Source organism: Sorex fumeus, unplaced genomic scaffold (assembly GCF_029834395.1).
Source record: "Sorex fumeus unplaced genomic scaffold, SorFum_2.1 ptg000063l, whole genome shotgun sequence".
Classification (NCBI taxonomy): domain Eukaryota; kingdom Metazoa; phylum Chordata; class Mammalia; order Eulipotyphla; family Soricidae; genus Sorex; species Sorex fumeus.
In genome coordinates this window covers 71087449-71157809 of record NW_026606120.1, presented here as the reverse complement: position 1 = coordinate 71157809, position 70361 = coordinate 71087449, and the positions used below count along the sequence as shown (strand labels likewise).

Sequence of the window (70361 nt, the reverse complement as noted above, 5' to 3'; positions counted from 1 at the left end):
CTTCTTCCAGGTGACAATCTCTTCCTTTTACTTTGGTGGAATTATTTCTAAATTCTAAGTATTTGTGTGGAGAAAAGGCCTGCTTAACCTTTCAATAGGAGAATAATTTCTTATTACTTCTTCAGCGGAATTTAAAAAATTATTAATGGGATAGGAGAGGGGGGATCTTGGGCAATGCTGAGGCTATTCCTGGCTCTGTGCATAGGAGAGACCCCTGGCGGTGCTTAAGGGAACGTATATGGTGCCAGAGATTTGCTCTAGGGTCACAGAGGATGTGGCTGCATGCAAGGCAAGTACCTTATTTCCAGTTTGTCTCTCTGACTCCTGCATGGAATTTTTTTTTTTTTTTTGCTAGCAACATTTTCTAAAATACTGGGATCCTAGCACAGTGATCAAAGCGGCCCTACGTCTTAGGTTATGAAAACAATGGAATGCACTCACTTAGAGAAAGGAAGCAACATGGTTCTTGCCCTGTGGTTTCCTGGGGGTTTGAAAGACATGATTGCACAGCAAGAAACTCCCAGGCTGATGAGAGAGAAATAGGCTTCCCTGTAGAGGGCTCCAGTGACTGCAAGTGCAAATGACTCCACGCTTGGGAGTTGAAAAGGAGCTCTGTGTCTGGGATGTGGCTTGATGGTAGAGCCCATGCCTTGCATGGGTGAGACCTTGGGTTCTGTCTCCAGTATTGGGAAAAGAAAAAGAAAATAGAGAAAACGAAAAAAGAAAGAGTGTTGTGTGTGTGCCATCCAGGAGGAACTAGGCAGGTGTGAACCTGAGTGCTTGTTTTCAGTTGCTTGCCAGGCTGGTCCTGCTTCAGCACATACCACCTCCCTTTATTATGAAAACATGTATAATTAATCAGACCTTTAGCTAAAGTCAAGCCACATCCCTGAGTGATGAGAGTGAGAGGCAGTTAACCCTCAACCCTGGCTGCTAATGGAAGGAGAATTTCTGGCAGCATCAAATCTTGGAACAGAGGATGATCCAAAACTATTCTTTATCTGGCTTATACCAAGGATGATTTTTTTTTGTATATTAATTTGACTTTAAAAATGTAATGATAAAAAATATTATAGAAACCTTCAAAACTTTTAGTGGTGTCAGTGAGAGAAGTGTTTGGGGCAAGGAGAAAGAATAGCACTTAATAAATGCTATTAAGTGTTTTGAGACTTATTTTTTGTGAGGGTCACACCCACTGGTACTCAATGCTAACTACTGGTTCTCTGCTTAGGAATCACTTCTGGCATGGCTCAGGGGACCATATATAGTGACAGGGATAGAATCCAGCATTTCCAAGGCAAGCATCTTACGTTTCTGACCTCTTGATTTCAAAATTTAAATTATTTCATTTACTTTTTAAAAATTTTAGAAAGAACTGGAGTGATAGCACAGCAGGTAGTGCGTTTGCCTTGCACGCGGCCGACCCAGGTTTGATTCCTCCATCCCTCTCAGAGAGTCTGACAAGCCACTGAGAATATCCTGCGCACGGCAGAACTTGGCAAACTCCCCATGACATATTTGATATGCCAGAAACAGTAACAAGTCTCACAATGAAGACGTTACTGGTGCCCACTCAAGCAAATCGATGAACAACCGGAGGACAATGCTACAGTGCTACTTTTTAAAATAGCAATATGGGGAAGTTGGGGTCTAGCTGGTGGTACTCAAGAAACTTTTTCCAGGGGCTGGAGCAATAGCACAGTGGGTAGGGTGTTTGCCTTGCACACGGCCCACCCAGGTTCAATTCCCAGCATCCATATGGTTCCTTGAGCACCGCCAGGGGTAATTCCTGAGCGAAGAGCCAGGAGTAACCCCTGCGCATCGCTGGGCGTGACCCAAAAAGAAAAAGAAAAAAAGAAAGAAAGAAAGAAACTTTTTCTGGCTCTGAGATCAGAAGTGACCCCTGGCCGTGCTAAGGGGATCATCCATGGCTTGAGGGATTCAAACCAGGGTTGGGTAGGATGCAAGGAAGTGCCTTAACCCCTGTACTATCTCTCTGGCAGATTTTTAAAATTATATTTATTATGAGATATTCACACTTAGCAAAATATTATAAAATTTATATGTGCAGCTTTAGAATAATAAAACACTTATGTATCTATTACACACAGCGAGAATGACAATATCCTTAATTTTTTGAAGTGACCAGTGAACCCCTCTGTAATCATTCTTGTGCTGTTTCCCAAAATCAACCACATTCTAAGGTTTCTATCTAGCTAATTTTGCGGGGTGGGGTTGGGGGATCACACACAACTTTGCTGAGGAATACTCCTGACTCAGTGCTTGAGGTCATTCACAGCAGGTCTTAGGAAGTCTGGGTCTGCTTTAGGCAAAGCATGCTCTCTGTCCATTGAGCTCTCTCTCTGCACCCTATTAATTTTTTGTTTTGTTGTGTTTTATTTTATTTTATTTATTTTTATGTAGCACAGCGGGTAGGGTGTTCGCCTTACACGCGGCCAACATGGCCGACCCGAGTTCGATTCCTCCGCCCCTCTCGGTGAGCCCGGCAAGCTACCGAGAGTATTCGATATGCCAGACACAGTAACAACAAAGTCTCCAATGGAGACGTTACTGGGCCCGCTCGAGCAAATCGACGATCAACGGGAGGGCCTTTACCTTTACCTTTACCTATTTTTATGTAGGAGTACTGCTATTTACTCAGCCACTGATTAGCTGATTGAATTGGGCATGAACTCCACCTTACTACTTTTTTTCCATTTTTTATCATTTTATTTATTGAATCACCGTGAGAGCAGTTACAAAGCTTTCAGGTTTAAGTCTCGGTCATACAATGAAACACCTGTACCTTCACCAGTGCCCATTCTCCACCTCCCAAAACCCCAGTAGATCCTCATCCCACACCCTCCCCCTACCTGTGGGGCAGATGATTTCTACATTACTCTCTCTCTACTTTGATCACATTCAATATTTTGACACCAGACCCACCATTATTATTTGGGATTTTACCCCAACACTCAGATCTGCTGAAAAGGCAACAGTAGACAATTTGTTTTCTATTGCTGGTTAAGAATAACATATGATGTTGCGTGGCTGCAGTAGTGGTCACGCAATTTTGAAGTTCTGAAATTTTAAACTTAAATCTGGAGGGATTTCTAAAAAAACCCTGCTGGGTTCCGAGATTTGTTCCTGAGTCTCTGGGATCATGGCCGTTAAGCAGCTTGATCAGGATCCAGAGAGGCCGTTCGTGGGTGGCGACTCGGGGTCTTGTTGGGGTGGGGAGGAAAGAGCCGGCTCCACCCCCATCCCGTGAGGCCCCGCGTGTCTCGTCACTGCCGGCCCAAATCTAATTGTCCAGTGGCCTCTGGAGGATGGCGTCCACTAGGCCATCAGGGGGAACAGGCCAAGTCACGAAACTTATTCCCACCTGGGTTGGCCCAGCACCGGTAATCTACTACAGGAACCGGACGCATTTCTGCCAAAAGCCGCTGGGTTTTGAGATTTGTTTCTGAGTTTCTGGGATCATGGCCATTAAGCAGTTCGATCAGGAACCAGAGAGGCCATGCCTCCAATTATATAGCTGAGCTGGAGGTGGTTTGTGGGTGTGTCTCCCACATACCTAACTTTTGGCCATTTACTTTCTTGATAAACTTTGTCCCAAGTTTTTGGGGTCTGGCCAAAGGCACAGCAGCAATTTTGGGGTATCTGAAAGTCTGACGGTGCCATCAGGCTGCTGATGCACTCGCCTCACAGGTACGGATTGACCTGCTGGCGGCACCATACCACCGGTTGTGTTTTATTTTGGGTTGGAGTGATAGCACAGCGGGTAGGGCATTTGAGTTGCACATGGCTGACCCAGGTTCAATTCCTCCATCTGTCTCGGAGAGCCTGGCAAGCTACCGAGAGTATCCCGCTCGTTGGGCAGAGCCTGGAAAGCTCCCTGTCGCGTATTCGATATGCCAAAAACAGTAACAACAAGTCTCACAATGGAGACGTTACTAGTGCCCGCTGGAGCAAACTGAATAACAATGGGAGGAAAGTTCAGTGCTACAGTACAGTGCTACAGTGCAGTGTTTTATTTCGTGGCCCACACTTGTGTTGTTTTTGGACCACACCTGGATGTGCTCAGAGCTTACTTCTGGCTCTGTGCTAAGGACTTATTCCTGCTTCACTGCTCAGGGATCACTCCTGGCGATGTTTGGGGGACCATACACTATGCTGGGGATTGAACTGGGGTCTGCTGTCTGCAAACCAAACACCTTTAACCCTGTACTTTCTCTCTGGCTCAGGTTTTTGTTTGTTTGTTTGTTTACTGGGTTTTTGTTTTTGGGTTACACCCAGTGATGCTCAGGGCTTACTCCTGGTTCTGTGCTCAAGGATCACTCCTATCAGGCTCACAGACTGTTTGGGGTACCAGGGATAGAACCTGTGTCAGCCACATGCAAGGCAACCGCCCTACCTGCTGTACTATTACTCTGGCCCCTGGCCCGGGATTATTTACTTATTTATTTGTGATTTGGGGTCTACATCTGGTGGTGCTTAGGGGTTAGTCCAAGCTCTTCGCTCAGGAATTACTCCTGAAAGTGCTTGGAGAACCATATGGGGTGCCAGGGATCAAATCTGGGTTGACCACATTTAAGGCAAATGCCTGACCTGCTGTACTATCACTCTGGCCCCCACCCCAGGGTTTTTAAAAAAGATGTTTCCAGAGCTAGAGAGAGAGTGCAGGGGTTAAGGTGTTTGCATAGCATTGACTGTGGTTTGATCCTCAGCACTGCTGCAAGTAATCCCAGAGAACAGAGCTGGGAGGAACCCCCAACACCATTGAAAGTGGTTCCTAACTCCCACCCCCTAAATAAATAGATGTTTTAATAAATGAACAGTATGAGCACCATTCCTCAATTTTGTGAAGTGTACTTTGGTAAATTTCCTCCAAGTTCTCTAAATCCTTTTGAGCTTGCTTTAATAGTTATATAATACTTCACTAAGTGGCTATAATTGACATTATTTAAGTTATTTAAGGGGCTGGAGAGATTGTACAATGGGAAGGGCTCTTGCCTTGCACACAGCTGACCTGGGTTCGATCCTCAGCATCCCATATGGCCCCAGAAATCCGCCAGGAGTAACCCCTGAATATCACATGGTGTGGTCCCAAAACAAAACAAACAAAAAAAGACATTACTTGAATTGTGCCCTGTTTTTAAGCATTTATATTATATATATATTTTTCCTTGACAGTTACACATAACACAATTTTGTTAAGTTTCTTTTCATTAAGATTGGGGGCTGGAGCGATAGTACAGCAAATAGGGCATTTGCCTTGCACTTGGCCAACCTGAGATATCCAAGCCTACTCAGATCGGGGCTGAGCATCCTCCACCCAGATCCTCCAAATTTGAATGTAACCTGCCCACACAGCAGAGTCTGGCCAACTCCCCGTGGTGTACCCAATATGCCAAATACCAGTAACAATGAAGAACTCATTCTCCTAACTCTGAAAGATCCTTGAATATAGCACTTTTAAAAAAAAATCTCAGAGCTAGGATGAAGGAGACGTTACTGGGGCCTGCTTGAGGCAATCGACGAATAACAGGATGGTTGTAATTGTGATTGTGATTGATTGGTCAACCTAGGTTTGATTCCCAGTATTCATTTTAGTTCCCCAAACACAGCAAGGAGTAATTTCTGAGTGTAAAGCCAGGAGTAACCCCTGTGCATCGCTGGTTGTGGCCCAAAAAGAAAAACAAAAAAAATTTTTTTAAAGCTACTTTGTTTTTGCTATCTATATCACTGGATATAGTTTTGCTATCTATACCCACTGGGGCAATAGCACAGCGGGTAGGGCGTTTGCCTTGCACTCAGCCAGCCCGGGGCCGAGCTGGGTTTGATTCCTCCGCCCCTCTCGGAGATCCTGGCAAGCTACCGAGAGTATCTCGCCTGCACGGCAAAGCCTGGCAAGCTCCCCGTGACGTATTTGATATGCCAAACACAGTAACAAGAAGTCTCAAAATGGAGACGTTACTGGGCCTGCTCAAGCAAATCGCTCAAGCAAATTTATATCACAGGAAAATATACATAGTAAAAACTTACAATTCTGAGGCCAGAGTCATAGTACAACTGGTAGGACACTTGCTTTGCACATAGCTGACCTGGGTCCAATCCTCAGCATCCCATATAACTCCAGAGCATTATCAGGTATGGCCAAAAACTTGATAATTAAAGAAATTAAATAAAAACCTACATACTTTTTTTGGGGGGGTCACACACAGCAGTGCTCTGGGGGGTGACATAATCTTGACTGTGTGGTCAGGAACCATACCTGGCAGTGTGTGTGTGTCTCTCTCTTTTGGGTCACACCCAGCGATGCATAGGGGTTACTCCTGGCTTTGCACTTAAGAATTACTCCTGGCGGTGCTCAGGGAACCATATGGGGTGGTGGGAATTGAAACGGGGTTGGCTGCGTGCAAGGCAAACGCCCTATTAGCTGTGCTATTTCTCCAGCCCCCATATACCTGGCAGTGTGATTATGTGTTGACCACATGGGTTATCAAATGGGGCTGGCTCCATGCAAGGCAAGTACTTATCCTCGATAGTATCTTCTGACCCTAAAATTTAAGGTTGAAGGTGGGAGGGAAACCGGGGACATTGGTGCTGGGAAATTACACAGGTGGAGGGATGTGTGTTGGAACATTGTATGACTGAAACCCAATCATGAACAGCTTTGCAATGTTCTATCAATTAAAAAAATTCACATTAAAAAAAACCCTTATCGGGGGCTGGAGTGATAGTGCAGCGGGTAGGGCATTTGCCTTGCACGCGGCCGACCCAGGTTTAATCTCTGGCATCCCATATGGTCCCCTGAGCACTGCCAGGAGTAATTCCTGAGTGTAGAGCCAGGAATAACCCCTAAGCATTGCCAGCTGTGATCCAAAAAGTCAAAACAAAACAAAACCTTATTATTGACACATTTATTTTTTATCTATTTTTAACTTTTTTGGTTTTCTGGGTCACACCCAGAGATGCTCAGGGGTTACCCCTGGTACTGTGCTCAGAAATAACTCCTGGTGAGTTTGGGGACTGACCACCTGGGATGCCAGGGACTGAACCCAAGCGGGTTGCATGCAAAGCAAACGCCCTACCCATCGTATTGTTGCTTTGGCCCCTGCAAAATTCAGTGGCAGTAAGTGTACATGCACTGTTGTGTAGCCAGCACACTATCCACCTCAAGAACTTCCTCATCATCCCGTGTGGAAAGTGCACACTAGCCCCCCGTTCCGGCCCCACTCCCTAGTAGCCAGAAAATAACTTTCGACTACACCTTGTGTGCCCACAAGTGAAATCACAGTATTTGTCTTTTGTTCCTGGTATATTTTCTTGAATAATATTTTCAAGGCTCATCTCTATTGTAGCAGGAATCAAAATTTCATTCTCTTTGTTTTATACTTAAACTTGCAGGGAGAAACCATGATCCGAAGCTGGTTTTTCTAGGTGAGGTTGATTGCGATTTTTCCAGAGATGCAAAACTTGAGTGCATTATTCATGGGAGTAGGAAGACAATATATATATTTGCACTACTGGAGTGGGGTGTGGTGGGGGTTGTGCATGTGTGTTTAGGGTGGGGGGAGTGGGGTTGGCTCAGAAAACACTGAAATGAGGGCTGGAGAAAGTGAGCGATTTTTTTCCACAAAAAGGTCGTTGCTACCAGGTGAATTAAGATGCACAAGTTCACAGAAATATTTTCATTTTCCCCAGACTTTCTTGGTGCTTAAAATAAAAATGCCTTAGTCAGTGAGATGGAATATATATATGTATATATACATATACATATATATATATTCTCCTCATATTCAATATGCCAAAAACCAGTAACAATGATGGGTCTCATTCTCCTGACCCTGAAAGAGCTTCGAATGTGGCACTTTCTAAAATCTCAGGGCTAGGATGAAGGAGACGTTACTGGTGCATGCTTGAGGCAATTGATGAACAACAGGATGACAGTGATACAGTGATATGCATATATATATATTTGTGTGTGTTTGTGTGTGTGTATATCTGTGTGTGTATGTGTGTATCTTTCATTTGTTTTGGGGTTTTTACTCCTGACTCTGCTCAGAAATCATTCCTGGTACTCCTGGCAATGCTGGGGACCATATGTGGTTTTGAGTATCAAATCTTGGTTGGACCTATGGTGCAAGGCAAGCACCTTACTGTTGAACTCTCTCCAGTCCCAATTTTTCCCTCACTCCTTTCCTCCCTCCCTTTCTCCCTCCCTTCTTTCCTTCTCGCCTACCTTCTCCCTTTCATTTATTTTATTTTATTTTGCTTTTTGGGTCACACCCAGCGATGCACAGGGGTTACTCCTGGCTTTGCATTCAGGAATTACTTCTGGTGGTGCTCAGGGGACCATATGGGATGCTGGGAATCGAACCCAGGTCTGCCACGTGCAAGGCAAATGCCCTACCTGCTGAACTATCGCTCCAGCTCCTTCTCCCTTTCATTTTTGGGCTATATCTGGCAGTGCTCAAGGCTTACTCCTGCCTCTGTTCTGCACTCATGGATCACTCCCAGCAGACTCAGGGAACCAGATGGGGTGCGGGGGATTGAGCCTGGGTCGAGCGCATGCAAGGCAAACGCCTTACCCAGCATACTATCTTTCAATCCCACTTTTAAAGGTGTTTTATGTTTTTTAAATAAATTATTTGTTTTACTTTTTGGATCACACCCAGCGATACTAAGGGTTATTCCTGGCTCTGCACTCAGGAATTACTCCTGGTAGTGCTTGGAGGACCATATGGGATGCCAGAGATTGAACCTGGGTCAGCCGCTTGCAAGGCAAATCCCCTCCCTGTTGTCTTATTCCTCTGGCCCCCACCTTTAAAGGTCTAACAAAATGTTCTATATATGGGACTTTTGATAGAAAAGTTACTAAAGAGGGCTGGAGAGGTACTACAGACAGCAGGTAGGGCACTCACCTTTCAATCAGCTGAACTGGGTTCCATCCCCACACTATTTATGTCCTTCAAGTCTCACCAGGAATGATCCCTGAGTGCAATCAGGAGTTAAATCTTGGGTACTGCTGAGTGTGGCCCCAAAACAAAAACGAAAAGAAAAGGAAAAAAAGTACACTTACTAAATAAAAGATAGTATTGTGTGTGTGTGTGTGTGTGTGTGTGTGTGTGTGTGTGTGTGTAGGATGCTAAGGACTTACTCAAGGGACCATATAGAGTGCCAGAGAATCAAACTTGGGCTGTCAGCATGCAGGACAAATGCCTTGCCTGTTATACTTTCTTCCTGGCCCCTCAAAGATGATTTTTTGGTGTGTGTGTGTGGGGGGGGGCACACCCAGTGATGCTCAGGGGTTACTCCTGGCTCTGCACTCAGTAATCATTCCTGATGGTGCCAGGGGACCATATGAGATGCTGGAGGATCAAACCCAGGTTGGTCATGTGAAGGCAAGTGTCTTCCCACTGTACTATCTCTCCAGTCCCTCAAAGATGAACTTTTTTTTTTCTTTTTGGGTCACACCTGGCTCTGCACTCAGAAATTACTCCTGGCGGTGCTCAGGGGACCATATGGGATGCTGGGAATCGAACCCGGGTTGGCTGTGTGCAAGGCAAATGCCCTACCCGCTGTGCTATTGCTCCAGCCTCAAAGATGAACTTTTAAAGACTCTTACTATCTTCAACTTGTTCTCATCCAGTCTATGGAATGTTTGTTAATTCTTTGGTAATATTGAGTACTATAAAAAATTTTTTGCTATTTTTCAGCACCTGCTTAATTTTAAGTTTGGCTTGCTATAAAAATTGTTTTGCCTTCTCCTTGAGGTGCACTACTGTATTGGTCCTAGGACATTTGTTCATTCTTGCATCTGGGGTAGGCAAGGGATGCTCAGTCTCTGGGAACCCTGAGGTGGGCTGCCTAGAAGTGACATACACAGTAACAAATTTTGACATTAAGACATTCAGGAAGAAAGACCTTGAGAGCCATCTCGCCAGGAGATGCCTATGGCTGTCCCTTGAAGCTCCGAGCTGGCTGGGTGACATCCAGGAAGACCACAATGACAAAGGGGTGTGGCAGACACTGATAGTGTCCAGACACTGCCTGAAATCTCTAACTGTGAAAAAATCTGAGGGGATCTGACCAGAGACAGAGAGGGATCCTATGATGGGAAAGGGACATTGTGGTCTTGAAATTAGGGAACAACTAGCGCAGAGATCTCCTCAGCTGCTATGCTCCACTATCTACACAAACTAATCAGTCTTTTGAACGGTTGCTTGCTTATATTTCAGCTGATGATTGTAGTACACAGTTTAGCCAAAACAAACAAACAGACAAAAACACAAAGGAAAAAAAGAAACAGGGAAGGAAAAAGAAAAAAGAAGAAAAGGAAAGGAAAGGTACTTGTAGGCTGAACATAGTGTTTCATTTGATTCCTCTGACCATGTCTTCTCGTTAAGTATAAAAAAGATATGAAAAATACTTATTTAATATATATTTTGGGGGCACCTCTCAGCACCATGTTGAATTCTCTGGGTGATAGTAGTTAGTCTCTGTCTTCTAGGATGTGACACATCAGATGCTAATAAAAATTAGTTATGAGCAATGTAAGAGAAAAAAAATGGTACAAAGCAGCAAGAATGTCAAGTGAACTTTCAGATAATAAAAGTCTGGGAGTCCAGGGGTGTGTAGCATTGGAGTCTGATCACAAAAATGGAACATATTTCTCGTGGGGGTGTACACAAGAATTCAAGCATCTCTGAACCTTTCCCTTCACCAGAAACAACAATTTGACTGATAACAAGTTAGTGATAGGGGAAGGAAAGGTTTTAAGAGGTAAGGCTGCAGAAAAGGATAGAAAGTTTGATTAGGTATATTGATTAAAAAGAGGGAGGGAATGGGTTTGAAGGGAGGAGGAACTAGAGAATACTGAAGGGGGGAAGGGAAGTAATGAAGAAAAAAGAAAAATTGAAAAGAGGGTAAAGGTAAAGGGGGAGGAGGAAAGGAATTGACAGTGTCGGGAGTAGGAAGAAAAATGGAGGAACAAAAGGAGGGAGGGAGGGAAAGGGGAGGGAAGGGGGAGGGGCAGGGAGGAAGAAGAAGATAGGAAAGAGATTCAGAGCCTCTTTTCAAAGCAATTTAGAAATAACTAATATTGGTTTCCTACACATTTTGTACACACATTTTAGAAATGAAAATCATAAAAATGTGTACAAAATATATTCATCCTACAAAGGCTGACAGAATTATTTCAGGTTATGCTTAAGATAGAAGTTTGCTTAATAATATTTTTTTAAAGAGGGTTTTTATTTTTTTGAAAAGGTAGGTGAACCAAAACTCTTTCTAGATTGTTAACCCATGAAAATCAAAAATCACACAATTCTCAAGGATTTGCTTTTCAGTGAATCAATCAGCTGTACTAAAAACAAAATGCTATTAGGCTGTATCCCTTTGTAAAACTGCTTTCTACAATGACAGATTGAAGTGTGGTTTCAGTGCATATTTTTGTAATATTAGTGAACGAGTGAATGGATTAAAAAGTTTAAACTTAAACATATATTTAAAAGTACATAGCATCCACCCCTGTTAAACACTAAAATACTTGAGACAGTTTGTGAAAAAAACCTGACTAGAAACAGTAAAACCAATTAACCTTATCATCAGTAGTAGAGTTTAAGCAAAGAAAATTACTTTGCATTCCAACTAGTAGTATTCTATTAGTTTGAAAAAGCAGTTATAGAGCTGAAATGATTCCATGCAGTTTGAAGCTCTAAAAGATTCATTTTAAATCATAATAATTTAAAAATAAAGATATTTAGATTTCAAGCACAAAACTGTCTTATTACTACCCCTATCTAAAAATAATATTTAGGTAAGGAGTCCCTCTTTGCTGTTTTTTTATAATTTAATTAAGAAATACATACTTATGTCTTTATCTTTCTTGAATTATACAATTTACCCCCAGGTGCATGATCTATTTTGTATTTGTGCAAAATAAGGACTAAGTAAATCTGTTCATTATCTTTTACTTTATTTTGGTGTGAAAAAATGCAAAAATCGGTTAAAAATGTAGTGTGAGAATGTCACTGACCATTTCTTTTACATATGTTAACAGGGATTAGTGTACTCTAGCTGAATTTACTAACAAGTTGAATTTGAAAACATTCAATTTTTAAAAGTGAATAAATTATTTCCTTCCTTATCTAAAAGTTTCAACACTGCAAACCTGAACAACAACAACAAAAGGCAACAATTTTGTCATATACATTGTGACTTATAGAAAAACAAAAAAAGACTGTTCTGAAAGTTCTTTTTTTTCTTCTTGAGCCTGACTCTGGAATAAACATATTTTCTTTAAGTTTTTAAAGACTGAATTCTTTGGGGTAACAATTTGAAGAAGGAACATTTTCTTCCTCTGCCATTCTCTTGTATTTTACAAAGTTTTCTTAAACACAAAATTATCCTTATTTGCTGTACATGCTTTTCAATTGGAACCAATTTACACTTTTTCAGAGCTGATAGGTATTTAAAAGTATCACACTAAGTTTTCAACTGCAGGAAGTAAAAATACTTGAGAAACAACAATGGTAAAACCCAGCAAACAACAACAAAATAAACAAATATCAAACAAAACACTAAATTCCTTCATAATTTTGGAGTGAAAACAGCCAGTTTTAGAAAATGTAAAATGGCTTATATTTTTTATAAACCATAATTTAATTTCAAAAATCATGGGAAACCAAAAAAAAAAAGAAAAATTCTAACTTAATGTACTCCTTAGATGTTTTCTTTCCTGTTTTTGTCCTTTCTTTTGTAAAACATTCTAAACTTTAAAAACAGAAAGTTACTGACAGATGTTAGATTTAAAATGCAATATACATTCTGGGGATTTATTTAAAACTCCTAATGCAAAAGAGAAAAAAGTTATATGCCCCCAAATATCTACTCAAATCTACAGACCAAATTAAAAAATAAATTGATGTATTATATATATATATTTTAAATAACGATTGTACAAAACAATATCATTGGTGCGATCATAAAAAGTTGAAATGATATGAACTTCCATCTATTGAAGTGAATGTTATATGTTTGCTAAAAATAATGGTAATGAAAACTAAGACAACTTGTGAAAACGCTTTTTGCAACAGCAAGTGAAAAATTAAGATTTAAAATAGAATGACAAATGTAAAACCATTACAAAAAGGTAAATACTGGAAACATTTAAAGTAAAATCAAATTTGCATGACAATGGTGTAACTGAGTTTTTGCTTTATATTTCTGTATCTTTTCCTTTATATTTCTTTTAAAAAAGTTGATAAAAAAAATGGATCAGAATCCCATGTTTAAATGTAGTCAAATTTCTGTGTTTCTGAATTCACCCAACTGAATTCTGTAATTGATCATGTACCTCTCCAGGAAAAATGGAGGAAAGGAGCAAATAAGAGTACAAAAAAAAATTATTATTATTAAACAATCCTGCAGCTATATTTTTAACTCTTACAAACTAAATTTAACCCTGCTCTGAAGAATGTCTTTCCCAAGGAAACCAAGGGAAAACAAATACATCGTGCATCAGTTGTTTTAATTATAATAAAACAACAAAGAAAAGAAAGATGAAAAATGAAAGCATCAATTGGTCAATCCTCTTTTAACCCAGGAGTGTGAGTCTTAAAAAGCTAGAATCTTCTCTCTGGTTAATTTTAGTACTGGGCTCACTCAGAGGGGAGACATGAAGCACCAATCATCAGGCAGTATCCCCAGCCCCAGCCTAAAATAGCCAGGTCACCGAGGCAAAACTGATGTGGGGGCTACAAAGGTCTCCTCTCCCCCAGCTGTCTCCTCTCTCTTGTGTTCCAGCAGCCCCTGATTATACACAGAAGCCCTGGGCAGGGGGATTAGAATTCAGTGAAAACAGCTGATTTTTAAAAGAACTAATCAGTTTCAATTTGCCAATAGTTGGTAAAATTTTAATTTAATTTACATTTCCTCCTCTACTGTCATTTATAAACATTTGGTTAACAACCCATTTCAGGTCATTTCTACCTATTATGTTTTTAAATGGGGGGAAAAAAAATCAAAAGTGAACTGAATTGAATTACTTAAAAAAAACTTGTGTTTCCTTTTAAGAGTAGGATAGGGAAAAGGTGGTCTGACTTTTGTTAGAATTTAGAGATCCGGATGGAGATTTTTTTTTTTTTGGTGGGGTCTAACTTGCTTTTGTTTTGGGACTAAAGAGATAGTGTAGTAGATTTGTTTCTCCAAGAGAAAAGAACCTGAGAAAGATGTCTATTAATTTCTAAATATTTAAACGAAGAAAACAGCACTTCTGGGTAGTGGAATGTACTACCTAGTACCCTTTTCCTTGATCCCCAATATAACAAATAATTTAAGTAGATTGGGGTTGCGACTTAGGGAAGAGGCCAAGGAACACAGCAGCCTCTCAGATCTTTCAGCCCTTTCAAAAGTCCACACTCACCACCCAAATAAGTCCCCGGCAACAGACCCACACATTCTGAGCAAGAGGCTCTCTCCCCCCTGCCCCCCACCCTGGACTCTTTAATTTTCTTCTAATTTCTTTTTGCTCTGCAGTTTGTGTTACTTTTTCATTTCAAAAATGCTTACCGAATGCCTACCAAGTGGCAGGCACCGTTTCCAGCTCTTCGGCTGGTTTAAAAATTATGTTTATGGTCGGGAGCCGGCTAGATATTAAGTCTGAAACAGGGGGGAGGGTGGAAGGAGGTGTGGGGGGTGGGATGCAGCTGTCCCTTCCTTGTGGAATAGAAAACAAGCGTTCTGCTAGGCGGACAGCTCATGGTACTCTAATTTCTGTCGCCCCTAAGGAAAGAAAACCACCACGAAACCCCCCAAGCCGACCAACACGTGGCTGCCTGGAACAAAACGCGGACTTGGGAGGGTGGGTTTTGAAGGTGGTGGAGATGGAGAAACCGAGTTGCAAGCCCGCCCCCGCCCCCCATTTCTTTTCAGCACGCGGGGGAAACGGTGGGGGGTGGGGGGTGGGGGGAGACGCGGAACGACAAAGGTGCTGCGGGTTGTCTTTTTAACTCCCGACTTTCCGAAGGGCAGAAAATCGTCCGGCAGATGAGCGGTGCGCCGAAGTCGGAGTCAGCTCGCTGACTCTGCGAACAAAAAATAATAACAAGAAAAAAAAATCCCAGGCATTCATATCGGTGTAGCCAACACGTGTTGCGGAGTGGGCCCCGGCCGCAGGCGACGGAGACAATGGGGTCGGGGGCCGGGGAAGGGAGAGTGGCCCCCTTCCTCACCTGCCCTGGCCGCACACGTGCTCCGAGAGCACTGCTTCTCTCCCCCGCAGAACCCCGAGCACACCCCGAGCGGCCGCGCGGCACCGGAGCCTCGCCGAGCACGGGGGGCCCACTCCTCTCTTCCCCTGCCTCGCCGGGCTGGTGGGCTCCAGGGTCCCCGGGCCGCGCGCTCCGCCGCCCCCCGGCACCGCCCCAGCCCCCGGCGCCAGAAACTCGTTGGTCGCCTCCGCCGCTGCGCCCGGGCTCCGGGGCGCGTGGACCGCGCGTCCCGTCCTCCGCCGCCGGGACTCCGAGACGCGCGCCCGCGGCCCCCTCCCCCACCGCCGAGACAGGGGGTGCGACCGCCCACGTGTCGCCCCCGGCCCAGTCGGCGCCGTCCCCGGGGTTCCCGGGGCCGGGGATCGCGAGCGAGTTGGTCAAAGGCGAGGGAAGGGACCAGGGCGGGTCCGCGCGGCCGCCCCGGGAGCGCGCGGGGGGAGGGGCCGGCGCCCCCTCCCCGCGCTCCCGCCCCTCGCTTCCCCGAGCGCCGAGCGGAAATCACCCCCTCCCCCCGCGGGGCTGACCTGGGGGCGGGGGCGGGGCTTCGCGCCCGGCCCCCGGCCCGCCGCCCCGCTCCCGCCTTCCCGCCGCGACCCGAACCCGGCGCCCCCAACAAAGTTCCCGCGGCCGAACCCCGCGCGGGGCCGGCCGAGGTCGCCGTCCCGGGGGCCGCGGGCGCGGGGCCGTCCACCTGTCCGCCCCCGCCCGAGGGAGGGAGCCGGGACCGTCCGGATCTCCACCCTGTCACTCCCTCCCCGAGACCTCCCCCTTCGGTTCGCCGGGGTCTGCGGGCGCGACCACTCCTCTTCCTCCTCCGCTCCCCTCCCTCTCTCCGGGTCATTCTGGGCCGGGGCCGCGCCTTTCCCCGGGACCCCCCCCGCCCCCCGAGAGGTTCGCTTCCAGCCGCCGAAACCCGGTGTGGACCACCCCTTTTACCCCCGCGCGATTCCTGACACACGGCTTCCTGTGGACCCCTTGCTCCCCGCCGCGACCCCCCGTGTTCCCAGTGTCCCGGTCCCGCGCTCGCAGGGCCCCTGGGTCGGGGCTTCCCGCAGCCAGGCGAGGGAGTCGCTCGCGGCTGGGGTCGGAATGCGGAGACCCCCGCCCCCTCCCCACACACACACTTAAAAAAGCGCCTTTCTTTTTAAACCACCAGCTCGCGCGACCCCCTCCTGAAGACCCCAGAGTCCTCGGCTTCTCTTTGTCTATCTCGGCGGTCCCTCGCCTGTCAGTCGCTTGCAGTTGACTGGGGTGGGGTGGACAAATTCTGTCCCCCCCGCAATAAAAAATAACCGCCACATTTTAACCTTAGAAGAGGAGGTGGGTGATTCTGGGTCCGACCACCCTCCCGGGCCGGGCGGGGGAGGGCGCCGGGTGGGGGCGGGGCGCCTCCCTAGGGGCCAGATTCTGGTCCAGGGGGAGGGGGTAGGTAGGGCTGGGGGGGAAAAGCCGCCCCCACCCGCTGCGGGACCGGGCTGGGGGGGCTGTAGCGTGCCTCGGGGCCCCTATCCGCCCCCCTCCCGAGCTGGAGACCTGGGGGCTGGAGCCGTTCGGAGGGCGGACGGGGGCCTGAGGCGTCGGGGGTCTTCCCCTGCAGGGTGGGTGGGGGCTTTCACCACGTGGCTTCGCCTTTTTTTTTTCCGCTCCATTTTTTTTTTTTCAAGTCGATTTTATTTAGAGGCGGCGCCAGGGCGGCCGCGGAGAAACGTGACACACCAGCCCGCTCGCCGGGGTTTCGGACCGAAGGGAAGGAGCTGAGCCGCGTCCTCCGCCTCCCCGCGCGCCGCGGCCACTTCTCCGGGCCTCCCCGAACTCTCCCGCTCCCGCCGCGCGCCCGCCCGCCCGCCCGCCGCCCGCCCGCCGCCCTCCGCACCCCGGGTTCCGGAGCCCTCGAGGGGTGGGGTGCAAAGAAAGTTTGAGGCTCGCGCCGCCCGGCCTAGGAGACCGCCGCCGCCGCCGCCGCCCGCTCGGCCTTGCCCGGGACCGCGCGTCCTGCCCCAGCCCGTCACCATGAACAAACTCTACATCGGCAACCTCAACGAGAGCGTGACCCCCGCGGACTTGGAGAAAGTGTTTGCGGAGCACAAGATCTCCTACAGCGGCCAGTTCCTGGTCAAGTCCGGCTATGCCTTCGTGGACTGCCCCGACGAGCACTGGGCCATGAAGGCCATCGAAACTTTCTCGGGTAAGAGGGCGCCCACCGCCCCGAAAAGGGCGCCACGCGACCCCTGCGGCGGCCCTCCCCCCGCCCCCACTCCGGGCCCGCCAACTCCTTCCCCCCCCACCCACCCCCGGGCCTGCGGGGCTCGGCCTCGCTGCCCACCCTGCACCCCCACCCCCACCCCCGCCGCCTTCGACGCCCCCAGCCCGCGCGCCCAGGGGTCGGGATTTCCTCGCGCTCGCGCCGGGCCGCGGATGCGGGAGCGGGGCGGCGGGGCGGTTTGGTGGCGGCGGCCGCCCGCCCGCCCTCCCCCACCCACCCACCGACGGGGCGGGAGCCCCTCCGCACCCCGCGGCCGCGGGGGTGGCCCGGGCGCTCTCAGGGCCGCGTCCGCCCCTCCCTCTCGGCGGCCGGGCCCCCCCCACGCCCCACGCGGCGCCTTTCGGACGCCCCCCGCGCTCCTTCCCCCGCCCTAGGCCTTCCCCGGCGCGGAAGGGAGCCAGCCCCGCGCGTTTCCGATTCCGCGCGTTTCCGCGGGGACTGCGGCCCGGGGCCGAGCTCGGGCTCCCGCCTCCCGCCCGGGGCCTGAGCTTGAGCCATTTTGATTTGAAAGTGGGGCGTGAGCCGGTGGCGCGGCGGCGGCGGCGCGGGGTCGCCATGCTGCTTCGCGAGCCGCCCAGGCGGGGCCCGGGAGGCGCGCGCCGCGGCCGCCGGGAACCCTCCCCGCGGGGCCCCGAGCGCACCGCTGCCCTCGACGCCCGCCGGGCCCGACAGGTGACCGCCCGCCCCGCGCCCCGGCCCGACGGGAAAGTAAAGTTTCCGCCCGCGGGGAAACGGGGCGCTCTTTCTCTCCGGGACGCGGCTCCCCACCGCGAGGCGTCTGCGGGGGGCCGGGCGGCCGGCGCGTGCACACAGCGACGCCCCCGATCGATCGCTCCCGGGTCGGGCTCCCCGGGCAGCCCCCTACCTGGCCAGCCCCGGGGCGGCCAGGGGTGCAAAACGGAAAGGCAGGAGATAGGACAACGCATGTGTGCAGTCCACCTTTCCCAGAGCCGGCGTTTCGCATCCGGCCGCGCGCCCCACTGCCAGGCTTCCTAGGAAGCAAGCTCCTGTCCCGGTTGGACTCCTGGGTTCCCCGAAACGTCTTTCTCCGGGCTTTTCCCGCCGCCCGGTCCCCCGCCACCCCCCCACTGCTGTTCAGAGTCTCATTTTATGATATTTTTTTTTTAAATCTTTAGGGAAAGTAGAACTGCAAGGAAAACGCCTCGAGATTGAACATTCGGTCCCCAAAAAGCAAAGGTAGGAAAGAATTGTTTTTTGGGGGCTGGAGGCAGCCTGGGGGCGGCGGGGGGTGGTGGTGCTCAGGGACTGTGTTCTGGGGGGGGGCGTCCATCGGGTCTCCAGTGGAAGAAACCTATTACTGGCTTTCCCACCCCCAACTCCGGATGTTGGGGGCAGGGAGGGAAGATTGGCCAAGATCTTGTAATGGGTGGTTTACAGCTTGTAAAAAAAATGAAGCAGGGGTTGAGGTGGGTCAGGAGATGGTACTAGTAGAGCAAGGAAACATCAACGGGGGAGAAAGCCCTTGGTGTTGGTTTTGGGGTATGGGGCCATTTTTCTGGCAGAGCTGCCCTGGAAGAGTTCCAAGCTACTGACCCCCAACCCCCTGCAGTGTTTGAGCAGGCCGCAGGCTCTGGCTTTCCCTCACTCTTACCTGGGTTTTAAGTGTATGTATTTGTGTGTGTTTGAGGGGGGTCCCCTTAGGCCCCCTAGGGTTTAAGTGGAGTTAGTGCCCATCCCCAGCAGAACCTTCTGTGCTTGTGCTTTAAATTTCTGCAACAGGCAAGGATTGTCCCCATCTTTCCCAGGACCCTTGGGCACTCTCATCAATACCTCCTACCAACTGAATTTTCCAAAAAATCAGCTTCGGCTGTAGTATCTTTTCCCACCCCCCCATTCCCTAACTCCTTCAGTCCATTGTTAAGAGGGACCAGCTGGGGTGTGAGCTTTGTGTTCAGGCTGTGAGCTGGAGAACTCCTTGGATGGATGCTGTGTGTGTGTGAGTTCCTCAGTTCCAGTACTTTCTGTTCTCTGGCAAAATGGGATGCCCAGTTCTGAGTCATGTTGAATTTCAAGTTATCCGTTGGACTCAGTCTAGGAAGTTGTTAAGGGCAGAGTATTGCTGCTTTCTCAAATCCCATGTTAGGCATGTTGACAGAACAGAGGTTTCTCTCCTGTTGCAGCTCCCAGTAAATCTTTGACACCTCTCCCCACCCCCATTTCAGCCTGGAACTTTCTGTATGCATTTCAGAGAGCCTGGAACTTCTGGGTGGGAAGAGTGAGTGGAGGACTGCATTTTTGTTGGGGCAGTTATTGAAACTCTAGATAAAAGTCTGTTCTCTGGCATAGCTTGAGATATTTAAGTAATATGGAACTGTTGTATCTGTAGATGATCAATATTAGCATGTGACTATGTTTATAGAACTTGTGATTTAACCTTAAGTGCTTGAGATACTCTGGTATTGGAAAGGCAATTAGAGTTAGGAATCAAGAGGCAATAAAACGGGAAAGAACATACTTATTTATTATTTTGAAATATTTCCTGGAGATGGAAATAAGAGAGAAACATACTGAAACCAGTGGGATTATTGAGAAGATTGTAGACATTTGAAGACTGAAATGAAGAGAAATATCTAGGATAATTGAACATTCTGAAATGTGTGGAAATTTTTAATTTTGCTGTTGAGATGCTTTAAAATTTAAAGGATAAGGGGTGAAAAGCAAGAGAAATAGTAATATGTGCTGGAACCCTAAATATTTATATTTAATTTCCATGGTGCTCTGTATTTATGGATCTTTTTCCCTGAGCCATCTGCTTGCTTTCAAGTCATTTCTAGGCTCCTTGTTCCCTCCAAAATGCATTACTGAGGGCTCTTTTGAGTGAGGAAGGGGTGGGGTTTGTGAGAAGATTGGGTACAAAATCTTCCTTTCCACATTCATATTAAATTAGATTTTTTGTTCTTTCTCTCCTGAAATAATTTTTGAGCATGAACATCAAGCATGTTTTATTTTTGGAAGGGTAGTGGGGATGATAAGGCATTTCGGTTTTTCTAGAACGAATTAAGCTTTGAAGTTTTAGAATTAAATAAAGTTTGTTTGCCTAAAGTTAGTTGGCCCTATCATTTTGTGTTCTTTGAGGAAGCCTGTTATATATATGTTTTCAGTCTGTCTGAAAAGTATTTCTCCAGTTGGTTTGTTACTTTTTCAATCAAATGAGTGTATAGAAGAAGAACCAGTTAATTGCCTATGACTAATGTTTTAAGTAAAATGAACAACTGCTTGTAGTTTGTTTGAATGCTTGTGTTTTTACTGTATTATATACAGTGAAAGATGTAACTACTCCTGATGCAACTCAGTACCAAATAAATTAGGACTTTAACTTTTCTGAAAGATATCATTTAAACTTAACAGCCTAGATGTTTCTGGCTTTCCATGTTTGCTTTTTTGAGGTGATATTTTTCTTTCTTGGGGAGATAATATTATTGTATCAGTAATCCCTGAGCAATCTGAATTTGAATTATTAATATATTTTGTCCTAAGTTTGTATCTTCTTGGTAAATATAAATTGTTCATTTTTTTAAGAGCCCAAGAGACAAAACACTATACATTTAAACCAAAACAAAATTAATTTGAATCTCTGCACTCACCTTCCTGAACCACCTTACTGTAATTAAGTTAAGGTGAACAGTTTTAAGCTTTCTGATTGGAATTTGTATATAGTCATTGTCATGTTGGGACAAAGAAGAAAAATCAAAAGCATTTTTTAACTGTTGTGGAAAGGGTTTGTGTTTTAAGTTGAGAGACTGAAGAGTAGCTAAGGGAAAAAGTATACTGGCTTAGTGGGAGCTACTTTAGGAAATAACTTCATTTTTAAAGAAATTAAACTTTTGTCTTCCTCAACACAAGATGTGCCTTTCTCTGGCGGAATGTGACCTTAAGATTGTATACCTGCTGTCACCAGGCTCCATCAAAATGAAAGGGTTGCTGTTAAAAATAAAGCAATATATCGTAAATATTTTTAGGTGAATGAAGAGTAGTGTTCTGGTTTAAAAAGACTGGTTAAAAAAAGACTGTTTTTCCTCTAAGCTGATCACACTGTTCCTTTATCATCCTTTCCTTTAATTCTCTAAATTAAAACCACTAAAAAAAATCTCATTCATACAAGTGTGAGAACTCTGAGAAGAGGAAGTTGTTCTAACTTGATTCTGATTCTGACTTTCAGCTTACTTTTCTAAAGTTTTCAGCTTTAAAAAAAAATCTACAAAATGAGGTCCTAAAATGCTAAAATTTTAAATGATTTTGAAATGATTTGTGGAAGCTCTAAAGAAAGAATTGGGTTACTCAATGTGAAAACAAGCATATTTTCTTTTTCTTTGAGAAAAGGGTTTGTCTTCAATGAAAACTGTTCCACAGGGTGAAAATGAATGAAAGGGGAATTAAAAAACAGCTTGCAGTGGTAAAAGGCATTTTTCAGATACTTTGAGTTGAAAGATATATATCTGACTTCTAAGTCAACAACTCTTGTCAGTTTGTCACATTTTCAGTATAAGATTTTCTAAAATGAGTGCATTCTTCCTTTCTCCTTTAAATAAGTTAAAAAAAAGATTTTTTAAAAAATTTCTCTTCACTGTAGGAAGGTGGAAATCAGAATTCTGTCTCCCCGTTCTACCTCCAAGTTGTATTGTACAGATTCACAAAACAGCTAGATAGATCCCCAAATTCCCCTCCATTTGCTGTGAAGTGCATTCCTTGACCACCTCCCTGCCTATGAGCTCTGTGGGGTCTGTCTTTGGGAAGAGTTGTAACTTTCCAGAAACTTTTGTTTTCTGACATCTAGTATAAAGATGAAATTTACTTGAGTGGTTTCTCAGGGCAAAGGGGAGGAATTGTTATTTTCATCACTAATTTATTCAGAATGTAGCTGGCTCTCCCAAATGTAAAGTTTTGATGACACAACTTTCTATGGGAAAAGAGCAAAGCGTTTTTATAATTAGGTTTTGGAGATGAAATACATGACAGTAGTAATTGCAAGAAACTTAATTCAAAGGTTCTGAGCTTCTAATCTTCTAAAATTACCTTAATATATGTCATTTGAATCTATTTTATGTGTTTGGGCTTACTTAGGCTTACTTTTAAGAGTTTATTCTATACTTTAATGTGTAACAGCCATTTTACAAATATATCCTAGAGAGAGGCTAGTGAATGTATAATTTTAAAACATTGAAAAACGAAAGGTTCAGATCTGGCTTAGTTGAGTGGAAAACGGGGGAGGCAGCAAGTGCTGCAGGTTGGGGTGCCGCTTTGGGATTTTGTGGTGAAGAAACGGGTGTTGGTTATACCTGTGTTGATTTGTGCCTGTGTGGTGGTGATGTGGGCATTTGAGTAAATACATGAGCCAACGGCATTTGAAGAACAGACCTTTTGCCAGCTGTTAGAATTTAAATGCAGCCTTGTTCGCTCCCCATCCTCTTAAAAGAATCTTAAAATGTGGCTAATGTCTTCCAGAAAGGGCAGCATAGATTTTTGGGATGCTCGTGTGGGGGGAGAGAGCAGGGGAGGAGAAGGAGCAGCAGGGGAGACTGGAGAAATCAGACAGGTTAGTCCTGGGTTGGAAATTCCAGACAGGGGAAAAAAAGAGAAAGAGAGAGATGGGGGTTGGGGTGGATTTCCCGCTTCCCTTTTAAAGCGGAGCGGCTGGAGGCGCACAGCGACCGACCCTGGGAGAGGGAGGCGCAGACGCTGGGCTGGGCTGGGCTGGGCTGGGTTTCCGAGACGGGTGGGAGATTGGGCGAAGGGCGAGGCTATTTTTGCTTTCCCAGTGCCTGCCTTCCCTTCCCTTTTCAGCGGGCAGAAAAAGTCTCCGGTGCTGGAGGCTCTTCCTGCAGAGCCGGCGCTGCCCTACCCCTCCCGTCCCCGGCCCAGCCTGCGTTCCCCCTTCCCCCTTGCCCTCTGCGCCCCCCTTCCTCCCTCACCGAACAAGCCCCGGCGCGAGAGAGGCTGCCACATGCCTGGGTCTGTGCACAAGGGTGTGTTGGTCCCAGAGCCCCCCAGAGCCGGGGCTGTGTGGCGCCTGCGAGCAGCCTCGCCTGAGTCTGGGAACCCCGGCATCTCGCTGAGGCATGGAGTTGGCCCCCAGCTGAGCTGGGGGGTTTCTGGGTGGGTTTCCATGCAGGGTCTTTCTGCTCTAAGGCAAAAACAAAAGGCCGCTGATGGATGGATACATGTGAAGTGGAGAGGAGAGAGGAGGAAAGTGAACCTGGGGGCGTGGAAGTTAGAGGATGAGCAAGGTGCAGAGGAAATGGAGGTGCCCCTGCTTGAGACTTTGAGTGACAGCAGCCCCGTCTCCAGGCTCGAAGGAGATCTGTCTGCCTGCCCCCAAACGCTGTGGGAACAGTGACCAAGGGAGTCATAGGAACCAGAAGGCCTGGGAGAACTTTCTCAAGGGCTGTGCAGGGTTTGACTCTGAGTTAATAGCATGTCTGCACCTAATTTCCACCTGTGCATATCACTTTTACTATTTATTTATTTTTGGGCCACACCTGGCTGTGCTCAGGGCTTACTCCTGGCAGCCTCTAGGTATCAGGCTTGGGATCAGATCCAGGTTGATCACTGGGTTTGGCTACATTGAGGAAAATGCCCTTCCCACTGTACTATCTTATAGCCCCTATACTTCTTACAAATGCCTGTCGGGACAAAAGCAAGAAAAAGCCTCCCTTTTTCCCTCAAATAAGGCACTAAATAAAGGGCATGCCCATTTGGTTCTTGGCAAAAAGTCTTTGGTACCAGAGAGAGCCTGTGATTGCCTCTCATCCACTTTGTCTCCTCCCAAGCAGGGAGATCTTCTAGTTAGACCCCTCCTGGGTCAGTCTCTTCCAGTAGCAAGAGCTTGTGGCCTGTGTTATTGTGATAAGGGGTCGTCCTAGTAGTGGGAATTGCAGAGTCAGCTTGGTTATTGGACGTGCTTCTTACGGTAGCAGATCTTCAAGGAACCATTGACAAATGAAGGAACCACAGGTTTGCCCCAGCTCCCCCCCTAAACACAGACCACTGGAATGAAAGTGTTTTGATTCCCAGCATTGGCAAAAACCTGATTGTAAAAAAAAAAAAGACCAAGCTGTAACCAGCTGCACAGAACAACTGCCAGGAACACAATTCTAGTGCACCATCCAGGCTCCCAGCCCTGGATGCTTTCTGGTGCCTGTCAAAAGAACAGAGAGGGCCAGAATGTTAGTACAGTGGGTAAGGCTCCAGCCTTGCATGTGACCAACCCTGGTTTGATCCTCTGTATCCTATACGGTCCCTGAAGCCCACCAGGAGTGTTAGTTGAGTCCAGAGCCAGGCCCCCCCAAATAAAACCAACAAACAGAATAGAAAGCCTGGCTAACCCTCAGTAAATTTTACTTTTATTTATTTATTCTGTATTATCTTTCTGACCCCACAGTACACTTTTTGAGTGAAATAACTTCAAACTGCTAAATGATTAAAATAAATTTTGATGGATTAGTACAGATATTTTTCAGATTTGTCAGGACAAGTTTGATTATTAGGAGGTGGAGTTTTGGTGACCAAAGGCGTGTAAGGGTCTTGGAGCATGGGTGGGAATTTTGCTTTCTGTTTGAGGAAGGTGTATATGACTGATCTTTTAGAGGAGGCAGAAATGGAGCTCTTTTTTTTTTTGTCTTTTTCCCTCTCAGCCATTTCCTTGGATTCTTGTCTATCCTCCTGAAATTTCCTTAGGAAAGGAGGATTAACACAAACTTCCAAGTTTTCATTTTCCAAAAAATGAACAAAAAACTTAAAAAAAAAAACCCTCATGCTTCTTTTTTTGTTTTTTTCTTTTTGGGTCACACCAGCGATGCTCAGGGGTTACTCCTGGCTCTGCACTCAGGAATCACTCCTGGTGGTGCTCAAGGGATCATATGGGATGCTGGGAATTGAACCCGGGTCGGTTGTGTGCAAGGCCCTACCCGCTGTGCTATTGCTCCAGCTCCAAAACTCATGCTTTTTTAAGCGTGAGATTCTCTTAAAAAATTAGTGCTTCATCTAGATGTTCTGGCCACTTGACATAGAAAATGCAAAGTCTGAGTGAACTTTGATTGAATAGTTTAGTTGATTGGCTAGAGTTAGAGTCTTCACAAAGAGAAACCGGAGAATTCAGAAATTAAATGTTCTGTGTAGGGGTCTTCAGTGTTTTGACAGCAGTAGCCAGAGAAGAATCACTCAGGAATTTGAGGGCCTCAGAGGGGATGCCCTTCAGGGGGAAAGACATTTACCACCTCTGGGTCTCACTGGACCCTGGACAGAAGAGACCCCCAGGAAAGCTCTCTCAATGTTGAAAACATGCTTCTAGGTCGGCATCCACTTGGGAACCAGAAAGAAACATCTGTATTTTCTGTGAATTCCTGTGACCATGAGCTGGTGCCATCTCTCATCAGCTGTTCCTGGGTTTTCAGGCCTCAGCTTCCTGTCTTTGGTCTCTGTGTGTGTCAACTTGGTGCATGCAGTACACAGGCAGGAGGTTGGGGTGTTTAAGTAAGCTGCAGTGAATTAGGTGTCTTATTATTTATGGGCCATGGCAAATGGACTTGTTTGTTTATTTTGGCCCATATCTGACTGCTCTAGAGCTACTCTGAGGCACTCCCAGAGGTGCTAGAAGATCATGTTGGATACCTGTGGATCAAACCTGGGCTGCTGCCGATTGAGCTATTGCTTCATCCCTGGGTGGGTTTTTTTTTTTTCCCTTTTTGGGTCACATCCGGTGTGTTGAACAGGGGTTACTCCTGGCTCATGCATTTAGGATTACTTCTGGTGGTGTACGATGCTGGGAATCAACCCGTCGGGCCGCGTGCAAGGCAAACGCCCTACCCGCTGTGCTATAGCTCAAGCCCACCTGGATGGGACTTTTGAAGGAGATTTTTGAGTGTAGGGTGTTTCCCTGTGTCTTGAAAGGCAACACCCCTTTAAGGGAAAGGGAAATGAAGCTTGCTTGAGCAAAGCACAGAGCCCCTTGGTCCTAGACACCATCATGCCTCCTCTTACTTATCCTCCTAGCCCAGAGGCTCATGTTGATGGGGAAAGCATGGTGGTCAGTGCTGTGCCTAAGAGAACTTAGGCAGTTGCTTCTGTTGTTAATGTTTTCAACTTGAGTTAGGCCCTTGCCTGAAACTTTTTTTTAATCATACCCGGCTGGTCCTCAGAACTTACTTCTGGCCCTGTGCTCAGTGGTTACTCCTGGTGGTGCTTGGGGGACCAGAGTGCTGGTGATCAAATCTGGGTCCGCTGTGTGCAAGGCAAGTGTTAACCCGCTATACTTTTGCACCAGCCCCAGATTTCACATTTGTCAAGGGTTAGAGATAATACAGTGGGTAGGGTACTTGCCTTGCAGGTGACCAACATGGGTTTGATCCCTGGCACCCCATATGGTTCCACAGTACCTCCAGGAGTGATCCCTGAGTGCAGAGCCATAAGTTAGCTCTGAGCACCACCAGGTGTGGCCCTAAAACAAACAAACAAAAAAACCCCAGCAAAACAAGACTGCTGTCAAAGGTACATTCTAGCATTGGTTAGTGGACAGCAGCTCAATCCCGCTGATCACATCGATGTAAGATTCTGAATGAAGGGTAATGTGCGAGTCTACTTGGGAATCTGAAGAAGGGCGAAACAAAAGTAGCTTCCCTTCGTGGTGGGAGATGGGACGGTTTATCCTTTTGTCAGGGAGGACTTGGGGGTCAGACCCAGCACTACATGTGTGGCATGTGGTCATCCTCTGAGCTTATTTCCCTGATCATGTTTGTCTTACATTTCTAACAATTTGGGAAATGGGAGAAGTAATGTCATGTACATTGTTCTTACAGAGGACACAGCTATAAGTGCTGTGTGTGTGTGCGCGCGCGTGTGTGTGTATGTATGTGTCTGTGTGTGTCTGTGTCTGTTCTAGAAATAGTCCCCAAAGATGTGCTTAGAACCCACCTTCAGATCCACTTCCTCTCAGTTCTTCCTGCCTCGAGGGTGCACACATGCTTGTGCCAAGTACAGGCCTATAGCTCCTTTTAACATCTCAGTCCAGGAAATGAGCATTCAGCCTTCTCTGTGGGGGTGGGGGAAAAGGCTTCCAATCCGGAGGTGATTGTGACCTTAATCAGTTACTATAAAGGATTTTTACAATTTGCAGATTTATGGAGTGGCATTTGGGATGGCTTGGGCCTGTCAATTTTTATGTATTTATTTATGTATAGGCTTTTGGGTTACACCCAGTGATACACAGTACTTGTTCTTAACTCTGCATCAAGAACTACTCCTGGTAGTGCTCATGGGATCCTATGGGGTGCCAGGGATCTAACCCAAGTCAGCCATGTGTAAAGCAAGTGCCCTACTGCTATACTGTTTCTCGGGCCCCTGGAGTTTGTCAACTTTTCATTAGATTCTTTGAGGAGGAGAAAATGCAGGGAGTCAGAATTAAAGAGGGGGTTGTTAAGTGGTATAAACTTGTTGAGACTGTTTGTTTGTTTGGGGCCACACTCCATGATGCTCAGTTACTCCTGGTGCTATTGGCTGTATCATTGCTCTGGCCCCAAGGCTCTCTTTTCAGAGTTGGACGTATTGATTCTGCTTTCCCTCCAGCTCTTGTCTCCTCTTTGAAGAGAGCAGTTGCTTTGGCAGGATTTGGAGACCCCTACAGTAAAAGCTACACAGACCTGGATTTGTGTGACTAGCCAGTGTGTTCAGCACAGAAGCTGGACATGGGGTTAAATGTGGAAAGTCTGCAGGGTTTGGAGGAAGTTTCTTTGCTCTAGTAGAGCATCACTCATCCTTCCATCCTCCTTATTTCATGTAAAGGGAGGGAAATCTCTCCTGGCGCTCCAGGTTGCTGATGGAGGAGGGACTGATGCTAGCTTTTGCGAGGAGGACAGTCAAGCTTGCCTCAGGATTCTGGGCTGTGATAAATTCGTGAGCTTCCTAGATGGACTCGCTTTTCCTGACCCCTCACAGACCATCTTGAATGAGTATGTCCTTTAACTAGAAGAGGAATGACACCTGACCAGTCCTGTGTGCCTTTGCAGCAACTTTAGTCCAGGTGTGTGAGTGGTATCTTGTGCAAGACACCAGTCCTTGGTAGGGAGTTTGTCTTTTTTTTCTTTTTGGGTCACACCCCAAACCTCAAGGATAGCACAGTGGTAGGGCGTTTGCCTTGCATGCAGCCAGCCTGGCCAGGCCGGGTTCGATTCCTCCGCCCTTCTCAGAGACCCTAGCAAGCTACCGAGAGTATCTTGCTCACACGCAAAGCCTAGCAAGCTCCCTGTGACGTATTTGATATGCCAGACACAGTAACAAGTCTTACAATGGTGATGTTACTGGGCCCGCTTGAGCAAATTGATGAACAACTGTAGGACAGCACTACAGTGCTACCTGAAACCCCGGTGATGCTCAGGGGTTCCTCATGGTTCTGCACTCAGGAATCACTCCTGGCCGTGCTCCGGGGACCCTATGGGATGCTGGGAATAGAACCCAGGTTGGCCACGTGCAAGGCAAACGCCCTACCCCCTGTGTTACCACTCCAGCCCCAGTATATATATTTATAATAATTCCATGTAAGCAAATGTTTAATGGGATGATACACACTGCTACAGTATCTGGTGCTTGAATGCAGATGTGGTATCTCTCTGTGTGTGCCTTGTCCTGTACACAAGGTGCTCCTACTTGTTCTTACTCATAGCTGACTCTTGCATGACCTACTCTCTGCCAGGAACTCTGAATACGGCGGGGAAGGAAATAGTAGTTTTCAGTCACTTCTCGAAGCTTTCAGGTTTTCATTTTGTCCTGGGCACTTGAGAAAATATTTCTGTGTTGTAAAATAACGTGACTTCACAGGTGCCCAGGACCATTTCTGAGCGTTCCGGAATTCAGCAGTTTTAAATCCATTCTCGTTGTTGTGTGGCTATCCCGTTTATTCCTGTCTGGAACTGTCACGCTTCTGTGCCACTGAAGCCCTCTGCTCTTCTCTTTCTCTCTCTCTCCAGGCCACTGCCACAGGTTAGCCTCCTCCTCCTATAGAAAGTTGTCGCCTGTGCCTGGATGGAATGTCACTTCCTGGGTTTTAATTTTGTGTGATTTCGGTTCCGTCTAAGTGGAGACAGAAAATCCCGGCCCTCCTGTATTTTCTCTGAGATCAAGGGAGAGGGGAGGCGCATAGAGGCCAAGAGTATGCTGCAGTGAATGGCGGCTCTCTCTAGCACGTTGAACCTCTGGGCCCAGCCCTGGTACCACCTCCACACCTCCATCCCCCCAGCACTACAGAGTGTGGTTCTCTGTAATATACATGAAAAGAGACTCCCCAGGAGTGAGCTTAAAGTGCTGGAGGTCTTGCTTTGTAGTAGGTGGGAACCCCAGGTCGGCTCACTGGCACCAAATGGTCTCCTTAGCACCATTGGCTGTGTGGGTGGCCTCAAAATAATGAAAATTGGGGTTGGGGATGTTCAGCAGTAGGGCAGTGGCCTTGTTTGTGTGATACCCTGACACCTTGCAAAAAACAAAACCTTTGAGCTAAGCTCTTTTTTTTTTTTAACCCCTTCCCCCCAGCTGTTTTTTCCGAGAGGAGAGGCAGAACAAACTGACACAGGGTCAGAGGGAAGCACCGGGGCCGGGGAACGGGACTACAAGGGGCCCTGTTTCCGGGGCCGATAGCCCCCAGGTTGGCAGATGTCTGCTTTCCCGCCTGGTTGAGGTTCTTTGCTCCAGAGCACTGTGTGTGTGGCTCAGTGGAAGAGACTTGAGTTCCTTCTGCAGTTCCAGGAGCAGGTCTTTGTTTCTGGGGCTGGCTACCGTTGCTTGCCCTAGCCCTCTCGAGGACCCTGCAGATAGTGTCTTTCCTTCCACACCAGCAGCTCCAGTGGGTAACTCAACCCAGGCCCTGCCTCGGTAACCAGCGGTGCTGGGGTTTAATCGCCAGCCTCCCTCCCTCTGTGCGAGTTTAGGAGGTAGGAACTTGTCGTCCTCTAAGGCTGGAGTCCTGTCGGGAGGTCAGTCACACCTGCCCTACCGTAGTGGATTCTCCCTGTTCCCAGCTGCCTTCCCTGCTCAGGTCATTAGGACTTGATTTTACTTTGTGTTTTCCTCTCCCCACTGGCATTTTCAGGCACTCGAGTGCTTAGGGGTGGGGGGTGGGGTGGGTGGGCCTGGGGAAAGACCACAGAAAATTCCTCCTTTGGCAGCTGAGAGAGGAGCAAAGATGAAGGAGCCCAACTGTGGGGAACAGGGGTTTGAATGCAGGCGTCAGCCTTTGCCCCCCTTTGCCAGATGCGTGAACTGGGGGCCTGGGGGTCAGTAGCTTTTCCATGCCTTCCTTGAGACTCATCGGATACTCCCCTTTCCAGAACTCCATGAAATTATCTGGATCCGTATTTTGCTTTGAAGTCCCCCACCCCCACCCCCTTTTGGCTCTTCTCCTCTGCACCAGAGCCTTAGGCTGAGTCCCCTCCCCCTTCCTTTTGTTTGGGTTTAACCCTGGGGAAAAGGGAGGTGGGGGAAGGGCAAGAATGGAGTGACTTCCCTTCCCTGTCCCTCTCCTGGCAGGAAGGGACAAAGAGTTGACCTTTGCTACTTGCCTACGGAATCATAATTCATACTTCATACGTGTCTTTGAGGAACAAGAATCCTGGTTATCTTTTTTTTTTTCTTCCTGACAAGCTGGCGCGGGCTTGATGGCGCATTAGTAACTTGCGGCCAGTGTCACCTTGGACTGGTCACACAATCTCTGAGCCCGTTTCTGAACTGCAGAAGCCTCTCTGTCGCCTTTGGGGGTTGAGAGGCGCAAATTTCACCTCCTGCGGGTAGGTCTAGGTTCACAGGTAGTCGTAGTTCACTAGGTTCAGAGGTAGTTGCTTAAGGCCCAAGGACTGTGAAGATGAGGCATGAAGAAGATGGCTCCTAATTGGTGACACCCCAAAGAGCTGGTGAACTGCACGGTCCCCCCACTCTCCAGGTGGCCTCACTCCACCTGAGGGTGAGAATTGCTCTTGTGCTTTGCTTGGGAGACCCCAGGGTGCTCTGGGACTGTCTTGGGAAGAGGGTCTGTGACGCTGGGCCCAACTCAAAGTCCCCTCCCTCTCCAGGCCGACCCCCTTCTCAGTGGGAGGCCTCCGTGCCTCTTCCCCGCCCAACCGAGGTCTCTAAGGAATGCCACCCCCCAGGCCATTTTCTCCCCTCCAGCCTCTGCGGCCCCTCTTCCAGCTCCCAACCAGCCCCCTACCCCCAGCCAGCTCCCACTTAAATGCTTGCAGGCCTGTTTGCAGGCGGGAAGCCCCCTCCCCCACAGGACCACCTCTGTTACAGCCCTGACCACAGGGAGGTCGGGTCTGGATTTACTGAAGGACCCTGGAGGGGGAGTCTGCCCCTCGCTGCCTGCCTGGCTCGCCTGGGCTCGGGTTTCGGCCGGTGGCTCTGCAAAGAGAGACAAAGGGCAAAGTCTCCGTCCCCACCCCCATCCGGCAGCCCCCGCAGGGTCCCCTCCCCCTCCTGGCCCAGCACTGTTAGCAGAGGCCCCCTGGGCCGAGAGGGACCCAGCCAGAGCCAGTCAGGGTTACCGAGGGGGTTCTGGGGGCAGAACATTCTAGATGGTCCGATCCCCCTCTCCCATGTGTGGTTTTTGGAGAAGGGGGACTCTCTCCCCTTCCTTGGCTCTGCCATCTTGGCCCACCCAGTGCTGGGTGGGGGGCGGGTAAGTGCTTAGAATTTCCTGGGTTAGGTGAGAGGGGCTGGGGGAAGGGGCAGCCCACGTGGGGCCCAGGCGTCGCCAGCCCGCCGCAGCCCGCTCAGCTGCTCAGACCTTCTCAATTGCCCGTTCATGAGGACTCCCCTCCTCCCCCTCAGCTGCTGCCCCCTCCCCCACCCCCAGCTGCTGCCGCCCTTCCCAGCCCCTCTCTTCTCCTCAGTTGCCCCGTGTGCCATGTCTGCTGTCCTCCCCAGGGAGAGGCTCTGTCCCGCAGAGAACTCCTGGGCCCTTAGGCCTCTGGCCCAGGGGGCTGAGGACCATATTGGATAAGGATGAGATTCCCCCGCCCCCTTCCCCTCCCCCCCACTACACAGCAGAGGGGCCTGCTGCTGCTGGCCCAGGACAGAACTCGGGTCGGGGTCCAGGGCGGATCAGAGCTGGCCCTGTTTGGATCCTGTCCCCCTCTCTCCACCGGAGAGAGTCTCTGCACTGACCGGGCTTGGTTGGCTGCTGAGGGGTGATGGTGGCCGCCTTGGCTGCTGGCCTTGTGGTAGAGGGATTCAAATGGCTGTGTCCCCGGGACACGTGGGAGTCCCTTTCTGACTGCCCCTCTGAGCTCAGTGCAGTGCAGTCGCCAGAGCCTGGAAAAAGTTCTGGAGGCAGCTCCTGTCCCCCCATCCATGGAGCAGCCCTGTGTCCTCTTCATTGCTGTCCTGCTCCGTCCTCAGCCAGGTCTCCGGGCTCCCCAAGCCAGATTCTGGCTCTTAAGCTCTCTGGAAGGATGCTGACATAGGGTGGGGGGCTTGGGGGGATATGAGAGCTAAACCAACACCTCTGGTGGGGCACGCGGCTGCGGGAGGGGGGGGGGGCCCGCAGGAAATGGTCTTTATAGGCGCAGCCCTGCTCCTGCAGGGAAAATCCCGGAAACTTCCCCACTGCCAGCCTGAGGCGGATGTGTCCTCAGCAATGAATGTGTGCGCGCCTGGGGGTCAGCATGGGCCGCACGCATCACGCTCAGCTTCCCCTAGCCCTCAACCCTCTCATGTCCTTACTGCTTCCTGTTGTACACCCCCTTTCCCGTTTGTCCCCCCTGCTTTGAGTTCATTCTGATGGTTTTGTCTTAACTCACACTGACTTGGGGCCACCAGGGAGTTAGACTTAACAAGGGCTTGATCATTGCCTGAACTCCCTCCCCCAGTGCCCCAGTGCTGCTCCATTAGAAGAAACACCCTGAGTATGTGTGTGTGTGGGGGGGGGCAGAGGGAGGTCAGTGGTAGAGCCAGTGCTTTATACACAGGAGATCCTGGGTTTGATCCCTGGCACTGCAAAACGAACAGAGCACGCCAGCCCCCGGATTCTCTTTCCTTTCATTGTAGAGCCCTCGTGGGCAGCTCGACTCCAGGAGGAACCCCTTGGGTGAAAGAGCCAGTGTTTGGGCCAGAGAGCAAGGTGGAGGGAGTGAGTGGCAGCTGGCCCAGGCCCACTTGGAATTGGTCTCCAAAGAGCTCCGCTCTCTCAGCTTCTGTTTTGGCTTCCGCTGGCGCTGCTCAGATGGGCAGGGTGGGTAGAAAAGCAAAACGCAAGCTCCCTTGTCAAATCATTAGTTTTCAAGATGAGTGAAATGAGCAAAATATTCATCCTCGGGGTTTGCTTCCTCTCTCCCACTTAGTGTCTTCCCACCGCACGTCACGTCTTCCCTTTACTCTGCTTACAAATCTGACAGTCATCCAGCCGTATTAGAGCGTAGTTAGCTCTTCTGCAAGTTAAATCCTGTGCCCAATTTAGAGTTGCATGCAGTCAAAGCCAGTTGGCACGCACTTAGCCATACAGAATATGGGCATTCTTCCTGCTGTTGGCATCGGCGCTATACAAACTTCTGCTGTGTTAACACTTCTTGTCAGCCCAAAGCAGTGCAGTTTAGTGAAAGGTGCATGAACCAGCCTAGGGGAGAGAAGGGTCCTGCCTCAATGCCGCCGGGCCTCTTTCTTGAACCTGTTTTCCCATCTCCATCTAAAATGAGGGAGACTGCTTAGGACCTTCTTCGGCTTGGGGCTTACCCCTCTCCTGATGCAGTGCCTCCGCCCAGATCCTCTAGTGCTGGTGTCATGCGCCTGTGTCATTTGTTGATCACAGAACAGTAGTTTTGCTATGCTGCCATACTGCAGCAGGAGTCTGCACAGAGGAGTGGCTTAGCTGGCTCAGTCCAGTGTCTGCATCTGCCCTGGAGATTGTTCTCTCCTTCCTGCCTCTTGCCCAGTGCTAGTCCGAGTCAGCACACGTGGGCGACTATGTGCCAGACTCTTTTCAGACCATGTTTTGTGGGCCCCCACGTGCGTGTCAGTGGGATCCTTGCCTTGCAGTCCCCTCTCCACTTGCATTTCTACCTTGGGATGACACCTCTTCCTGGGCTTGCACCTTCCAGAGGTCAGTGTTTTCTTTTCCGGCTGCTACTCCTGTCCATAGCCCACCCGACAGCCCGCCTGTCTGGCTGCCCTGCCTCTGGATCAGCCTGGCACAGAGCCCAGGGCATCGCGCCAGCTCCTCCTCCCCTCCTCTGTCCCACCCCCTTTCTCAGCTACTGCTATGCCTGGAGCGTGCCAGGCCCGCCCCCTTCAGAGGCTTTCCTGGACAATTATTTTTCTCTCCTACCTCTTTATCCTATAGGGCTGGGGAGGCAGGCCGGGGCAAAAAGGACCGGGTGGGTAGTGATCTCATGGAAACAGCAGAAGCTGTCCTCTGGAGGGTGACTTGTGCTGAGAGAAGCGGCCAAAAGGGAGCCCGCCCTGGGGGCTGGGGGGGAGGTGAGTGTCTGAACTTTGTAAGGGGTCTGCAGGGTCACCTGCTTCTGAAGGGTGTCCGTGAGCAGCCTTCCTTCGCTCTAGAACCTACTCTCCGGTTCCTTCTCCAGCCCTGGCTAGTTTTGGGCTTCCCGAGAGCCAGGTACGTGGCAGCGGCTTCATAGCCCCGTGCTCTGCCACAGCCCCACGCCTCGTACCTTCTTTTATAAGAAGTGTGTGCACAGTGTGCACGGTCTGTAAACGTTGGTTCCTTATTGTCCCATTAAAAATGAAATGAGTGAAGCTAAGAGCGATAGTGAACATTCAGAACATAACCCAGTCGGTGTGCAACCAACATAAGCAGTGAGGTTTTACTTTAAAGAGTTTACTTAGTTTTAGGGCTCTATGGTTTTATATTTAGATTCTAGACAGCCTCGTCCATTGCGGTGGTAAGTTTTTAATTGGAAGTATTTGCTCTGTATTTTGGTTGTGGTTGTTGTTTGGGGCCCTGTGCTGTTCCCGGTTCTGGGTTTGCTTCTGGAGGTGCTTGGGAGTCCATGTGGTCCCTTACATTGAGCCCTGGCCTTTCCTGTACAGAGCATGCCATCTCTAAGACCCTCTCTGTAGATTTCTTAAAACTTAGAAAGGTTAAGTTATACAAACAGTAGTTAAATGCAGTGAGCAGTTGAGTTCCTTGGCCGTAGCTGCCACCTTCCCGATGCTTCCTAGACACCTGAGCTTCGTGGCCACCACGGTGTGGACAACACTGGCTCAGCTCATGTAAGGGCCAAGGAAGTCTATAGGGTGCTGATGGCCACCACAGGAGCCTTGTGGCATTGAGGAAGAGCCTGAAAAGTCACTGGGTGCTGACTGGTTCAGTGAGCCTTAGGGTCTAAGAATGCTTTGCTCACTCTTTTCAAGGACCAAGCGGTAAGAACCTCTAGCCCCAGTCCAGGGAAGCTTGTTTTCTAACTGCCTGGGGCTCATTATTTATTAGTAGACATCTTTCAGCTTTCCTAAAGTTAAAACTGTAAGTGAAGAGGCCCGAAGTGATAATACAGTGGGGGGGGGGGGGTTGCCTTGCATACACCAGGGTGGGGGCACGGTATGGAGACCACATCCCTGGCATCTGATGTGGTCCTCCAAGCATTGCTAGGAGTGATTCCTGAGTACAGAGCCAGGAGTAATCCCTGAGCATTGCTGGGTGTAGCCCAATAAATCCCAGCACCCCTTTTCCCCCCCAAAAAAAATCCAACTTGAATTTTAAAAAATATAAGTGAATTGGGAAGAGGGGTGACTTTTTTGACTTTGGGTTTATGGATAGATTCCCGGTCTAAATTAATTCCTGAAATCTGGAAATTGTATACAGAGTGATTATATTTTTCTGAATATTCTTTATTTTGGTTGTGTGTATGGGGGTGGGGAGCACACCCAGCTTGCTCAAAGCTTACTTCTGATTCTGTGCTCAGGGATCACTCTGGCAGGCGGAGGGACCATACAGAGTGCCTGGAATTGAACCTGGGTCAGTTGTGTGCCAGGCAAATGCCTTTCCCACTGGACCGGTGCTCTGGGTCCCGAAAGGAACATTCTTATTAAAAAACCTTATCCCAGGTCAAGGAGCATTTCCTTCCTTCCTTCCTTCCTTCCTTCCTTCCTTCCTTTCTTTTTTTTTTAAATGTAGGAGTATTGTTATTTATTCAGCATTGATTAAGCTGATTGAAGTGGGCATGAACTCCATATTACTTTTTTTTAAAAGTTTTTTATTGAATATCCACGAGAGAGACCATTACAAAGCTGTTCATAATTGCGCTTCATTCATGTAATGATCCAGCACCCATCCCTCCACCAGTGTACATTTTTCATCACCAATGTCCCCTGTTGCCTTCCTGCCATCCCCCAACCCCCCCCCCCCCCGTTCCCCACCCCCAGCCTCCCTCAATGGGAGGAACTTCCTTCTTGTGCTCTCCTTTCCCTTATGGTTTGCAATACAGTTTACTAAGAGGTTATGGTGTTTGTTCGGGGCATTCAGTATTTTTATTGGGACGGAAAGGCTGGAGTAGCTTTTTAACTGGGTGACAACTTTGGGGTGTGGATGTGACTGCCAAAGCTTCAGGAAGTACAGAGAGGTGGGGGGGAGATAGCCCATCCTGACCCCAGGAAAGTCTGGAGATTTTAGTCACAAAACCTGCATATCAGAATTTTCAGCAGATTATGTCTTGAGACGGTGTAGTCAGGCTGAGGGTGTGGCAACAATTTTGGATTGTGGGTAGGCGGCTGCTGGGGGCTCTGCTTGGGTGGGCTCCAGGCTGACCGCCTCAGGGAGCATTTTCTCTGTCTAGTCCTGGGTTCAGAGCTTATATTCCTGTATAGACAGAAAGCAGAGGTAGAATGCATGTATCATTCCTTTAGGCTCTGGCCCCACAACCCTTCTTTTTGTCTTGTCTTCACGAAAAAAAAATTTTTTTTTTTCCTTCAGGTAAATAAGTTTGATCTGTGTGGGGACAGAGGCCCTATAAACATGGATTAATTCAATAGTACAGCGGGTTAGGTGTTTGCTTTGCGTGTGGCCAACCTGGGTTGGATCCTTGGCACCCCATATGGTCACCCTCCCCCCAGCAAGGTATGATCCCCAAGTGAGGAGCTAGGAGTAAGCTCTGAGCTGCGCCGGGTGTGGCCCAAACATGGATTCATCCAGGTTCCCCTTTCCCAGATAAGAGGAACTGAGGTTGAAAGCACTTGCACGGCCCCCACTGGCCCTGCAGGTCTCTGAGAAACTGCAGCTGGGGCAAGGCCAGGTAATGTCTCTAATCTGGAGTGATCCTGTTTAATCCCAGATCTCTGCCGGAGATGAAAGTCCAGCTTTGACTCTGCTCGGGGCCTCTGGGAGTTGGGGCCCAAGCTTGACAAGGTTTCCAAAACCTGCCGCCGCCTCTGTACCTTGCCCCCACCCTGGTTTGAAGGAACCTTTTTTGGGGAAAGATGAGGCCATCTGCCCGAACCGCATGGCACCTTTCCTCAGCTTTGGGTAGGAAGAAAGAGAAACAGGTTTGTAGAGGATTAGAACAAGAATAGAACAATCTCTTGGGTTCCCTGGCGCAGTTTGGTCTCTTCTTCCAGAGCACTCAGTCTCTGTTCCAGGGTGCATTCTATTTCTAGGGGTCTTATTGCAGTGTCCCTCCCTCTGCCTGTCCCATGGACTCCTCATGGATGGGTTCTTATGCCGAGGACAACCACCGGACAGCCCCATTCACTCAGAGCCATTCCGAACCTGTCATGAGTGCACTAGAATTGTTATGGTTTCCCACTTTCCCCTTCCCTTCCTCTCCCCTTCCCTTTGACACTGCCTGATGACCAGGGTCGCACACGCGCATGTGGCACTTGCCTCCGGTGCAGGGGCTTGCCAGCACTCTGCTGCTGGGTTGTGACTTTGGGATGACAAATGGTGGTGCAGCAGAGATTACTACTCATACCTTCAGAGAAGGCATTCTGCCGTGGAGCTGTATCCGGTGGCCTGGGCATTTTTTTTTCCATTTCACTTAGTTCTTTTATCTCATGGGAGGAGCCGTTCTTTGTGGTGTTTTGGGGACCATGGAATGGGGATCAAAGCGGGGCTTCTGCATGTAGAGCCTGAGCTTGAGCTATTTGAACCATCTTCTTGGCCCCCTAACCCTTCCTGGAGATCTGAGCCAACCAGTCAGCAGCTGTTCAGCGCAAGGGTATGAAGAAGCGTACTGAAATAGCCTGTGTGCAGGTGTGGAGATTGATCCGTCTCCTGCGCCGTGCTGTTGGCCACATGCAAGGCAGTCCCTTTGCCCTGTGCTCTCTCTCTGCCCTCTAAAATTGCTTTATATATGGTTTTTGGGACAGACCTGAAATGCCCAGAGACGACGCCTGGCTCTGCTCAGAGATTGGTCATCGGGGGCAGGGGATCAAATTGGGTCAGTAACATGTAAGCAAGTCCCTTAAGTACCTAGACCCTCCATTCTTGTTTTGAAGCAAGTCATAGATGTGGAATATGGTCTGTTTTAGTTTTTGTAGTTTTTCAAAGACAAGAATTTAAAATTGCTATGTACTTAAAAACCGTAATAACAAGGTCAGAAACAGTGCACAGTGGGTAAAACCCTTGCCCTACATGTGGCTGACCTGGGTTCAGTCTCTGAGCACAGAGCCAAGGGTAATTCCTGAGTACCATTGGGCGTGTCGCCCAAATAAAACACCCAAGAAATAAGAAAAACTCGAACAGTAATTGGTATCCAAAAATTCCTCAGTCTTCAGCATGCCATAGGTTGTCTCCAACCAAGGTGGAATATGGGCCGTGTGACTTACTGGAGAGGGGCACCTATTCAGGCTCACTGTGCTGTGTGAACCCCAAATATTTTCAGTCTGTCTTGGCTCTATTTCGGTAAAGGCTTTATTCCTTTTCTGCCATCAAAGAGGCAGCCCAGGGGACAGTGCAAAGTTTGTCTCAGGAGCTGGGTCGCTGAGGTAGAGGCTTGTGTGTGTGAAGCGCTGGGTTCTCTCCCTGCCACTACCAACAAGAAAAACAAATCTCTGTATCGGGTCAACCTGTGGGTTCAAATCTTGGCTCTGGCTTCCAGTCCCTGTGTAACTTGGGGAAGGCACTCAAGCCCCCAACCTTGGTCTGAACAGCAGCAGGAAATGCCACCCTCCTGCGGAACGGGAGGCTTCGGGGAGGTGCTGAATCTCAGAGCCTGAAGAGCTGGGCTGTTCCTCCAGCATTACGCTGCTTCCAGACTGACCTGCTCTGCCAGGGAGAGCCCTGGGCCCTCTGACGCCAGCTCTCAAGGGTCCCTGTCTCCCTGCCACACTCCCTGCACTGTTGCATACAGGACCACCCCTCTGCTCTCTCCTGGACAGGACTCTGAGGTTGGGAGGGACAGCCCCTTGTTTCCCCTGGCCCTCATGTCCCCTTGTCCTCTGCAGCTTTAGAGACACTACTTCCGGGCTTCTGCTCCAGATCCAGTATACCGGGGGTTAGGGCAGAGCTGCAGGGAAGGAATGAAGCCCCTCCAGGTGCCACTCCTGGGCCCTTTCTGCCTCTTGCCCTCCCTCTCTGCTAGCTTCAGGGTGGGTGTGTTCTCAAAATTTTAGGAGTTCTCTTGCCCTTTCTGAACAGTGGGTGCCAGGAGTTAGAAGTTTTGGGGCCTGTTCCCCAAAGAGCAAAGGCACTGTCTGGTAGAAACAGCCACTGGAGTGCTTACTGGAATGGGGCAGACCAGACCCCCTGTGTGTTGGGGAAGTGGGAGTGGCAGTGGCAAGGACTCCTCCAGGCCTTCAGGCGGTGGTGTGTCCCATGACTTCTTTCTTCCCCAGTTGTGCAGAAGCCTAAATATTTTAGCAGCTGTTACCATCAGCTCGTTGTGGGTCTTGCTTGCCTGTTGCTTCCCAGGCCTGTCAAGGCACCTGTAGGATCCTGGGTCCTGCGGTAGAGGTGGGCACTCGTGCCGCAGCAGGCGCCCTACTGCTTTACACCTACCCCTTGAAGACCACACACTCGCTCATCACAGTTTCCCAGGGGAGGAATCTCAAGTATGGAGCTAAGAAGAAACCAGCTTGCCTGGAGCTTCCTCGGGATGGCCCCTGCGCATCCCCTTTGGGCCCTCTGCTGGACATGCCTGTGGGGGTGAATGAGCTCCCTCGAGCAAGGTCGGGTGAGGGAACACTGGGTAGTTCCCAACATTTCTCCATGTGCTTGGGGCCTGAAAGAAATTAGGTAGCACCATCTGTAATAGGAACCAGACCAAAGGCTGACAAGACAAAGGCTCCTCCTGGATTCTGTTTTTTGTCAGGGTTGGGGCCTTTGTTGGAAAGTTCGGAGGCCTGAAGGAACCTAGAGAGGGTTCCAGGGACAGAGAGTGTGAGAGAGTGAATGAGTGTGTGTGCGCGCCTGTGTGTGTGTGTGTGTGTGTGTGCGTGCCTGTGTGCGCGTGCGCGCTCATTCTAGTGCTCACCCTAGAGGGGTGGGTGAGTCTCTGCCATTGGGGGTGGGAGTGGGCCGCCAGGATGCCTTTCCTTTCATTGGTTGGGTGGCCCTGCCCTCCTCCCCCTCCCTCTCCTGGAACATTCCAGACATTCCAGACTGCCATTGCTTTCAGGATATGGATTAACATCCCAAGCAGAGATTTGATTTCACCACTGCCATACCCTTCCTGACCCTTCCTAACTGAAAAGAAGGCCCCTAAAAGTAGTTTGAAGGGGGGGGGCACTTTTCACCTGACATCATGCTGAGAGACCGCCTTGAACGCCCTTCAAATTGCCTTCCACAGTGGTGTTGCTTTAGACTCTGCTGACTGGTTTGAACTCTCAGGCAGGCAGCTTCTACCTCCTTGCCCTTCAGAAGAGTTGCTTGAGACAGCCCCAGCTTGCTGTGTCCTCCTCCCTCTGTCATCCAGTGGGGTCATCAGCTTCCGCTCTTTAGTGGAACATTTTCACTCCTGCACTTGCGTCCATTTGGTCACGAGTGAGTTGTAGGGAAAGTGCCTGGTGCTGAGGGTCTCCCACATGACCCTGAATTGAGCGTGGTGGGTGGTGATCCAAATACCTACCTAGAACTGGGCTTGTTTCCGATCCCTGCTGTTTGTTGAATCCTCAATTTTTGCTGAGCAGCCCAAATGGAGAACTGGAGATGGATGCTTGGCCTCTTCTTTCCTCTAAATTTACTGAAGAGGTTCCCTAACAGAGAGATCTTTATCTCGCAAGAGATTTTCTTCATCGCTACTTTCCAGTCAGCTAGACGGCATCTTAAGAGGCCCCTGCTTTCCTGTTTTGTAGCTTGAGATGACAGGGTTGAAATGGGGAGAGCTAAGTGAAGGTGGAGGCAAGAAACATTTTACAGTGAATCAGAGCAGCTTTTCCCAAAGTGGGGGGTACTGGTGTGTATGTGTGTGTTCATGTGTGTGTGTGTGTTCGTGTGTGTTCGTGTGTACATGTGCTGGAACAATGTGGGATACTTTTTTGTCTGTTCACTTTAAGAAGCTTGATTTCCATAGGGGTGCTGGGGGATTTTTTTTTGTTTTGAAAGGGGGTGGGAGTGGTAGGCTAAATAAATTTTGGGACCTTTGGAGTTAAGAACTTGGCAAGAGCTCACTTGGGGGCTCCATCATTTAGTTTCAATGAAGCCTCAGAGCGTTTCTGTTGTTACTCAGAAACCCAGTTTTAAGGACTAGAAATAAGTTTTCTTGCTTCTTTTTTCCCTTTTCCCTTTTTCCCACTAGAAATTTATTGGGCCATGACCCTCCCTAAATTAAGTTTGAAATTTACCAACACAGTTCAAATCAACTAGAAAGACTCAGGGATCAGGTTTGTTGACCAGTAGGTGAGCTCAGAGGCAGCCTTGCAGTTGGAAGCTATCCCCACCGAAGATGGAATTCTAAAGAGGCAGTTATTTTGGGGGTTTTGTTTTGTTAATTTAGGGATCATACCCAATGGCGCTCAAGGCTCACTCCTGGCAGTGCTTGGGTTACCATATGTAGGTGTTGGAGATTGAACCAGGTTTGGCTGAATGCAAGGCAAGCCCCATACCTGCTTTACTCTCTCAAGTCCCTTACCTGCTCTACTCTCTGGCCCTGAAGAAGCATTTGAACAGTAAGGAAGGAGAGTTGAGGTGCTGGGAGAAGGCAGTGAAGCTGATATCAATAATCCTGGGTTGTTAAATATTAATCACCTCCAGTTTAGCATTCACTAATACCACCCCGTCTTCCGCCCCAATGGATTTTCTTCCTGTTAGATAAGAGGAAACTGAGCTTCAAAGAAGTTATGGAAGATTTTTTGGGGAGGAAGTAGTTTGGGACCTAATGATTTTGGGTCACTTCTGGTCCTGCTCAGCGGACTATATGTGATGCTGTGGATTGAGCTGGGGTCAGTCACATGTAAGATAAGCACTTTAGCCTCCCATGCTATCTCTATCTAGCCTTTTTAACACATAGGTGCCACTGCACACTATTGGTGAGTGACATTTGATGTGGGTTAATTAACATGAATTGCAGCACTGCTGGTAATGTGCTCTAAACAAGTTATTTTATGGAGTTGAGTAACTCTGGTTAGGGCATTTGGTTCTGTCTGTGAGCACCGATGATAATTTTTTTTTTTCTTTTTGGGTCACACCCAGCAATGCACAGGGCTTACTCCTGGCTCATGCACTCAGGAATTACTCCTGGCGGTGCTCAGGGGACCATATGGGATGCTGGGAATCGACCCCGGGTCGGCTGCGTGCAAGGCAAACGCCCTACCCGTTGTGCTATCGCTCCAGCCTCCCCCATGATAATTTTTGCTCTCTAAAGAGAGGCCCTCAACGCCAAACCGTTCGCAAGGCTTCTCATTCATAGACTCTGAAGACTGTTGAGCAGAAGGTAAAGAGAGAACACTGGGACATGGGGGTTGGAGCCTGTAGGTCAGTGTATGCTGGAACTCACACCGTAAGCACACAGAACCACCACTAACCCTATTCTTATCATTTCAGGAGTCGGAAAATCCAAATCCGTAACATTCCACCTCAGCTTCGATGGGAAGTAAGTGAGTGGGGGCAAGTGGTATGGGATGGTGGAGGCCAGAGAGTCTGGGTGGGCTGCTCTAGCCTTTGCATGGGTTCCTTTAGTGGTGGGGCTAGGCCAGTGCTGAGAAGGGGGTAGGCTGGTCTCATCTTCTGCAGTAAGGGGGGCACACCCAGCAGTGCCCGTGGGTTACTCATGGCTCTGCGCTCTGTTCACTTCTGGCGGGGCTCAGGGAACCATGTGGGGTACTAGGGAATCAAACCCAGGTGGGCTGCGTGAAGGCAAGTGCCTTACCTGTTGGACAGTCTCCCCAGGCCCTGGGACTTGTTCTTAGCTGACTTGAACTCTGCTCTACCTCCTCAGGCCACGCCTAGCCAAAGAGGCATTAGAGAGAGATGAGTCCCAAACCGTGCTGCCAGAAGTTGGCCTATGGATTCAGGTGGTTGGATCTGCTTCAGTGCAGAGCTGAACGAAGTTCTTTGAAGCCACCATTAGAATAGTGTCCCAGAAAAAGCAAACGGAGCACTTGGTCCCCATGCAAGGCTCTGCCTGTGGCCAGTGCTGGAGGGCCAGGCACCCAGAGACAGGCCTTGTGAGGCTCCTGGAATGCTGGACACCCCCCCTTCCCGCCTTCTTTCCCCTCTGTAGGTGCTGGACAGTTTGTTGGCTCAGTATGGTACAGTGGAGAACTGCGAGCAAGGTAAGGATGGTCGGGGTGGCAGTGGGGGGATGGGCACGAAGACTGGGGAATCTGCTCTGGTCTGATTTTTCGCCCTGGCATCATCTGCCTGGCCTACCTAAAGGAAACTCAAAGTTGTTCAGAGAGAGCTACCCCGGACTGAGAACACAGGCACGACATGGCCCATTGTTGACAGTGCTGCCAGGAGCCAGGATGCTGCTTTATCTAGTGAGAGCCTCCTCTAGTCTCCCTGGGCCTGGGTGGGGTGCCAGGCCCCCAGTAACCGATGGGCCACAGTAGAAAGATTTCAGGTGTAGGGAATTGTTGAGAATGGTCATTCTGCATTTACTTTAAGGAAGTCTGCATCTCTCTTCCTTTAAAAGTTCCAAAATTTGGGACCAGAGCGACAGTACAGCAGGTAGGGTATTTACCTTACGTGCGGCCAGGCCAGAATCAGTCCCTAGCTTCCTATATGGTCCCCCGAGAACTGCCAGAAATAATTTCTGAGCTCAGACCTGAGAGTAACCCCCGAGCACTGCCGGTTATGGCCCCCAAATAAACAACAAAAAAAGTTCCAAAGTTATTCTTTGGGGATGTAATAATCAATACACTTCAAACTCTGACCAAGCTATGTGTCTTGTTTAGTTTTTTGTTTTTGGGCCACTCTCATGAGTGATGCTCCAAGGTTGCTCCTTGCTCTGCGTTCAGGAGTTACCTGTTTCAGTGCTCGCGGGATTCTGTGGGATGCTAAGGATTGAACTTAGGTCAGCCACGTGCAAGGCATGTGCCCTCCCTGTGCTCTTACTCCAGAGGGCCCCCTAAGCTAGATGTCTTTGTTCTTTAAAGTTTTTGAAAAAGAAGTATCAGTTTCTCCAGGTTGGAAAGGCAGTCTTTTAGGATGGAGTTGGGGCTCAAAGGCTACCCCTCTGTTTCTGAACTCAGGATTGAAACCCCTTTCCCCCTGCCAAGTGACGCTTGAGGTGGGGGGACCATATGTTCTATTCATGGAGGGCAAGTGTCATAACTTGAGTACTATATTCCCAACTCCAAGCAAAGTCTTTTCTTTTCCCTTTTTGGGTCACACCCAGCATTGCTCAGGGGTTACTCTTGGCTTTGCACTCAGAAATTACTCCTGGCAATGCTCAGGGGACCATATGGGATGCCGGGGATTGAACCCAGGTTGGCTGCGTGCAAGGCAAACACCCTACCTGCTGTGCTATTGCTCCAGCCCCTCCAAGCAAAGTCTTTTAAGAGTGACCCATAGAATGACAAAGATATAAAAAAGAATGTCATATAGCAAAGTTAGTCATGTTGGGGGCTTCTCAGTGTTTGGGGGGATGCTTAGGGACCACACAGTGCTAGTAATTTAACCAAGGGCTCCCCATGTCAGACTTACTATAATCTCTGAGCTATTTTTCTGGCGTAGTCATAATTATTATTTATTATTTTTAATTGTGTGTGTGTGTATGCGCTGGAGCTCATACCCAGGACCTCAGCACACTCGACTCAAATAATACCACTCACTGAGCGATATCCCTGCGTCACATGAGTCTTCATTGCTTAATAGTAAACTTCATTTTTCAGCGGGATGGGGAGGAAATGAATTATAAAGTGCTTTTGATTGGACACACGTAGAGTTGATCATTAAATACAAATGATACCCATTTGTAGACCTCTAGGAAACCTTCCTAGATAATCACCTAGTAAGATGAAGTATTCATACTCAAGTTTTTGTGGAAAGTGTGAGCTATAAATATGATAAATGATTAAAAACTTCCCTGCCCAAAGGGAAAGCGCTGAATCAATCAAGACACTCCTCTCTGATCCTTGGGCTCACTGTAAATGCCAGGACACGTGGTGGCTGCTGCCTGGTGCAGCCCACAGCTTTCACACATGGCACGGACTCCTGGACAAGAGCCAGTGTAATTTAGATCTGAGACTTGCCAGACTCCCACCCGACCTGCTAGCTGGAAAGGACAGAATGACTGTTGGGTAGTGAAGTCTTCAGTTGTAATCATCAGGAGGGGTGGAGAGAGAGGGAGGAGAAAGATCCCACGAGCTGTCAGTTGCCTCCGTGCATATCTGCGTTCACTTTTTTTTTTAAGGGGGTGCTCCTGGCTCTGCACTCAGGAATCACTTCTGGGTACCGTATGGGGTGCCGGCAAATGCCCTACCCGCGGTACCATCACTCTGGCCTCTCCTAGATGTTTGGAATACTTTAGCCAGGCAGTCCTTCCCTTCACAAAGATGCCAGCATATCCCTCTCACCCCTCATAGCAACCATTCCTGCCCACCTTTTTGGCACGATCGTAAAGTATTTCATAGTTGATTAGTGCATCCTGGAGCATACTCCCTTCGGACAAGGGTGTTCCTCAAGTCTTGAGTGGTATTTTGAGGGAGGAGTGGGGGTGCACCACCTCAGGCAGTGCTCAGACATACAGCATCGGGGATTGAGCTGGGGTTGGCCACCTGGCAAGGCAGCCACCTTTGCCCCTATACTATCTCTCTGGCCCGCAGTTATACGGAATATCTATTTTTGGAGACATTTTCTTCCTTAAATTGCTAATTGTACTTTGCTCTTTTTTTTTTTTTTTATTAACCTGTTTTGACTTTACTTGATGTGTTTTTATTCATGAGCCCTGCTGTGTAAATGCTGGTGTACTGACTTTGCCCATTGTATATGGAGTGCTCTCCGGGTAATGAGGAAATCAACACAGAGACCCTTGGGAGGAAAATGCACGGTTAATTAGAATCTTCTAGGAACCTGCTGAAAGGGGCCTAGAGAGGAATGTTTTGCTGTATCATTCAAATATTTCATCCTAAATATTGATTAGAGAATGACCTGAAAGTATCCCCATACAAGGGTGTGCTTTGTGTCCTGTCAGCTCCGAATCTCTGCTCTAACACCCTGGCCTCTATTTTCTCCCCCAGTGAACACGGAGAGTGAGACGGCAGTGGTGAACGTGACCTATTCCAACCGGGAGCAGACCAGGCAGTGAGTGGGTGGAGAAGCGGGCGGGAGGGAGAGAGGGAGGTGTGTATATGGCCGCTCTGAACCTGGGGTTGGCTCCAGACCGATCAGAAGAAGACCCCTGCGTTCTCGTTGTCATGGCCAACCATGACTGCTGTCTTTGAGTTCAGACATCTCCAAGATTCAGAGACCTCCAGAACTGATCAATAGTAAATGCGAGGTCTCAGGAAGGGGGGGACCATTGGTATTGCTTAAAGAGCCTCAGGGCTCTTTGCTGTGTGGATGCTGCCATCTAGTGACAGTGAGGAGGAGCTACAACTTCTACTGGGCGTCAGTGGGGTGGGGCCGACATTTAACTGGCTTAGAGCCCAGTGTAGCTCACCACGCCTCCAGTTCCTAGCTCTTAAGTTACCTACCTGGTTATAGAGTCACCCTTTTACTCTTGGCACCGACAGGTGCATTTTGTGCATTTACTCACTTTGTATTCACGGGAGCTCACTTTGTATTCGTGGGAGGACAGTGCTGTTGAGTATTTATTTGGTACTCACTTTTTTTTTTTTGCTTTTTGGGTCACACCTGGCGATGCTCAGGAGTTTCTCCTGACTTTGCACTCAGGAATCACTCCTGGAAGTGCTCAGGGGACCATATGGGATTCTGGGAATTGAACCCGGTTGGCCGCATGCAAGGCAAACGCCCTACCCGCTGTGCTATCACTCCAGCCCCTATTTGATACTCATTTTGTTATAAGTATTTTGCCAGGTTTAGCTTTTTTGGCAGCACGGGCACACCCAGCGATGCTCAGAGCTTGCTCCTGGCTCAGCACTCAGGAATTACCCTGTGGTGCTTGGGGGACCACATGGAATGCTGGAGATCAAACCAGGGTTAGCTGTGTGCGAGGCAAGAGCCCTAGCTATTGTACTACTGTTCCAACCCCGTTTTTTGCTTTTTGAGGGGTTTGTTTTTGGGGGTTTTTTGGGGGGGCTTTTTAAGACACTCAGCGATGCTCGGAGGTCCCTCTTGGCTCTGCACTCCTGGCAGTGCTCAGGGTATGGGATGCCAAGGATTGAATCTAGGTCAGCTGCTTGCAAGGCACAGACACCCTATCTGCTGTACTCTCTCAGGCTCCCTCCATGTTTTGCTTTTGATGGCCTTCCTACTACTTCAGCATTCTGCCTCTCTCCCATCTGTATCTTTTTTTTTTTTTTCTTTTTGTGTTACGCCTGGCGATGCACTGGGGTTAATTACTTCTGGCGATGCACTCAGGAATTACCCCTGGCGGTGCTCAGGGGACCATATAGGATGCTGGCAATCGAACCCAGGTTGGCCTCGTGCAAGGCAAACGCCCTACCCGCTGTGCTATTGCTCCAGCCCTTCCCCTCCCCCCCCCCGATTGTTTTTTATTTTTGCGGCCATACCTGGCAGTGCTCAGGAGTTAACTCCTGGTCCTGTATTCAGGATTACTCCTGGTGAGGCTTAGGGAACTCTATGGGGGACCAGGGATCGAACCCCAGTTGGCTACAAGGCAAGCACTCTACCTGCTATGCTATCTGGCCCCATCTGCCATTCATTTCTTCCCATCTAGTGATCCTAGAATCTCGCTACTTCCACAAATTCTGTCCACCACTTTAAAATTTAAGGTGGGGGAGTACTATTTCCTCAGTTCTCTGGGCACTGGCTCAGTGCTTGGGGGTTATTCACTCCTGGTGGAGCTCAGGAGACCATGAAGTGCCAAGGATGGAACCAGGCCCACAGCAGGCCTGCGTGTGGAACACACCAGCCTGTTGAGCAGTATCCCCTGCTCCAAGCATTTTCTTTTAGATGCTCGGGGTTCCATGGAGCTTCCTGATGACCCTTGGGAGACTAATCTCCCAGTCTTCATTTTGCCCACTTGCTCAGTTCCTACCACCTGTTGCCTCTTGTTAGCGTTTCTGACCAGCGAGTAGCCAGGGAACAGCCCTTCACTTTAGAGGAAGCCCAGGTAATACTGCAACTCGTACCTCCAGGCGTGAGCAGTCCACTCTGTCTGCGAGGCTTTGTTAGCTTCTTTTCCATCAGTATAGTTCCTTAAGTACAGAAGGAGCCAGAATCCAAAGGCAAAAACAAATACCTCCATCCTCTGCTTAACATGTGCTTCTCAATCCAACAGTCAGATGTTCACTTTGGCTCCCGTGCATGGGCTTGCCCTTTTATTGAATAGAAATAGCATATTCCTCTTAAGATTGGCAAGTTGTCACAGCATAGTGAACCCGGGCGTCCTTTCTCTGTTTCCAGTGGATTTTGGGTGTGCTTGGGGTGCATCAGAATGACCAGTTTCCCATTTCCAGAGCCATCATGAAGCTGAACGGCCACCAGCTGGAGAACCATGCCTTAAAGGTCTCCTACATTCCAGACGAACAGATAGCGCAGGGCCCTGAGAATGGGCGCCGAGGGGGTTTCGGCTCTCGGGGTCAGCCCCGCCAGGGCTCCCCTGTGGCAGCAGGTGCCCCAGCCAAGCAGCAGCAAGTGGACATCCCTCTGCGGCTCTTAGTGCCCACCCAGTATGTGGGTGCCATCATCGGCAAGGAGGGTGCCACCATCCGCAACATCACAAAGCAGACCCAGTCCAAGTGAGTCCGGGCAGCTCCGGGAGTGGAGGCGGGGCTGAGGGCAGCTGGTGGTGTCTGGAAGGAGAGTGCCCCGGGGAGCATGCTGAGAGCTGTTGACATCTGACTCTTGGGGAATGTTGCCTGGACAATGTCCTGTCTCTTCAGGGCTCACCTCCAGGGGAGCCTCCTTTGAGAGGAGGATGGGATAGGCCTGGGTAGTGCCTTTGGTCGGCAGTGTTTGAACCTGGTCCTTGATGAAAGGGGGTCTGCCGTGTATCCCCGAGACTCATATCAAGCCGTTCCAGTCTCGGGGGTTTGCACATTTTTTGTGCTCTGTGATTTTAGCATCACTTCTTGGTGGCAACAATACTGACCGGCAGGGACTTTGAGATCGGTCACATGCTGTCCCCACAAGGCACAGCCACCCTTCTTCCCTAATCTTCATGACCCATAAGATAAGAAAGAGCTATCGCATTATGCTCTTATTAATTCATAACACCTCTTTAAAGCTGTTTGGGGGCGGGGGGCGATGGAGGGTTTTAGAGGGGGCTCATGCAGCTCTAGAGCCGTGGTCCTCTCAGACCCGACCTTGCTCGAGGAGCCGCCTTCCTGTTCAGCTATCTCAGGTTTGAGACAGGCTGGCTGTGTGTTTCTGACCCTTTTCTGCCCACTCTGGCGCTTGACCTTGTTTCAAGAGTGGGCTCTCTGCCTATGCGTGGTTGCAGGGGGACCCAGAGGAGACCTAGTGCGACTGGCCAGGGACAGTCTCCATCCTTGTCCTTGTGCTTCTCAGGATAGACGTGCACAGGAAGGAAAACGCGGGTGCTGCCGAGAAGGCCATTAGTGTCCACTCCACCCCCGAGGGCTGCTCCTCTGCCTGCAAAATGATCTTGGAGATTATGCACAAGGAGGCCAAGGACACCAAAACGTAAGGCACGGGCCATCCTGGGCACCTGGGAACGCCACCTGCCCCACTGCAGCACACACTTTGCTTTGGGGCCCCCACCCGCTGGTGCTTAGGACTTGTTCTTGGCCCTATGCTCCGGAATCATGGCAGGGCTTGGGGGACCCTATGAGGTGCCAGGGATCGAACCAGGGTCAGCCCACATGCACGATAGGCGCCCTACCACTGTGCTGTTTCTCTGACCCTGCAGTTCACACATTACTAGTATGTGTGGAATCACAGGCAGGAGGCATGGCTTCAGTGGTACACACACAGAAATGGACAGTCTTCCCATGCTCCACAGGAATTGGGCTGGCTTGCCCACCTAGAAACCAAGTGTGTTTCTGTGTGTGCACACATGTGGACATACGTGTTTTAGCACAAACTAGATCATGTTGTGCGTTCTGTGGGATCGCTCTCACGAGATGTGGTCTATGTCCCCTTCCCACAGTAACATGTATGCAACAGCCATGGTTTCCGGAGTCCCCATTTCTCTCTCCTCAAACAACTGATCTACCGATTCTCATAATTTATTTGGGGGGTGGGGGGAGTCAGGGACTCCCTTGATATTCTCCATAGAATCAGGCACCAGTGACCCCACCAGGGTCACTGCAAGAGCTTGGGATCGCCAGTTGACCCAGGCACGAGGCGACCAATGCCAGGATCAGATCTGGTTTCAGGCACGTGCCTGGCATGGACCCTAAACACCAGGTTGTCTCCCAGCCCCTTATTTTCATAATCTTTCAAAACACACTTCATCCGGGAAACCACACCTCTGGCTAAGTCTCAGCTTGGTTCCCTCTTAACCCTCAATTTTTCCTCTCCCCAAGGGCGGATGAGGTTCCTTTGAAGATCCTGGCCCATAACAACTTTGTGGGACGTCTCATTGGCAAGGAGGGGCGCAACCTAAAGAAGGTGGAGCAGGACACAGAGACGAAAATTACCATCTCCTCGTAAGTCACACCCCTGTTTCCCTGAAAGTGAGTGGGGGACCAGGGCATCATTGGCAGTTCTTGATTCATTGAGTGCAAAACATTTTTTCTGGTGGTGGAGGGTCGCGGATTATTCCTTGGCCTGTGCACTCAAGAATCAGGACTCAGGGAACCATATGGGGCACTGCAGATTGAACCCAGGTCGGCTGCGTGCAAGGCAAGCACCCTATGCACTGCCCCTATGTACTGGTCCCTATATCCGAGTCCTAAGTCTTGCCCTTAAGGCTGGGTTGCAGTCTTGCCTATTGGAACTCAGAGAAGCAGTAAAAGACATTTGTCTTTGAGGGCTGGTGCTTGTCCTTGGGTCCTCTTGATGACCTAGGAATTGCAGGTGATCTGGGTTTCCCAGATGACCTAGGAATTGCATCACCCACGCAGACCCACCAGGGGAACTGCTCACAGGCATCGTTCTTACTTGCTTGAGCCTTAAGCCTGCCTTTGAATCCTCTCAAGTACAGAGGGCTTTTAGCTGGGTCTTCTCGTCTCTCTGCACCTCGCTCCCTGCCTGATGATACTCCACGGGCCAGAGGCAGCTCTTGTCCGAAGTGAGGCCAATTGCATTTGTGGGTGGCCTGCTGGGGCTGACGGGTGCTCCCCTCCCAGGCTGCAGGACCTCACCCTCTATAACCCTGAGAGGACCATCACGGTGAAGGGCGCCATTGAGAACTGCTGCAGGGCCGAGCAGGAAATCATGAAGAAAGTCCGTGAAGCCTATGAGAATGACGTGGCTGCCATGAGTGTGAGTGCCCGCAACTCTCCTTGGCACTTGGAGGCCTTTACCTTCTTGCTTTGCTAGTGAACTTTGGCTTGTTGGGACAAAGGCCTTTAAATCAGAGTTCTTATTTCTGTTCTTGGGCACAGCTGGTGGGACTCAGGACCATATGGGGTGCTGGCCTTCAAACTGAGGTTGGCGGTGTGCAAGGCAGCTGCTTTCTCTGCTGTACTACCTTATTACAGAGGTTGTTCAGTTGATTCCTAGGTTTCAGGGAAATGTCGCATCTTAGGCTTTAAGGTTTATGATACTCTTGGGTTTTGTTTTAGAGGACTGAAGTAGAGGGCACATGACAGAAGAGGGGGGAAAATTCTGAGTGTCGGGGGCTTGGTTCTTGCCACTTGTTCTCATAGAAATGTTTCAGAGCAGGGTTAGGGCCATCTGCGCCTGTGTCTGAAAGATTGAGGTCCCGGCAGGTTCCTGGAGAAGCATCTTGTTTTCCCGTTTGGGGACCACTGTCTTCTGGCCCGTTTCCCTTCTGGTTCAGCCAGGGCCACCTACCAGGGCCCCATGAGTGGGTCCTGTTAGAACAGAGCTGATGTCCTCCTTCCCTTCCTCCACCAGCTGCAGTCCCATCTCATCCCGGGCCTGAATCTGGCCGCGGTCGGCCTATTCCCAGCCTCATCCAGTGCTGTCCCTCCGCCTCCCAGCAGCGTCACCGGAGCTGCCCCCTACAGCTCCTTCATGGTAAGGGCCAGCAGGTGCAAGTGTGTCTTTGGGGGCTTCCCCAGGGAACTGGGCGGGGGCGGGGGTCTGCAGGGAGAAAGGCCTAGAGAGCACCCCCTTGCTCTTCCCCCGCCCCTCCCCCTCCCCACTGCACTCCCCGCCCCAGACATTGGAACCTGCACTTAGGAAACCTGCCCCAGGGCAGGCAGTGCTCCCCCCCCCTCCCCTTGCTGACATCAGGGCTGAAGAGTAGGGGTGTGGGCTGTGCCTCCCCGTCCTCCTGGAGGGGACCCTCCTCGGTGCTGGGCCCATGGCAGTGACGCCCCCTGTCTTGGTAGCAGGCCCCGGAGCAGGAGATGGTGCAGGTGTTCATCCCCGCGCAGGCGGTGGGCGCCATCATCGGCAAGAAGGGGCAGCACATCAAGCAGCTCTCACGCTTCGCCAGTGCCTCCATCAAGGTGACCTGCTTCTCTGCCTTCCCAGGAGTTCCGTGTGGCGGGTGCTAGGACCTTGTCCCTTGGGGGGGGGGGGGGGTCACAGTCCAATGGGCTTTACCCTCAGCATGCCGGGCACACATCTGTGGAAGGCCTTCTATGCGTCTGACCGGAAACGGGAGCAAGAGCTGGAGCCTCCAAGAGGGTCCTTGGTCAGCCCTGCTAGCCTCCGGCTTCCTCATACAACACAGCTCTGCCAACGCTGTGGAACTGAGCAGCAAGCCCTCCACTCAGTGCATGGCAGAGCAGTGGCAGAGAAGCTTCCATGGCTGCCCCTCTCATGGCCAGGGATCAGCTGGGAGTGAAGGGCCACTCTGAACCAAGGGTGCTTGGAAGCGGGGCACCCAGGACTGTTGGTTGTTGGGGGGCCCAGTGGGGCCTTTCTGATCAGCCCTGCCCTCATGCCCCATTTCATCTGTGGGCTTTGTCCTCTCTTTCCAGAGTTGGGGCTGGAGGGTGTCACTGGCAGAGACGGAGAGAAAGTGTCCCTCAGCCACATGAAGTCCCAGTTTTCGTTGGGTGAGGGGGCTGGAGTGATAGCACAGCGATAGGGCGTTTGCCTTGCGCGCAGCCAGCTCGGCCGAGCCGGGTTCGATTCCTCTGCCCTTCTCGGAGAGCCCAGCAAGCTACCGAGAGTATCTCCCCCGCACGGCAAAGCCTGGCAAGCTACTCATGACGTATTCAGGGTGCCAAACACAGTAACAAGAAGTCTCACAATGGAGATGTTACTGGGCCTGCTCGAGCAAATTGATGAACAATGGGAGGACAGAGGGGAGTGGCCAGGGGCTTCCTTGATTGAGTCCTCTGAGCTGCCCGTGGAAATGAGAGTGGGGGTGGGGGCTTGGGGTAGGGGAGAGGGAGCTCCCCTCCCACTCTGACCCACGGTCGGCTTTGCAGATCGCTCCTCCCGAGACTCCGGACTCAAAAGTTCGCATGGTCATCATCACTGGACCCCCCGAGGCGCAGTTCAAGGTTCTGATCTGGGGTCGGGGGTGGCTGGACAGACCAAAACACACACACATACCCCAAGCCTCAACACAGACCCCCAGCCCCAATACACATTCCGCAAACCCCAGCACATACTGCAAACCCCAACAGCCCTCAACACTCAGCACACATACACCCTAGCACCTGCTGTGTGTCCATGCTACGGCCTACAGACCCACGTTCTTACTCAGTGGTCATCAAAGTCCTGTTTTCTCCGCTTCTGCATCCTCTTTACTTCCTGAAAACCAGTGGGAGAGGAGGGCTGAGGACTCCTGGCACTTTGCCTGTCACTGAGGGAATGACACTGAGTCCCCCAGTGCCTCCACTGAGAGTACAATGCTGACCTCTGACCATGACTTATGGGGGAGGATGCAGAGTGGGCAGCCCGGGGTGTGGTGTGTGTGTGTGTGTGTGTGTGTGTGTGTGTGTGTGTGTGTGTGTCCGTCCCACTCAGGTGTCATTTGGGACTTTGAGTTTCCAATGATTACCACATCCAAATTAAATGTAGTCCCTCCAGGCGTCTCCTGGGAAGAATGTCTTCCCTTCCCACTGCTTGAAAGAGGGAGAGCAGCGAGGGGTCCGGCCCCATGGACCTCTGTTCCACACCTCTGAGGGCCAGAAGAGCTTTAGGGTGGGCTTGGGCGCTGATGCTGACGCCCTGTCCCTTACATGGTGTCTATCTGGGACCCTTACATTAACAACTGCTTCTTCTCAGGCACAGGGAAGAATTTATGGAAAGCTCAAGGAGGAGAACTTTTTTGGTCCTAAGGAGGAAGTAAAACTGGAGACCCATATCCGGGTGCCAGCGTCAGCAGCTGGTCGTGTCATTGGCAAGGGCGGCAAAACGGTGAGCCCCGAGTAGGGCTGGGCTGGCAGCTCTGGCCCTCGGCCCCATGTGCCTGCACCCCTGCCCTGCTTATGCTGCAAATCCCTGTGTCATTTCCTTGATTCTGCTCCCCCCAGCTCGGCTCCTGGCTCCTTGCCTGTTTAGTCTGTTGCCTTTCTCCCCCACCTGTCTCCACTCACTTCCCTCTGCTCCCCACTCACCCCACCAGGTGAACGAGCTGCAAAACTTAACTGCAGCTGAGGTGGTAGTGCCCAGAGACCAGACCCCAGACGAGAATGACCAGGTCGTTGTCAAGATCATCGGGCATTTCTATGCCAGCCAGGTAAGTGTGACCTCCCGTCATGGGAAGGCAGCAGGAGCCAAGCAGGCTACAGGCTGTGAAGCAAGGAGGAGGTGGGGGCGGGGGGGGGGGAGAGAATGGAAAGAGAGGGGGAAGTGGGGAGAGAGGAAACAGGGAGGGAGGGAGAGAGAGACAGAGACGAGAGATACTGCTGCCCGGCTTCCGAACTGTTCTTCTCTTCCAGGTGAATGATACACAGGCGCTTTATTCCCTTTATTTCATATTCCCCTGTATGAAACACAATTTGACAATTTTCTTAATCTAGCGTCTAGGATGCTATTATGTTATTAAGTATTATCATGTCACACATTGCACATTAATATCTTCACTGCTGTCGTAGTGCTTCTCCTGGATCAGAAAGGAAATTGGTACTAACTACCCCCACTCTTACACATGAAATCATGATAGCAGCAGTGATGTTGGCCGGAGCAGCCTTTTCCTTTCCCCAAGTGATTCTCCAGCTTGTCCTCGCCTTCCCGCTTCCATCCCCACCCAGCCAGCCAACTAGTACTAACCAGCCTTGGGGACCACTTCAGAACCTGCAAGGGAGGGTTACGATCCTCTGGCTCCCCATAAGTTAGGAGAAGGAAATCTAATTTGAAATTGATATTTCTCTCTCTTGTGCTCTCTCTCTCTCTCTCTCTCTCTCTCTCTCTCTCTCTCTCTCTCTCACAAACACACACACACACACACACACCCCTCCCCCCACTGCGGTGACTCCTGTTGGAAGGGTCTGCATGGCAGTTTCCTGACACACATACCCCTTTTGTCCTAGCAGATCAGTATGTCTCGGTGGCTGTATCCTCTTAGGCTGATCCAGCCATCAGGTTTCCACAGGAGATTGCCTCTCCCTGTCTGGGGGTCATGTGGTGTTGGGGTCAGGAGCATGGATTTTGGAGACAGGCCGATGTGGTCAGCTCCACATGTCTGGCTGCTCTGTGACCTTTGAGAAGCAGCTTTCTCTGACAGACTTTTTGGGGAGTCATTCATCTGACCACGAAGGCCGTGATTTATGGATGCTTCTAACGCTAAGCAGTGTTCCACGTGGTTTATATACTTGTTCCTCCCATCCCCACAACGGTCTCATTTATATAGTAAGTGAGGAAGATGCAGTTTTAGAGGATATCAACAGTGTATCTCAGGCTGCACCCAGCCAAGCTGGGCATATTAAGTTCCTGCAACAGTTAGGATGAGAATTAAATGAAAAACTGTAAACAGCGGTACCTGGGTCTGCCAGAGGAATGGCTTCCATCTCCTGACCCAAAACTTGGACCAACTTGTTCTGTAGGCAAGAAAGCAAACATTCAGTTTCTAGAAAAGGAGACATTCTGGTAAATACTGTTCTGTGGTCGATTTCCACCAAGACTTGGTTCTTGGGGAAGAAACTTGGAGTGGCGCACACGTGCAGTGGCTGTGATTTTTGAGCGGCCTTCTGCATTGTGTCCCTCTCGCCACCGCTATGCGGTCCAAGTTCTGAGTCCCTCTCCCAGGGAAGACTGGCTCTGGGCTGATGGAGGTTGTCACGTTTCCCTTCTTGCCTGTTTCTGTGCAGATGGCTCAGCGGAAGATCCGAGACATCCTGGCCCAAGTTAAGCAGCTGCACCAAAAGGGACAGAGTAATCAGGCCCAGGCCCGGAGGAAGTGACCAGCCTCTCTCCCCCCTGACTCAAGGACAACGGGCTGAAATCAAGGCCATGTTCTTCCCCCGCAGGCCTGAGAATGAATGGGAATCAGGAACACTTGGGCTGGGATTGGATCAGGTTTGCCCACTTGCTTGAAACAATGTTCCAGTGAGGAACCCTGATCTCCTGGCCCTAAACACATCCAACCAATTTGGCCTCACAGTGGCCCTCCCTCAGGGCGTCCCCATGGAAATTCTAGCTCAGGGTGCTTTTAAACGTGGATTGTTTTAAGTTCTCCAGGTCCCAACAAGAGGGTGGGTCAGACCCCAGTGGGAAGAGAAATAAAATTTCCTTCAGGTTTTTAAAACATGCAGAAGGGTGTTTTAATCAGCCTCAAAGGATGGTTTTGCCTCTTGACCCAAAATCCTCCTCCCCTGCCTTGGTTTTTTTTTTGATTAGACAGTGACTGCTTCTCTCATGCCCTGACATAGCCTTTTTCTGTATCCACACTAGTAGTTTGAACAGTTCGACCAGAAAGAAGTGGGAATTCCCATGCCTTGCTTTGGTTCTGTTACTGACTACTCAAGGAGAGAAGACGCCTCAGCTTCTGTAGTTTAATTACACTCCTTCCCAAGCCAACTGAGAGGAGTACATAAGAAAAAAAGGATTGGGGAGAAAGATGATTCGATTACATCATAATCCACGTTTAAAAGAAGTGCCCTGGTGGAGGGTCTGGTCCAGGTCACCATCCTGAAAATTGGCACAATGAAAATTGCCCCCAACTCAGTTTGCGGGGCTGCCCCACCAAATTCCCTGCCCGGTTCACCCCTTCCTAATTGTCGAGGTTCCACTTCATGGTCCGGGGCGCCTGGGTGGTCCTGAACATTCATCAGGGTAGGGGCCAACCACTGTACTGTCCCTGATTCCCACCATTCTCAGGCAGATTTTATATTTTTTTAGTCTATTTTAATGATTGGATATGAGCACTGGGAAGGGGAGGGTGACTCCCCTTGATAAAGTCTCAGTTCCATGGAGGACTTGAGTGGCCCCAAAGGCTGTCGCTGTGCCCTCTGCCCAGCCCGCACGCTCCTGCGCGGGCTGGTTTCCCAGGGGCAGGGGTGGCCGGGCCCTCCCCCCCACGGCACTGTTCCCTTGGTGGTGGTGGGATGTGGAACCCGTCCCCGAACCCCCTGTAAAGCTAAAGCCCGTCATCTGGCGTAGACTCAGAGTATTCAGTAAACGGAAAGTACTGACTTCTGCTTTATCTCAGAGGCATATTTAACTGATGGCTTCTGCCTTCGTGTATTACTGACACCATGATGAGGTGTGCCCTAAAAAAAAAAAAATTCAAATTGCCAGCACCGTTATGCACAAGGGGTAAATAAGCTTAATTTATTAATTTCCCAGGCCCAATCACTTCAGCCCATGTAGACAGGAGCCATCAGTTAAATGAGGTTAGGCCTCCCCTCCTGAGAGACGGATTGCCAATGCATATTAGCCAGGTGGTGCACTTTAGCTACCCTGGACAATGCTAGCAAGGGTGCTGGGAAGGAAGGCAGGCCTCTGTCTGGGAGAGCTGCACGAGCCCCTTCCTTCCACATTGCAACAAAGGTAACAACGAGACAACCGCAAGGACGAGTGGGCGGAGTCAGTCAGGTAATGCTGTGCGCAAGTAAACTACCTCAAGGTATAAAGTTACCTCAGCGATTACTTTCCTTTTTGTTCCCCCACCTCTTTTTTTTCTTTTAATCTTTTTGAAAATCTTTTTTCCTTTTTTTTTTTTTTTGCAGCTTGCTGATATTTTATATAAAAAAAAGCAAGAGAAGCTGATAGTCTTGAATATTTTATTTTTTTAATGAAAAGAAAAAAATGAGAAAGTTATGTTTCATGATTTCTTACAACATGAGCCAGTGTAGCCCTTTGGGGAAGGCTGTCAGGCGGTGGCTGGCCATGACAGGGGTTGGGAGGCACTGAGGGGAGACTCCTTCACTCTGGGGCCTGGGGCCTTCCCTGGAGAACAGGGCTTCGCCCCCCGGCCGCCCCCCACCAGCTTAGTCTCCATCTCTCCCCCTCTGGGAAAGGGCAGGTGTCCCACTCCGCTTTCCCCACCATCGGTGCTGTTAAGATATTTAAAATATTGCCTCCGTTTTATCGAGGAGAGAAATAATAACTAAAAAGAAAAAAAGACCCCCCCCTTTTTTTTTTTTACAAAAAAAGAAAAACAAAACCCAACAACACTTCTGTTTCTCTTGTCTGAAATATGGGAGCCAAGATTCCGTTAATGGGAGCAACAAGTCCCCTCACACCCCCTGTGTCCTTGCACTGTGTTTTTTCATTTTTTCATTGTTATTTCACTTTCAGCCTGTTGTGGTTCTCTTGATCCCTGTTGTCAGACAGCTGCCCCGTCTTCCCTCTCCTCTTTAGATCGGTCTCATAGAGTCCCAAGAGTGGACCCCAAAGTAGAGAATGAAGGGGTAAAGGAGAAGGGAGGGGGCTTAGGAGCAGGACAGGCTTCTGTCTCATTGTCTTCCTCCTTTCTCTTGTTGACCCCCCCCTTCCTCCCAGTACTGTACCCCAGAGAGAGAGAGGAAGCAGGGACCCATGTCGGCTTCTCTCAGGCCAGCGCGAGTCCCACCCGTCCCTCCCAACCACATAGAGGGTCTCCCAACTTCCATCTCTGGCTCTATAGATGCTTTATCCCCCTAACAAAGCAGATACCAGTTCAGACATCGGCCATTGTGTGAGTTTCCAGCAGCAAGCATGCTTTGATAACCCGGTTCAAGCCACCATCAGGAAGGAAAGAAAGAAGCCCGCAGTTGTACCTGAAATACAATTGTTGCAGTGTTGGCTCTCCTGGGGGTCTGCTCCCTTTTCAGTGGGCCCAGGAGACCCGGAGTGTGGCCAGGTGGGGTCGGGCATGGCCCCTTGTGCCAGCAGGAAATTGGCGAAAGCTACGCCACCCTACCAGAAAGCAGCAGGACTAGGATTCAGTGGGTAAGGTTTAGCGGGGTCGTGGACCCCGTTTTGGTGGGTCCGCCTTTCCCCCAAAGGCTAGGTCTTGGGGCAGTTGCGTGCTCCTCCCACACAGCACCTCCGTTTCCAGGTGAGAAGCTAAGGTGAAAAGCACTGGGATAGATGATGTGAGAAAAGCGACTTTTCAAAACCGCTTCTGTGCTCTGAGAGGTGTGTGTGTGCGCTGCGTGTGTGTCGGTAAGAAAGACCATCTCTTTAGGATATATATATATTTTTTAATTCTGTGGAACACATGAAAAACCAAGATGGTTTCATTCACTAACTTGGAAGCTGCATCTGACAGTCCCCCCCGGCTTTGTTCCCCGCAGTGGCTCTGGTGGCCTTCTGCACTGGGACTGTGGGCTCGGCCCCGGGAGGGCCGGAGGAGAGCCGTTTTTAGGGACTGGGAGTCTTATCACCTCCTCTTTCCTTCTTTTTCCCTAGTCCTTGTCATTCCACCCCTCCCCTGCAGCTCCCTTCCTGGGGGGCTGTTGGGAGCTAGTCTGTCACGCCTCATTCCGGCAGCAAAAGACCCACGTGTAAAACCTGGCGGATGCGGAATGGCCGCTCCAGCTGCTGCTTCGTGTCCGTTTTCCTCTGTGCCAAAGACGGACAGAGGCCGAGAGAGGCCGTTTCTGAAGCCATCTTCGAACCTGCGCCTGGGCTGTCCCAATCAGGGTGGGCTCCTGGGAAAAGTGAGCTCAAGACCAGTCGCTTCCCCTCAGAGGTTCCTGGGGGATTTTGCCAAGGTCTGGGTGGTTCTTGCCAAGGGGTAGGGAGCGGAGAAAGGGGGCCACAGGCTCCTGGTTGCACTTTGGGGAAGGGAGACGCTGCCCCTTGGGGCCACTCTCTCACCTCCCCCAGCCCCCACTGCAGAGAGTTAGTGGGCGGGCGAGTTCCCTCTCAGGCTGGCAGACTGGCAGCGAGGAGGGGCCTCAGTTAGCTCTCCAGGGTGCCTTCCCCTCCTCCCACCTCAGACAGATCCTCTGCCAAACTGGGAACTGCCTTGCCGTGTAACTACCTCACAGAGCCTGGAGGGGGCGCTTGGGCTTTCCCGGCTCTGAAGCCAAGCCTCAGGCCCACCCTTCCCTCCCTCTGCTGGCCCAGGTCCAGGCTGGGGTCTCCCTTCCCTCCCAAGTGGGGAGACCCCAGTGGCTTTGACATCCAAACCGTGAAACTGTTTGGCCTAAACCCACGGGAGGCAGACAGCAGGGCCTGACCTGACGAGCAGGCAGATGGGACATGCCAGGGGACTCAAAGCCATTTCCACCCAAACTCGCCATGATTTAGATGCAGAAAGTTTCTTGTTTGCAGATGTAGAGTGACACCAGCTAAAACTTGAGTTTCTTCCCTTTGGATCCATAAGGCTTCTCTACGGGGTACAGGACGGGGAGGGGGGGAGGCCTAGTGACTGAAGGTGGATTTTGAGGCTGAGGGCCAGAGGCCCTGCCCCCCTCAGCCGAGTGCAGCCCCTCGGGGCACAGTCTTAGGGCGCCATAACCGGTGCCTTAGTATGGTTTGAATCCGGACTGACAAGACAAAAAGAAAAGGATTTTTTTTTTCTGAAAGGAAATCGCAGGAAGCTCCCCGGGAGCACGTGTCTGAGTAACCACAGTGATGGGTGCTACAAGTGTAAATGGATGAACTACCTCAACCCTTACAGTCAGATGGGAACCAAGGGCATCAGGCTCCCTGACTCACGAGAAGCGAGTCGAGGCCACTGCCGCGAAAGGCTTGACCTTGAGGGATAGGCAGCCCCACCAGGACCCCACGCTCAGACCATTGGGGATGGCGGGGGGGGCTGGCCGATGGCCTCTCCCTCCTGCCTACCTTGACCCAGGGTCCCATGTTTTGCGCCCTCCTTTCTAGTTTGTTTTCCTCAGCTCTGTATCTTTGTCAGACCATAGGGCGAGGAAAGGAAGATTCTCCTCCGACCAGAGGGGGCCGGTTCGAGGTAAAATCTGGGGTTTGGCCTGGTACCTCCCACTCAGCCCCGAAGTCAGGAAGCCAGAGCTAAGACCTCCAACAGGGTTTCTCTGAGGTGCTCCAGCTCCGCCCTCAGCCCTTCTCCGTGGGCAGCTCAGTTGGCACTAGGAGAAGAGCGGGGGCTGGAGCCTTGGCCTTGAGGGCCCCCTGGTCCCTCAGGCTATCTTTGTAGTTGGGGAGTCCAGTGGGCGGTCCTAGCCCCTCCCCACCCTCTGAGGGACCCCCTCTTAGAAGCCCCGTTCACTTTTGTTTTATCTACCTCTTAGCAAGACAATAGAGAGAAATTAGGTAGTGGCAACTCCACTTGCTTAGGTTAGGGGGGGAAAACATTTCTTTTTCCAAAGGAAAAAAAATTTTACCTTAAAAAATATGTTCCAAAAAATTTAAAAAACAGCAAAAAAAGAAAAAAAAAACCAAAAAAAATTTTTTTAAAAAGGGGGAGTCATTTTTTTCCAGTGACTGCTGGATTGTTTTTAATTCCCCCCAGCTTTTTTTTTTTCTCCCTCCATAAATAAGTTTCACTCTGGCGGTTTTCTCCACTTGATGATGATGTGCTCTTTCATCAGGCACGGCTTTCTTACTCTGTCCCCTACTCTCTGTCCCCACCCCCACTCCTGCCAGAGACTCTCCCTGTGCTGCTCACCCCCCCCCCATCCAGGTGACATCAGTGTCCCCCACAGCAACAGTGGATTCGTGTTGGGGTGCTGACGTCTCCACTCACTGCTTCCCCCATTGGAGTTCGGGCCACTTGTAACCTTTCCGTGTAAATGTGTACCCCTCTTCAATGTAAGGTGTTCAGAATGAATTTTCAACAGAGAATGAGTTTGCCCCAGAATGAACAGAACTCTGCCACTGTCCACTCTCTCCCCTTCTCTGCCGTGTTCCCACATTGGTCCCAGAAACCAGACCAGTCACAGGCCCTCCCTCCCTTGAGGCAGCATGAATTGGCTCTTCCTCGGGAGGGAGGAGGATGGAATTGTACGACTGGGAATCCTGGTGTGTGTGGGGGGTGGGGGAGGCGCTGCTTGTGACATTGCTACCCAGTCTTGTAACTGCAGCCACTCAGAAAATTGTACTTTGGTGGTGGTGGGGGAGGTCTGCCAGCTGTTACCCCCTGGAATTTGATTGTACCTCCTCCTTCCCACCCACAAATCTGTACTTGAACCCTGTGCAGGGGCGGCGGGACAGCGGGCTCCGACTCTGGGAGTTTGTTCTTTTGCTGAACGAGCGAGCGCTCCAGTTTTCTTTCCCGTGGAGGTTGTTTCAGCTACAAACCACTTCATTCTGCTGTTTCTAATTCAAAATAAAAAGAAACTTCTATGGAAAGCTGAGTGCGTCTGCGTCTCTGGGAGGAGGGTGTTGGGGAGTCTGGGACCCCCTCACGTGAGTTCTCCAGAGGAAACAAGGCCTTGTGCTTGCCCTGCACACATCAGGGTCAGAGCCCCCAAACCGCTGCAGTGGCAGCAGTGCCTGGATGTGGGTGAGTGGCCGCGCTTCCCAGCATCCCGTCTTTCCCAGGTCTCCTGGGATATCTGTCCCATTCCTGCTGAAGGACAGACCAGGGAAGGGGCTACCTGAAACAACAGGGGTCCTGATTCTTCTTCCCTTTCTATTGTCCCCTCCATCATCCACAAGTGACAGTTCTGGGCTGCCCATGTTCATGGGAAGTACCAGGTAGCCTCTGGGTAAGGAGATGGGTCCAATGTCCAATGGTGTGAAGGACCCCCACGTCCCTCTCCCCCCGGGGCCTGAGGGCTGCCCTGGATCCCCAGCAGGCAGCATGGCTAGACTTCCTCCAGGCACTGTGGGAAGGATTTTCATGTTTCTGTGTTCTGCCTGCCTGATCCTGTCCTGACTGGAAAAGTGTCAAAGTGAAGTTGGGTGGTTTAAGGTAATGAAGCTGGATTGGGTGTTAATTTAATTGCACCCACGTCTCTCCCCATTGGATAAAAAATGGTGGGAATTTTGTGTAGGAGCTGAATTGTTTTTGTTCCCTGTTTCAGAAAAAAGGAATTAAGGATTCACACATTGGAATAAAATCATGTGGATACTTTCCTAATAATGACCAAGTTTTGTTTTTGGACCACCCTTGGCGTTGCTCAAGAGTTACTCCTGGTGGTGTGGGGAACCATGTGGGAACGAACCAGGATGTGCTAGGCAAGGGCCTTGCTGCATTATGGCTCCAGCCCCTAATGACATAGGCTCTTTGGGTCATAACCCGGCAGTGTTTAGGGTTACTCCTGGCTCTGCACTCAGGAATTACTCCTGGCAGTGCTCCGGGAAGTATTTGGGATGCCAAGGATTGAACCTGAGTCAGCTGCGTGCAAGGAAGGCGCCTCACTTGTGTACTATCGCTTCATCCCCATTGACCAATAGTTAATGAATAAATACCAGGTCTATTACATGCGTTTAAGGGACTAACTGTATCCCAGAAAGAGAGGAAGCAGGGACCCATGTCGGCTTCTCTCAGGCCAGCGTGAGTCCCACCCGTTCGTCCCAAGCACACAGAGGGTCTCCCAAGGGAGGGACAGTGATGAGAGAGCCTGTGTTTGCCTCCTTAGAGGTGGCTGGGATTCTCTTCCTTTCCAGGTCTTTTACAGAAGCCATGAAATTAGCCAAATTAGCACTTCAAAGCAGGTGGTTTTGCTTCCTGAGTACAGAGCCTGGAGTAAGCCCTGAGCACCAAGGGGTACGCCCCAACTCCCGGCCCCCAGCCCCCAATACCTCCCCCAAATAACTTTGTTATTAAGATATTTGAACACACCCAGCAGTATTCAGACTCTGCCCAGAGATTACTCCTGGCAGGGCTCAGGGGACCATATGAGGTGCTAGGGATCGAACCTAGTTGGCTACGTGCCAGACAAATGTCCTGTCCACTGTACTATTTAGTACCATTTGGTGTTCTGGCACTGAAATGAAAAAAATTGGAGAAATGCTTTTAAAAAGAAGACTGTGGGGGTCAAGCCTGGCAATGTTGAGATGGGGGAGTGTGACAGTGGGAATCCACATACACCACGTGGCTTCTGCCACTTGCATAAGCATCCTTTGCATAAGCATCATAAGTGCATCCAGTCAGCTCTGCACAGAGGGCCTGAAAGAGGGGGGGGGGTGGGGAAGGGTACTTGCAGGGGGCAAAGAACTTTGATGGGAGAAGTGGGAATTGGTCATTGTACCCCAGGTAGAGAAAGTGCTGCCCCTGTAGATGAGTGTAAACTCAGGCCCCCTGCACCCTGACACCAGCAGAGACCCTGTTCTTTGGGGTCCTGCTCCCGGCCCCCCAGAACAGCTCTGTAGTCTATGGGCTCCCATCTTTGGGCCAGTGAACCCCCTTAAATGTCATTCTTTCAGGGTGACACCAGATCCTGGGTTGCAGTGGCCTGTGACTTATTTTTCTTCTCACTATGCAGTTTAGAGATTAACAGGATGAGTAGGAAAGTGGCTTCCCCCCCCCTTTATTAGTCTATTGAACTTTGACCTTGGCTTTCGAAGTCATGTGACCTGGAAAGTTCCAGGGTCCTTCAGGGCCAGGCTGGGGTGAGTCTCAGGGTAGTCCAGCATTGGGCTGCTTGGCCCACGCCTATGCTGAGTTTTCAGCCCTGGAGCAGGATTCTGGGATGGTAGGTGGCTGAAGCTTTTGCGACAGTGGAGCAAGAGCATTTCACTGTGACTCCAAGACCCCCTAAAGGTTGGGATTGGGGGAAGAGAGGGAAGATAGAACTCTATAAAGCGAGGGAAAATGCTCGGGTGCCCAGACTTCGACCTCTGGGAAAGCCAATCAAGTGCCCAGAGCCCCATTCCCAGGACCAGGCCTACATTGACACTCCTGTTCTGAGCTGGGCGGAGTGTCCGAGTCTGTCACCAGTCCATCACGGGACCTGGCACATGTGTGAGACTCAGGAAGCACTGGCATGTCTGATGCTCGAGCGCCCTGCTGATGGCATATGGTCGGAGGTCCACTTCCTCATCTTCCAGCCCTCTGATTGGGGGGCCCGCAGAGGGGTCCTGTGTCTGGTTTCATCACTGCTCCAAAATCCACCCCTGCCAAGATCATGCCATTAGCATTGGCTTTCAACCTGTGGATGGGGGCTGGGACACACACACACACACACACACACACACACACACAGTCAGGCCTTGGGACTCGGAATACTAGAAGGTTCGGTTCTTTGCTGGAATTAGGAAGGCACTGCTAGTAAGATGGACCAGTGGAGGCAACACTTTGTTCCCTGCGTCTTAACCCACTCACTGGCTCACGATGGGCACACGGGAAGAAGCTAGAAAAATGGAGTAGGGGTCCAGGGAGAGGGTTACAGGAGCTCGAGTGTGAGCCACAGAGCCAGACATTAAATGGTCCCCCCAGTACCACCACCCCCAAAATCTAAACCTTCAAACCCATACAATTGAGCCAAGTATTGCCGGGAGTGGCCTCAGACCCCCTGTATCTCGGAGCCCTCCCTCCCACTAAGAAAGATGAATTAGGGCTTGGTGCCGTTCTGTCCGTCGGTCGGTCCTTCGTCGTCATTCCTGTTTTCCTCCCCAGCAAAGCAAAGGCTCACTGGAGAAGCCTGTGTGCTAAGTTGCCCTGGCAAACTCCCCTGCCCCCAGCTGCCCCGCCCCCCCCAAAAAAGGTGGGGGAGGTGGGATGAAGCTGTTCTTGGGTGCCCTAATTGCAGTTGAGGTTTAGGAAAGAAAACCAATGAGCTGGTTTGATGGATTGCTCAGAAACGATTCCTTCCTGAGAACGATTCAGCTGCTGGACAGCACCTCCCAGCTCAGGACCTCGTAAATGTCCTTCAGGCGACAGGACAGGAAGGAACTGAAGAGGGGCGCAGGTGCGTCATTCAGGAGGCTGAGTGTGAGCTTTGCAGAGGGAGCCCCGTGCACTCTGTCCCCTCACTACGTGGTTCCCTGAGTGCCACTGAGGCGGACCCCCATGCACAGAGCCAGGAATAGCCCCTGAGAATAGAAGGCAAGGCCCAAAAGCAAAAAAAGAGAGGAGAGGAGGGGAGGGGAGGGGGAGAGGAGAGGTCTAGAGCGATGATAGCAGAGTGGGGAAGGCATTTACCTTACATGTAGCTGATCGAGGTTCAATCCCCAGCATCCTATCTGGTCTCCTAAGCCCTGTCAGGAGGGATCCCTGAGCTCAGAGCCAGGAATAAGCCCTGAGCACTGTTGTAGGTGTGGACCCCCCACTCCACCCCCTGCGGACATGTTTCTCAAGCCCCAGACCTGGGCCTCTTCCTTGAGTCAATGCCATTTTCTGTAACCTGGAAATTCTGGTTCCAGGGCCTCTGGGCTAATCCATCCAGAGGCCAAGTCAAGTGCTTTATTAGTGACACAGCGATGGGGTGGGAGACGGTGGGCCACGTCTGGAGAGCCACCTTGTCCACACAGACACGAGAGGCAGCTTCTCTAGGGAAAGAGCAAAGTCTGGTAGAGAGCCAGGAGTGCAATAAATGGCACACGCTCTGATGGATCTGTCCGATAAATCTCAAGAGACGTCCCCTGTTCTGCCTATGTGCGATGCCTGAGTCTTCCTTGCCTAGATAAGGGAAAATGGGAAATTATTTTTTACTTTCTCAGCCCATGCCCCCATTCAGGGGTTTGCCAGTTTGATGTCAACTATTTCTCTCTCTCTCTCTCCCTCCTTCCTTCCCTTCCCTCCTTTCTTCCTTTCTTCCTACTTTTTTTTTTAATTACACAGTTTTTATTTGGAGGTTTTGAAAGGGAGGAGGGAGAGAAAGTTGGGAGAGAGTGGAGAGAACGTGCTCAAGAGAGAACCCGGGCTTCTCCAAGGGTAGAGGGAGCCCTTACACACACATCCCAGCATTAGACATGAAAGCATGAAAGTACACATCTCAAGAGGGAAGATGTGGGCGACACATGTGCTCAGGCACCGCATGTGCTAGGCCACGTGGGCACAAGCAGCACAGGGGCTCGGACAGCATATGCACCCTTCTTTCTTTTGTCTTTTTGTTTTAGGGACACATCTGGGGCTCAGGGCTTAACTCCTGGTTCAACACAGGATTTGGGGGCAACATATGCTAAGAGAATATATCTTAAAAAGTTCCTATTGGTGGGGGCTGGAGAGATAGCACAGTGGGTAGGGTGTTTGCCTTGCACGCGGTCGACCCGGGTTCGATTCCCAGCATCCTATATGGTCCCCTGAGCACTGCCAGGAGTAACTCCTGAGTGCAGAGTTAAGAGTAATCCCCTGTGCATCGTCAGGTGTGACCCAAAAAGCAAAAAAAAAAAAGTTTCTATTGGGGCTCAAATGATCCATAGCACTGAGTGGTACCCTGAGTACCACCAAGAGTGATCTCAGAGTACAGAGCCAGGAGCAGGAATAGGCCCTAGACCGCCAGGTGTACCTCCTGCCCCACACTCCCCATTCTTATCACTAGGAAAAATAAAGTTTTTTTTGGGGGGTGGTCACACCCAGTGATGCTCAGGGATTACTCCTGGCTCTGTACTCAGAAATCACTCCTGAAAGTGCTCAGGAGACCATGCAGGATGCTAGGGATCAAACCCAGGTCAGCCACATGCAAGGCAAATATCCTGTCTGTTGTACTATTGTTCTGACCCAAGAACTTTTTTTTTTGCAGTGCAGGGGATGGAGTCCAGGGCCTGAAATATGCAAGAAATATGCTTTACTGTGGAGTCTCACTCCAGCCTAAGGGAGATTTTTGTTTGCTAAACAGTCAGCAGTGTTCAGGGCTTGCTCCTGGCCTTGTGCTCAGCATCTATCTTGGCGGTGTTCAAGGGACTATCTGAGATCCTGGAGATGGAACCCAGGTTGGGTGAGTGCAGGGCAAGTGCCTTACATACTATCACTGCGGCCAGATTTTTGAAATTATTTCTGAGTAAGAGGTTAATTAGACTTTATATGTTGATTATCTCACAATATTTACAAATGTCAAGTCATTAAGTTACGTACTCCAACCTATTATAATGTTTATGCTAGTTATACATCAATTAGTGAAATAAGAATGGTTAACTAGGTACAAAATTGTGAACTAGCTAAACGACTAGTGTTTCTCAACCTTTTTCCATTTGTGGTTTCCTTCTGAACTGGTCTCCATCCTGAGCCCCACCATCCTACCAGCTGGCCCCCTAGTCTTGAGCTGGGGCTCCCATTTGTGCCGTTTTCCACCCGTGGCCCCTTTGGGATATCCTGGGGCCCACAGTTGAGGAACACTACGTGAGGGCATAGTGTGAATTGTCTGGGGCTGCCACAAATAGAAGGAAGAATCTGCTGTCTTCTCTATAGATTATAGATTATTTCCCCCCCCTTCTTCTCATGCCAGTCATTTGTTAATTATCTATTGGACACTGTGATAATCTGTCGTAGAGGCTCTGATTTATTTTCTCTTCCCACGAGGAGTATGACTTTTGGGGTCTAGGAGGTAGTTCAGAGGTGGCCCCAGCTGACCCCAGCACTGAGGGTGATGGCTCAGGTTGCTGGTCTGTGCGGTGTCTCATCCAGTCCTGCTGGCTAAGTACCCCTGGGAGTGGTAATTGGTGTCTTGAGCACTGCTTGGAAGTCCCTCCTGGATCTTCAAAAACAGTATTACAGGGGTTAATACATCGAGTAGGGCACTTGCCTTGCATCTGGCTGGCCTAGGTTCGATCACCAGCACACCATATTGTTCCCTGAGCTTCACTAGGAATGATCCCTGAGCCTAGAGCCTGGAATAAGCCCTGAGAACTGCCAGGTATAGTCCAGAACTCCCCCAACATGGTGGGGGGGGGGAAGTATTACTTTTTGTTCCAGTTATTAATAGATGATGTTGACTAGTTAGGAACTAAATCAGTTAAATATTAAGGAATTACTCTATGAGTGAGCCAGTAGATCCACCATGGGCTTATTTGGAAACAGAAGAAAAGGGGAGGTGGGGTCTGTTCACAGCTTAACCAGTGCATGTCTGGCTTCTCTTGCACCCCTCAATTTTAAGGGTTTCATTTGCAC

At 50.0% G+C, this 70361-nt stretch overlaps 1 protein-coding gene across 2 annotated transcripts; it reads left to right on the top strand.

Annotated features, from left to right (window-relative positions):
* The first annotated feature begins 17291 nt into the window (after positions 1-17291).
* Positions 17292-57417, top strand: IGF2BP1 (insulin like growth factor 2 mRNA binding protein 1). 2 transcript variants are annotated; one of them, XM_056127709.1, is made up of 15 exons: positions 17292-17466; positions 18681-18741; positions 43466-43514; positions 44145-44196; positions 47107-47170; positions 49471-49752; positions 50525-50659; positions 51505-51627; positions 52270-52405; positions 53003-53125; positions 53443-53562; positions 54496-54570; positions 55301-55432; positions 55641-55754; positions 57325-57417. In XM_056127709.1, exons 1-15 carry the CDS (start codon positions 17292-17294, stop codon positions 57415-57417), a joined length of 1734 nt encoding a protein of 577 aa, XP_055983684.1. The 2 variants fall into 2 exon arrangements, with proteins under 2 accessions (XP_055983684.1, XP_055983685.1); XM_056127710.1 differs by lacking the exons at positions 49471-49752; positions 50525-50659.
* Positions 57418-70361: the final 12944 nt, after the last annotated feature.

Bases quoted from the DNA above. Each gene is read 5' to 3' on its own strand.
- IGF2BP1 (XM_056127709.1), top strand. From the start codon at position 17,292: ATGAACAAACTCTACATCGGCAACCTCAACGAGAGCGTGACCCCCGCG. The intron at 47,171-49,470 runs GTGAGTGGGTGG...TCCCATTTCCAG, and splicing joins AACCGGGAGCAGACCAGGCA to AGCCATCATGAAGCTGAACG. The intron at 53,563-54,495 runs GTGACCTGCTTC...TCGGCTTTGCAG, and splicing joins TCGCCAGTGCCTCCATCAAG to ATCGCTCCTCCCGAGACTCC.